Raw genomic sequence first — 72,089 nt, forward strand, 5'->3', positions numbered from 1 at the left:
GAGACTAACGTCTTCTATGCCTTAAAATGCCCTCTTGGGGACTGTAAGCTCCTAAAAAAACAGTATATAGGCAAGACAACAACATCTCTTTCTAGGCGTTTAACGGTGCATAAGCAACAGGGCTCCATTAAGGAACATATAATCTCTTCCCACAACCAAACCATAGCCAGAGAAATCCTAGTAAACAACACAGAAATCATCGATAAATACAGCGATAGCAAGCGGCTTGACGTTTGCGAGGCACTACACATCAAGAAGTCAACACCAGCAATCAACAGCCAATTAATGCACAACTATATTCTACCCACCTCAAGACTCCGCTCCAATATAGAAGCATCAAGAAATATGGACCAATAGGCTTTCTACAAACACTTCTATTCAATACCCATTGTTTCGTGTTCTGTCTTGTGTTGATGAAATTAATACCCTATTAATGCCACCTCTTGTTCTGTCTTGTGTTGATGAAATTAATACCCTATTAATGCGACCTCACCCCATCCACCTCACTAAAATGTAGATATAAAATCGGAGATGCGTAAGTTCTATTCAGTTGTGTATTTGTAAACTAAAGTCTTTGAAAATGTAATAAGTTTTACGAAACGCGCTCGTGTCGCGTCAGACTAGAAATAAAAATGAATTTTGGAGAATTGATTTTTGATTTACCTCCAACAGTGAAAAGAAATGTACGAAAGATTGAGAAAATTCGTGTTAGAATTATTAATCTTACTTTTTCGGTCATATATATATATATATATATATATATATATATATATATATATATATATATATATATATATATACATATATATATATATATATATATATATATATATATATATATATATATATATATGTCGTACCCAGTAGCCAGAACGCACTTCTCAGCCTACTATGCAAGGCCCGATTTGCCTAATAAGCCAAGTTTTCATGAAATATTTGTTTTTCGGCAACCTAACCTACCTAACCTAACCTAACCTAACTTTTTAGGCTACCTAACCTAACCTAACCATTAAAGATAGGTTAGGTTAGGTTAGGTAGGGTTGGTTAGGTTCGGTCATATATCTACGTTAATTTTAACTCCAATAAAAAAATTTTTACCTCATACATAATGAAATGGGTAGCTTTATCATTTCAAAAGGGGGTAGAAATAGCCTAAGCTACTCTATCCCTTTGAGATGTATTTATTGCTTATCTCAATAAACATACTTGAGCAGGCAAGGAACATTATATTACCAGGAACACAACAGGCAAGGGACATAATATTACCAGGAACACAGCAGGCAAGTGACATAATATTACCAGGAACACAACAGGCAAGGGACATAATATTACCAGGAACACAGCAGGCAAGTGACATAATATTACCAGGAACACAGCAGGCAAGGGACATAATATTACCAGGAACACAGCAGGCAAGGGACATAATATTACCAGGAACACAGCAGGCAAGGGACATAATATTACCAGGAACACAGCAGGCAAGGGACATAATATTACCAGGAACACAGCAGGCAAGGGACATAATATTACCAGGAACACAACAGGCAAGGGACATAATATTACCAGGAACACAGCAGGCAAGGGACATAATATTACTAAGAACTCAGTAGGCAGGGAAAGTAATATTTCTTCAAACACCGTTTTCTTTCAATCTTTAAGTTGTGTATGCAACACAGTAACTCAAACCCATTTTCAGTATTCAATAAGAGTAAGATCTGAAGTGACTTAACCTAGCCAGAAGCACTCGTAGCCGACATCCCAGCTGAGCTGTTAAAACCTATGTCCATTAGCTGTAGGTAGCGTCAACAATGGGGTTCTTTAAAGGTCATTAGAACACTGTGATTTTAACGTTGTGATAGATAGTATCTAAATTATAATGCTTAAAGTGTGTGTACAGCAAAATGCCTAGTTGTCTGAGGGCCAGAAGATCGGCCGTTTATTATACTCGTCAAATATACTGATGCACGTTGCCAATGCATATCTTTGCTTTAATCTTTGCCTTAATTAATGCTTTACTGCTTGTAATACTTAGGTATTACGAAGAATCATGGCAAACCCACTAATTTATACTACTTATGATAGTAAGATATTAGTTGAAGAACGGAAACTCTAGAGGGACCTGATGCATACATACGAAATACTTACAGATGTTGACGTAACCGACGTCACATAGGCAAAAAAAATGAACTAAGTATTTTATATGTCTGCATCATGACGCCTCTGAGCCTCGGTTCTTCAAAAGATTATATTTCGAACTCCCTTATGTAATACTTGCTACACCAACTGAACGAGCGAACACAGAAAATAATCACTCAGATGAACTTTAGACGTCAGAAAGTTCTGATGTAGAGTACCAAGGCTGGAATGAATCAAGAGAGGCAAACAATATTTGGGGGGTTGCATCAATCTACAATTTATAAAAGCAAATATAATACGGAAATAATGAGTATGGTTCTTGTATTAAATGGGAAATACTTGAAAAGCCGGAGTCCAGAATCTGAATCTGAATCTGATTTTTTCAATCTTCCTCATGGTTATAGATCTTTGCAATCTTCTTTGTGTTTTATTAGCATAATGTTTTTGTAAGAGAAATTTGAATTCACTGAATTTGTTACTGGATGAGAATAATTGAAGCCAAGACAGCGTTAAAAAAAAGTCCTTAAAATTCAGCTAGTAAAAATATGTCTTAATTGCTACACAGTACCTTGAGCTGCCTGAATACTACTGATGCATTATTATATTTTAGTGAAAAAATATTATCTTATATACAGCGTGGAGGGTATATATATATATATATATATATATATATATATATATATATATATATATATATATATATATATATATATATATATATATATATATATATATATATATATATATATATATATATATATTTTCTGAAGATGTATTAATATACGAAAGTACTTAAGGAAATTCCTGTTTCAATTTTCCTCCGTGGTCTGACACTGTCACATTTTTAATCACGTGTTTATTTTCGTGATTTACACACACACACACACACACACACACACACACACACACACACACACACACACACACACACACACACACACACACACACACACACACACACACACACACACACACACGTATATATATATATATATATATATATATATATATATATATATATATATATATATATATATATATATATATATATATATATATATATATAATATAATATAATATAATATTTCTTCAAACACAGATGGTAGGAAATATAATATTACGTCAAACATGGCATTTAAGGAACATAATATTACTTCAGACACAGAAGGCAGGGGGTATATTATAATGTTTCATCAAACACAGCAGTTGGGGGAATATAATATTTCCTCAGAACCAGATGTCATGGAAAATAGTATTACCTAAAACACTGCGGTCAGAGAACATAATATTACCTCTACCACCGCTTATTGAGAATACAATACTTCCTCTAAAACAACTGGCAGGGAAAATACTTCTCATCGTGTAAATATATCTTAATGTAAACTCTTCACAGGAGCGTCATTTTTAACCAAGGAGCTGGTTTCTTAATATAGTCAAGATGAAGGAGTTACTTGCGATGAATGTCTTGAGTAGAAGAATTATCATCGTTCCAGTGATTCCTATTCGCCAGCTCACAAGACAGAACGTCTCAGAGAATTAACTTTGTATTATATAATAGTGTATATGGCATAAAAAAATCCTTTAATTTTTCTCCCCCCTCCCTAAAAAAAAACAGTTTTTATTTTTATAGTTACTTCCCATGGAGAGTTACTTTCCCCAGACAGTGACGTCCAAATGACAATCATCTGGACGTCCTGGTTGCTGCGAAGTTAGGCAGGCTGCAAATTAAACTATCCTATAGGAAAAAACCTAGTTTAACTATACCTCATTGAAGGTTCGCTTCGTCAATTTCCTTCAGCGACGACTTGGGTTGAATTTCCTCAACTGGTTGACTGTGATTAGACTCACCGAACGGCCTAATAGGTCAAGCTTGGTAGCACTTAGCTTGACAAAGAACATTACAATTTACGATACTATTATTTTGAGTGTGTGTGTGGGGTGGGAAAGGGTTATTAATTGTTTATTAGTAATAGTATTGTTTAAAGAAGTAAGAGAATTATTGTTAGAAGTATTGGTAGTAGTTGTTAATAACAAGAGTTGTATATACTTTTTTTTAATTGTTGTTGTGATTAGATTCTATCAACCTCGATAGAAATAATGTCACCACAATAGCTCAGTGACTAGATAATAAGTATACTTTACACTTCTCCAGTAATAAGGTTAACTTTCTGTATGTACACTGATCTGTATGTATCTTTTTGTATCTTTTATGTATCACTTTCTGTATATACACTGGACTACACTTCGGGGTGTATATATTTTTTTGTATATTATAGTAGTATTGTTTTTAACATTGTTAATAATCAAGTAACTATTAAATAAACTATTAGTATAATTTGCCTCAGTTTTGCAAATGCGTCAGATTTGTAGAGTTACTTGTAACAGTTCTGGGTCATGACTCCTCAAGCACTTGCTTACATTTACGAAACCTGTACATCTTTCATCAATCATAGCAGCTGTGTTTACAGTTATTCAACAGTTGATGAGCAGAGAATCATCACGGAGGTTATCAATAATAACAATAACCTTGGATTGTGAGTTTTGGATGCTCATAAACTGTTTTATAAATGTAAACACATTGCCAAAAGTTGTTGAAAGATGTATAGGTTTCGTAAGTGTATGCTTAATTAATCCCAGCCTGTAAGTGATTGAAATTTATTGAATATAATTTTGAGTTATTTGCCGTCCAATTACAAAATGTTTGCATTATTGCAGTGATAGTTTTGCTGACAAATTTGTTTTGTCAAAAATGGTCACCATAATTGTGTGCATCCTGGGTGGAACGAGCGTCCAGACTGCTCTATTTGTGCAAAGGAAACACCTCACTGGATATAACCTTTCCCGTGTTTGTTCTTCTTTGGTTGCTCTTCCTTCCTTTCTCTGGTGGCTGTGTTCTTCACTCTTGGCCTCTGTTCTCCACCGGTGATTGTCTCTTGGCCTCTGTTCTCCACCGGTGATTGTCTCCTTCACCGGAGGCTCTCTCCTCTACCGGTGACACACTCCTCCAATAGGCTCACTCTCCTCTCATGGTAGCACTTCCCCTCGCCTTCACACACACAGTGTAACGCCACTTGTGAACCACCTTCAGTTTCCCCACCTGCGACTCTCCAAGTTTCAATGACCGCTGCTTTTTCCAAAAGACATTTTTTTTCTATCGAAGTTTTTTGTTTTGTTTTATTTTCTCGTTCGCCTTGGTTCCCCTCTAAGCACGCACGCTTCCAGTGTTCATGCTTGCACCGGCCATTTCACCGGCATTTTTGACAGAAATTTTCAACACTTGGTCGGAAACGTCCGTAAGAGAGCCTCTATGAGGACCAATCTCTTCTAAAAAAGGGCGACATAGAAATGGGTGGCCTCTATTCAGTCATCGATGATGCGTGGCTTCTAGAGTTTACAAGTATAGGGAGGTTCCTAGAGTGATCAGGAAGGGGGCGCTCCTAGCGTGAACAACGAGTGTTAGGTGCCAAGAGTGAACAATGAAGGGGGCGCTCCCAGAGTGAACAAGCAAAGTGGCATTGATCAAGTAAAAGGGAACTTAAAGAGTGAAGGAGATTGAAGGGGCTTCAATAGTAAACAACGAAGGCTTCCAGAGTAAACAGTGAAGACTACCATTTGGAACGATGAAGGCTCCCAGGGTAAACCATGCAGGCTCCTAAGGCAACAGTGAAACCTACCAGAATAAACAATGAAAACTCCCAGAGTAAACAGTGAAGGCTCTCAGGGTAAGCAGTGAAGGCTCCCATGGTAAACAATGAAGGCTCCAATGGTAAACAGTGAAGGCTCCCAGGCTAAGCAATGAAGGCCCCCCGGATTAAAGAGTGAAAGCTAGAATAATAAACAATGAAAGTTCGCATAGTAAACAATGGGTAAACAATGAGGGCTCACAGAGTAAACATTGAACGCTCCCAGAGTAAACAAAGAATTGGATAACTATTTGAATTGTATTGGAAAAGGATTTTGAACAATTATAATGAAAGTAGTCATGATACTACAATGATAAATGTATTTTTGTTTAACTATTGGCTTTGTTAATGTTAATTACAAATGTTTTAAACGGCAACATTTATTTCAAAGTTTATGGCAGGAATTTTGTTTGCCTCTAAGCCCATATAAAGTGATATATGGAGACCGTTCAAGTTTCGAAGATATGAATAATTGTACGATTCTATTTTTTTAAAACATATTTCGTCAAAGATTGAGCATCTTTTCTAGTAACAAGATGTTTATTCACTTTATTCATTTATTCCAACATTATAGTAAGAAAATTTCATACTGATTTGTTATTTTCATAATATGGAATATGAGTAGTTTTGAGTGTTAAAATATATTTTGGATCATATTTTGTTATAAATTATAATATTGCTAAATTAAATCATAATTATTCAAGTCTTGCAATCATTAACAATATTATAGTAGGTATATATGTCATATTTCTTTATATTGACGAATTTTAAGAAGTTTTGAGTACTTTTATGTGTGAATTTTTGGTAACTTTTCGTTATGAGGGATATTATTATTGGTTTTCCTTATTTCAAACATGAGACGAAGGAGTCTGCCCACAGCCCCGCTCCTGTGCCAGGTTAGTTCACTACGGGCTCACCATAGCCCGTGCTACTTGGAACTTTTGTTCTGAGTAGCTGAATCTAAACCAACAACAAGGAGGCTGCCTATTGGTGGTCTTCCTCATGTCATGAATGAGTAAAATACACGACACGATACAAAAACAATAGTTAATATTTATCAATAATGCCACAATAAAATATGATGAAATAAAACTATAACCTTTTAAAGATGTCTTGATTTCAAAATATAAAAAAATAACAGCAAAAGGAACTAAACGTAAAACATATAATTATATTAACCAGAGGAGTAATTCTACTTCCTGCTAAATAGCGCCAGTTATATCTTCGACTTTTCCCCTTACGATCTGTTGCTGGTGATTCGATTCATCCTTGAGATCATAGCAATGGCTGGAGGGCGTCTCTGGGCCCCTGAAGACCTGCCACAACCACTTGTGCAGTCGCCCACAGGTAGGGTTCACTACCCCTTCGGCCAGACTGCTGGGGCTGAGCGGACCTGAGAACACGTGAGTGCAATGTTTACTTTTCCCTTACACATACTATATGGCAGCGTCCATTCATCCTTTCCTTGTTGTAAATAAACAATTTTCTCATTCATATAAAAAAGCCGAATCGGTGAAAAAAATAGAGGGGGGGGGGCTCCGAGGGGATTATTATAATGAATATTAATTTTATTTAAATATCTGCTTATCTCTCACAAACACACACACACACACACACACACACACACACACACACACACACACACACACACACACACAAACTTGTGTAAGGAAACCTGTGTAAGGAATCTTTCAGAACCTTCCATACCACATATGAAAGACCAATCCTGGAGTATGCAGCCCCAGCATGGAGCCCGTACCTAGTCAAGCACAAGATGAAGCTGCAAAATGTTCAGAGGTTTGCCACTAGGCTAGTCCCTGAACTAAGAGGCATGAGTTATGAGGACAGATTACGTGAACTGCACCTCACGTCGCTGGTAGGCAGAAAAGCAAAGGGAGACATGATCACCACATACAAAATTCTCAGGGGAATTGACAGGGTAGACAAGGATGGAATATTTAACATGGATGGTACACGCAAAAGGGGACACAGGTGGAAGTTGAGTACCCAAATGAGCCACAGAGACATTCGAAAGAACGTTTTCAGTGTCAGAGTAGTTAGTAAATGGAATGCACTAGGAAGTGATGTGGTGGAGGCTGACTCCATACACAGTTTCAAATGTAGATATGACAGAGCCCAGTAGGCTCAGGAATCTGTACATCAGTTGATTGACGGTTGAAAGGCGGGATCAAAGAGCCAAAGCTCAACCCCCGCAAGAACAACTAGGTGAGTACAACTAGGTGAGTACACACACGACGCTATTTGGTGGCTGAGTAGACAGCGCTCTAGACTCGTGTACCTCGGGACCGGGGTTCTATCCCTGCAGCCGGCGGAAAAACAAATGGGCAGAGTTTCCTTCACCGTGATGCTCCCTGTTACCTAGCGGTAAATAGGTACCTGGGAGTTAGACAGCTGCTATGGGCTGCTTCCTGGGTGTGTGTGCGTGGGGAAAAAAATAGTAGTAAAGGTTGATTGACAGTTAAGAGGTAGGCCGAAAGAGCAGAGCTCAACCTCCGCAAGCCTAACTAGGTGAATACACACACACACACACACATACACACACACACACACACACACACACACACACACACACACACACACACACACACACACACACACACACAGACACACACACACACACACACACACACACACACACACACACACTCACACACACACACACGCACACACACACGCACACACACACGCACACACACACACACACACACACACACACACACACACACACACACACACACACACACACACACACACACACACACACACACACACACACACACACACACACACACACACACACACACACACACACACACCCACACACACACACACACACACACACACACACACACACACACACACACACACACACACACACACTCACACACACACACACACACACACACACACACACACACACACACACACACACACACACACACACACACACACACACACACACACACACACACACACACACACACACCCACTCACACCCACACACACACACACACACACACACACACACACACACACACACACACACACACACACACACACACACACACACACACACACACTCACACAGGTGTACATCTTCCTTACCTGTACAGAGAGAGAAGAAGCTACTGAGGATAAACGTCATAAGAACCCCAATAACTCCAGTGTAGCAATACGAGATGTCGTAGATGGTCTTCACTGAAGATCTTAAAGAGAGAGCAAAACACAGCTGTCACTCCTGCAACTGTGGAAGCTTACCTTCTTCTGTCGCATATAAAAAACTGTAAATGAGTAGCCTTATATCTATAGTAAATATCCTTCGGGACAAGTTTATTTTTTAACCACAAATATTACTGCGAGGGCCCCTAGCCTCTGTTGGCCCGCTGGGTGTTACTCATTTCTGCTTGATTTTGGCGGTGGATGAATTTTTATGACTCATATGTTGGATTCAGTAAGATTATGTCCAATGTGTTTTAACAATTTCTGTGGTTTAATCTCCATTTAAATCTTATTGGGTTTGTAACTTTGCATTGTGTTAGATAATGTTCCAGTGGTCTGTCGGGTATTTCTTCATAATACTAACATTTCATCTTCTTTTTTGGAACCTGTAAGCCTTTTCCCCATGCGTGTGGGGATTAAGCCTGATGCAGTGTAAGTGCACTTATGTTTTTCAGTTGAACTCTTTCATCAAATATGTGGTTCATATTTGGTTGAATTCTTGTACCAACCTGCAGGATTCTGTTATTTGCAGCTGCTGCATAATAATGACTACATCTGCATTGATTTATAACTAATTATTGTCTTAAGCTGTGTTAGACTGCGGCATGTAAATGTCTACTTTTCCTCTCTGTGTCTTAAAAGTTTTCCATCTTCTTCTACAATGTCATTCCCTGGTATTCCTACATGACTTGACTCCCATTTGATAAGTGATTGCCTGCCTTGGCGTGTAAATGTCTGCATTTATGCTATAATATTTGTGGTCAGATGGATGTTGTCACACAAGTGTTCTAATTGCAAGGCTTAATGCTGTTCTGAAATTTATATGTATGAACAAGTGTTGTCGGTGTTGAACAAGAGTATGTACCAAAGCCTCTTGAACGGCTTGCATCTCTGTTGGTAAAGTTGAGCACCCGTTTGAGTCTCCAACTACCAATAGAATTTCTTGCGTTAACTCCAGCTCCAGATTCTTGTCTAAGCTATAAGTAGCTATGTTGTCTTAAGTTTTTGTCTTAAAAAGCTTATAAGCTGTAAGTAATGTAACCTAGAGGATTCAACTGAATCCTATAGGGGTCCCAAGGCATAGAACTGATACCATATCAAGGCGTCACACACAACCCTCGTTCACTTTGGGGTAGTATTGCAGTCCACGCCCCAACTCACAATTCAGATGAACTAAAAGAATCACATTAACGTGATTTATCAATGAGAAAATCAATTGATCAATGACCCTAAGAAGATGTACTGGAATCCCAGGTTACATCACTTATAGCGTATCGTGGTCCAGTGGTTTAAGACGAGTGCTTCGGAGTATCCAAGGAGGAGATTCGAACCCTCCTCATGGATCTAACTGATATCCTCATAATAATAATAATAATTAGTAAAAATAAAAATATCATGTTTAATCTAACAACATAATTGTCATAATAATAATAATGAGAGTATTAACAATACAATTAATTACACACGTTATGTTTATTATTATTATTATTATTATTAGTAGTAGTAGTAGTATTAATAGTTTCAGGTAGTACGATTTCATTTCATTAAAATAAAGAATATCAAGGAAAGATGTATTTTACTACGGGTAAATGACAGTGTCATTGTCAGCTTGGCACAATCAAGTGTAACCTAATGTGAGATACATCCAGACTCTCCATCACGGGAGGGTCCCAGACCAGTCTTAGTGTATGATGCATCGTTCACAAAAATGCTACATAAGGTTATATTATCAGTCACTGAGGCTCCTTTCCTCCGAGGGACAGTCTCGTGTGATACCTCTTGTTTCCTGGTATATTCTCGAGGGAGTCTTAGAGAAGCTAAAGTGTGTGGAATTTTCGTTTTGTGAACTTTATATATTACACAGAAGTTAGCAACACGTCGCTCCTGTGTTTGAGAGTCTACATATTTTTAACACTTTTTTTGTTTTTTAGTCCATACATTTTGGGAACTCGTATCACGTAGCTAGTTTTTTGACACGCTGTACTCCCCTTCATATAGCCTAGGGCAGCTGCACAAATGCAAATGTACCTATATGTGTTAATAACAAAAATCGTAATTGAAACAGCCTGGCGACCAACACATAGTCATTTAGTAAGTAAAATATTATGTAAATTAATGGTTAACAATGCCAAATATGTTTAATAATATTTTAGTACTATAGTTTCAAGCGAAGAAAAGACTCACTTCTGCTGCAGATAATTATCCAGTAAATTTAATTTTTATCTTGTAATAATCGTATATACCGAATTTAGTTGCTGCATAATAACTGATTTTTTTTATAAATGTAAAGATACTAATTTCTTTCTAACAAATCGTTCATAGAAGTTTCACACAGATATCGTTTTCTACCAACGAGGTTAGGTTTAGTTAAGGTTAGTCGGTGTAGGTTAGGTTAGGTTAACTTGGATAAAGTTGGGTTAAGTTCGATTTCTTTAGGTTGGGTGAGGTTAGGTTTGGGTACATGAGGCTAGGTGTGTGGCACTAACCCGTCATCCGGAGTGGACGTGTACATTGTGTCAGCAAACAAAGAAGTGCTGTTGAAGGTGATGAATGTGTTGTTGACAAAGGACCACCCATTCTCTTGACAACCTTGTGTGGACAGTGGCAATGAAACCTTCGGGGATCCGCCGTATATGAAGCTCCCTACCACACTCCAGGTGCAGAACATGATTGACGCAATACATCCCATTGCAGCTCCCTGCAGTATTCATATGAAAATTAAGTACATTCATTAAAAAATAGCACATTAGTGGCAGCATTACATAAAAACATTAGTCTACATTTTACTTAAGAAGAATATTTTATTATTTAAGGTACTCTACTTTTCAATACACTTTGCTTTTTTAAGGAACTCTACACTACACTTTACTTTTTTAAGGTACTCTACAATGCACTTTGCTTTTTTAAGGTACTTTGCATTTACCTTGGTGTGAAAATCATACTTTACCTTAGCGTTTACCCAAGGTGTACAGATTCCTGCAAGGAAAACTCCAGCCAGCGGCCCGTAGAGAGCTCCAGTGATGGTATTGATAAGTTGGAATAAGCTGCCAAGCTGCCCAGCCAGAAGTCCCGCGCCGATACCCAATACTCCGGCAACTAAAGCTGATGCAAAATTGTTATAATTCAAACTTAAATAGTAATAATTTACAACATTACTGATAGATATAACTAGACACAAATATTATCCAAATAATACTTCTCAGGGTTTGCTTCAAAACATATTGAACCATTGACAAAATATCTTTTAGCGAAATCTCTTGAAAGGTTACAAATTGTGAGCGAACAGGCTTAGTGGTGATCAGGTCAGTATCGAAACATTGACCAAGTGCTCGACAATCAAGTCGGCAACCCTCCTGTTTATGAATGAAACCGCCCATTCTCAGGCATTGCTTGCCCAAGTACAGTTAGGCCTAATAGAGGAATTATTTAAGAGTTGTAGTACGTTGGTGAAGCATTTGGAGAGGAGCAATTTGAACACAGCAAGTGAACGAGGTTTAAGAGAAAGTTTAGATTCAATCATTTGTGACTACTCCCGTGATTCATATATATATATATATATATATATATATATATATATATATATATATATATATATATATATATATATATATGCAAACAAGCCTGAATGGTCCCCAGGACTATATGCGACTGAAAACTCACACCCCAGAAGTGACTCGAACCCATACTGCCAGGAGCAACGCAACTGGTATGTACAGGGACGCCTTAATCCGCTTGACCATCACTATGAGAAACATTCCAGAAAATACTGCCTGCTTAATCTGAACATGATGATTAGGGTAAAAATGAACATACGAGCGCACATTGGTAGGTTTCCGATACACATTGAATTTGAAACTCCTACCGATTCTATGAATCATGATGTCTAAAAGAGGCAGAACACCATTCTCTTCGTTTTCAATTATGACTTTAATTGACGGAACCAGCGAGTTAAGCTGATTGAGAAAATCGGTTTGGTCATGGTTAACCGGCCAAAGGCACAAAATATCGTCAACATACCTAAACATTGCCAAATGTTTGTTTAGAAAATGAATCATTGAAACTGAAATATTTATCTTTAATACTCAATTTTATGAGTCAAACAATGGTGTTAGTAGGTAAAGTTAAATTATATTTAAGGAGTTGGTTTCGTAACAACTCCCTCAGGTCATCAACAAGAACTCTAGTAAACAGAGCCGTCACATCAAAACTCACAGGCTTAAAATCAAAATTTAATTTCAAACCAGACAACTTGTTAACCAAGTCCAAGTTGTTGGTTATGTGTGAGTCGGAAATGGAACCTACTACTCGGGACAAGACTTGGACAAACCATTTGGAAAGTCTATCTGCCACAGATCCAACAGAACTAATAATAGGTCTTGCAGGATTATTGGGTTTGTGTGTTTTAATTAGACCATATAGATATGGTAGGAAAGGGGAACGACCTAAAAATATATGAATCAAGTCCTTATCGTTCTTGAGCAATGTTTTTAGAGTTTTGTTAAAATGTGCAATAACTTTTTCAATAGGGTTACTCTTAACAGGTAAGTAAGTGCCTGTCATCCAATAACAGATTAATTTTTTGGACGTAGTCATCATTATTCATGATGACAACAGCATTAGACTCATCAGCCTTTGTGATGTGTAGGGAGTTATCTTTTGTTTTTAAATATAGTGAGATTTCAGACGATGACATTAATATTTGCAAAGGTATGGTGTACGGGTCTTTACTTAGGGGTACAGTTCCTAATTGTCCAGATAGGTTTATTCAAGCGCTCAAAACCATCACAAAAGATAACTCCCTACACATCATAAACGCTGATAAGTCCAATGCTGTTGTTATCATGAATAAGGATGACTACGTTCAGAAAATGAACCTGTTATTGGACGTACATACATACTGTACTACATACATAGTACGTACAGAGAAGTTTCATTACGTTGGTGGACGTTTTCTCACTCTTACTCTTGAAACAACTTAAGTCCTTCAAAAAGTCCTCCCAGACCATACAAGCCATTGAGTTGCCGTAACTTGAGAAGGAACTGTTTGGAAAATAATATATTTAAACAAAAATTACATGATTTTATGTACTTGTTGAAAGTATTGACCATAATAGACATTCACTACCACATCCACCTGATCCTTGCCATACTTATATGTATGTAGACACATGAATATATACGTTTACGCTTGCATTCACCCTTCAGTCCCGTTGAAGCGAACGACGAAGACTGACCTGAGGACGGCCCCGTAGACAGCCGCCACGAAGATCCCGGGGACTCCTGGAAGATAACTCAACTTGTCCATCACGAGGAAGGGCAAGATCTGGTCTTGTTTGCTGATTCTTCCTGAGGTGAACGGGTCGCAGTCCTTGTAAATGGCGTAGGCCACCAGACCACAGAAGAAGAACAGCAACCACAGCAGGTAAAGCCCCCCAACGAAGACGACACACAGTCTAGGGAGACAATGGGAGCATTAACCTTACAGGAGTTACATATTCCTCGTTGCTGTCGGTGTTGAGCTCAAATGAGAAAGAATCAGATCTTTTACATTACTTTTTCAGGGTTATTTTGAAATAAACCATTATAGCAAGTTGACCAGACCACACACTAGAAGGTGAAGGGACGACGACGTTTCGGTCCATCCTGGACCATTCTCAAGTCAGTTGTCTTGAGAATCATTCAGAATCGACTTGAGAATGGTCCAGGACGGACCGAAACGTCGTCGTCCCTTCACCTTCTAGTGTGTGGTCTGGTAAACATTCTTCAACCACGTTATTGTGACTCATCGCCTGCATTACAGCAATATTAATTATTTTACATAATATTTCAGTTACTTAAAAACAATGCTTTAGACCCTTGCGCTTGTTAACCCGTATATAACGGTAGTGTGTTTTTACAAGTGAAATGCTTAGAGTACAGAAATACTTGTGATATTTTGATTTTTAAATCAACTTTACCAGATACTGCCACAGTTACAGGAGACTTACGTCTTTGCTGTCCGGAGTGTGTTTACGCAAGCGAACCTCTGGTACGATGTTTGCTGGAAGCCGGTGAAGAAAATCATGATGAAACAGCCTAGAGACATCGTCGACCACACCGTGTGTCTGACGAAGGGGCTCGTGTCGAAGCTGTCGAGTACAGGAGAGTCGTGTATGTCTCCTTATGCTATGTACACTGCAGATGTGTATCGTATGCTATGTACAGTGGAGATATGTATCATACTCTACATTGTGAGTAATGTAACATAGTTTGAGTACTGAATAACATTACAAAGTTTAAGAAATGAGTAATGTAACAAGTTTGTGTAATGAGTAAAGTAATAAAGTTTGAGTGTTAAGTACTATAGAAAAGGTTGAATAATGAGTAATGGAACAAAATTTGAATAATAAAGTCTGAGTAATGAATGTAAAAAAGTTTGAGTAATGAGTAATGTAGCAAAGTTTGAGTAATGAATAATGAACAAAGTATGAACAATGTGTAAATCAAAATAATTTGAGTAATGAGTAAAGAAACAAAATTTGAATATTAAACAATTAAACAAATTTGCTGAAATTGGTAACGTAACGAAATTTCTGTGAATTTTAACGCAATTTGAGAGACTTAACATTTATGATAAAATATACATGACCTCCTTCAAGACCTACTTGGTCTTGAAGGAGGCCGACCTCGGGTGAAAGAAGGCTGTGACGAGCCTTGTCTGGAACCCGTAGGTGCGGGACCGGGACGTCCACCTCCCGAGGGTCGTGCGGCCCCCAGGCTCTGCTTCAGGTGGCAGGGGTCGTTCATACCCTTGATGGGGTGGTTCTTCTCCGGCCCCGACCACTGCGGTCTCCGGGGTTGGAGGTCCCTGTTCCCTTCTTCACCACCTTCGAGGTCAACCCCCGAACTCACAGTTCCTGCGACGGCGCTGGAACCAATCGTATTGGCGTATGCCTTTCCATTGGAGACTTTCAGCGGCGTGGAGAGGGGGGGGACCTGCTGCCTGGGTAACAGCTTCTTCCCCGAATCAACCTACCCTGGCTTTGCGCCCTGGTGAGGCCACTCCAGACCGACAACCAGAGCGCAACTCCAGTCTCCTGAGACTGATGGATGCCTACTACGATACATGGACATTCCAGGCGCCTGACAGCTGAGTGAACAGCGCTTCGGATTCGTAGCCCTGAGGTTCCGGGTTCGATCCCCGGTGTAGGCGGAAACAAATGGGCCAAATGTTTCTTTCACCCTGATGCCCCTGTTACCTAGCAGTAAATAGGTACCTGGGTGTTAGCTGCTACGGGCTGCTTCCTGGGGGTGTGTAACAAAAAGGAGGCCTAGTCGAGGACCGGGCCGCTAACGCCCCGAAATCATCTCAAGATAACCATTAATCCAGAAGATTAATAGAGACGCATTAACCTTTTTGCCACAAAATGCAGCGTCATTGCATTGCCTAAGGAAAGGTGAAGGCAGAGGGTAGGTTAGATTTAGTCATACTAAATACGATTAGATAGGGTAAGGAATACTGTATTTGGTTAAGTAATGTTGGGAGTTCTCTATTTGGTTAAGCAAGGTTACCTACCTACCTACCTTGAGGTGCTTCCGGGGCTTAGTGTCCCCGCGGCCCGGTCGTCGACCAGGCCTCCTGGTTGCTGGACTGATCAACCAGGCTGTTAGACGCGGCTGCTCGCAGCCTGACGTATGAGTCACAGCCTGGTTGATCAGGTATCCTTTGGAGGTGCTTATCCAGTTCTCTCTTGAACACTGTGAGGGGTTTGCCAGTTATGCCCCTTATGTGTAGTGGAAGCGTGTTGAACAGTCTCGGGCCTCTGATGTTGATAGAGTTCTCTCTCAGAGTACCTGTTGCACCTCTGCTTTTCAACGGGGGTATTCTGCACATCCTGCCATGTCTTCTGGTCTCATGTGGTGTTATTTCTGTGTGCAGGTTTGGGACCAGCCCCTCAATTATTTTCCACGTGTAAATTATTATGTATCTCTCCCGCCTGCGCTCAAGGGAGTACAGATTTAGGCTCTTTAGTCGGTCCCAGTAATTTAGATGTTTTACTGAGTGGATTCTAGCAGTAAAGGATCTCTGCACGCTCTCTAGGTCAATTTCTCCAGCTTTGAAAGGGGCTGTCATTGTGCAGCAGTACTCCACTCTAGAGAGCACAAGCGTTTTGAAAAGTATCATCATCGGTATAGCATCTCTAGTGTGAAAAGTTCTTGTTATCCAACCTGTCATTTTTCTTGCAGTTGTGACGGCTACTTTATTGTGTTCTTTAAAGGTAAGGTCTTCCGACATGAGTACACCCAGATCCTTTACATTGCCTTTTCGTTCTATGTTATGATTTGCCTGAGTTTTGTACGTGGTTTCTGTTTTTATATTTTCAATTTTTCCGTAGCGCATGAGCTGGAACTTATCCTCGTTAAACACCATATTATTTTCTGTAGCCCATAGAAAGACCTGATCTACATCTGATTGGAGGTTTGCCGTGTCCTCTATGTTGCCAACTCTCATGAAAATCCTAGTGTCATCTGCAAAGGATGATACAGTGCTATAGGTTGTGTTCTGGTCTATGTCCGATATGAGGATGAGAAAAAGTACTGGAGCAAGCACAGTACCCTGGGGGACTGAGCTCTTCACGGTTGATGGGCTGGATTTTATTTTGTTGACTATTACACATTGGGTTCTGTTAGTCAGGAAATTGTAGATCCATCTGCCTATTTTCCCGGTAATTCCTTTTGAACGCATTTTATGTGCAATAACACCATGGTCACATTTATCAAAAGCTTTTGCGAAATCTGTGTAAATTACATCAGCGTTTTGTTTGTCTTCCATAGCATCTAATGCCATATCATAGTGGTCCAGCAACTGTGACAGGCAAGAGCGCCCTGTTCTGAAACCATGTTGTCCGGGGTTATGGAGATGCTGTGATTCCATGTATTTTGTGATCTTACTTCTTAGCACTCTCTCAAAATTTTTTATGATGTGCGATGTTAGTGCTATCGGTCTGTAATTTTTTGCCTCTGCCTTATTTCCTCCTTTATGGAGTGGTGCTATCTCTGCTGTTTTTAGTATGTCAGGGATAACGCCAGTATCTAGGCTTTGTCTCCACAGAATGTGAAGGGCCTGCGATAGTGGTTTTAGTGTAAGGTTGATAGTGGTTTAGTGTAAGGTTGATAATGGTTTAGTGTAAGGTTGGGTTATACTTTAATTTGTTAAGTAGGGATTGGTTATGCGATACTTGTTTAGGTTACGATAGTTTTGATTAGGTTAGGTTAGGTTAGGTTAGGCACTAAACCGAGAACATTCTTGGGATGTTATCTCGACTGGCTATAATTAGGATAATTTACAGTGTTTTCTCCGAAATTATCAGTGTTTAATGCCTGTAACATTTTCCATCGTGATATATGTTAATTAAAGATAGCTTCATGTTTTAAATGGGTTTTACGTTATTATTATTTTTTTATGCTGTTAAATTTGTCTTTTTAAATCGTGATACGCAATTTCCTCTTCAAGTGTGTTCAGTCATGATCTATGTATGAATAACTTGGAGCTCAGGCCTAATACACACACACACACACACACACACACACACACACACACACACACACACACACACACACACACACACACACAAACACACACACACACACACACACACACACACACACACACACACACACACACACACACACACACACACACACACACACACACACACACACACACACACACACACACACACACACACACACACACACACACACACACACACACACACACACACACACACACACACACACACACACACACACACACACACACACACACACACACACACACACACACACACACACACACACACACTCACACACACACACACACACACACACACACACACACACACACACACACACACTCACACACACACACACACACACACACACACACACACACACACACACACACACACACACACACACACACACACACACACACACACACACACACACACACACACACACAAACACACACACACACACACACACAGGTGGAAGCTGAGTACCCAAATGAGCCACAGAGACGTTAGAAAGAACTTTTTCAGTGTCAGAGTAGTTAGCAAATGGAATGCATTAGGAAGTGATGTGGTGGAGGCTGACTCCATTCACAGTTTCAAATGTAGATATGATAGAGCCCAATAGGCTCAGGAATCTGTACACCAGTTGATTGACGGTTGAGAGGCGGGACCAAAGAGCCAGAGCTCAACCCCCGCAAGCACAATTAGGTGAGTACACACACACACACACACACACACACACACACACACACACACACACACACACACACACACACACACACACACACACACACACACACACACACACACACACACACACACCATGGTTTAATAGACAGTGTCAGGAAGCAAAAATGGCCAGCAGGCGGGAGTGGAGGAAGTACAGAAGACAAAGAACAGAGGACAACAGGATCAGATACAACAGAGCTAGGAACGATTACATTAACATAAGACGAACATCGGAAAGGGACTATGAGAACGATATTGCAATCAAAGTGAAAAAACAACCTAAGTTACTACACAGTCATATAAGAAGAAAAATGTCGGTGAACGACCAAGTGACAAGACTAAGGAAGACAGAGGGGGCATATACTGAAAGTGACAAGGAAATCTGCGAGGCACTGAATGCCAGTTTCCATAGAGTGTTCACTACCGAGCCTGAGCAGCTCCCATTGTTGGAAGGGGTTACCCTAGATGAAAGACTATCAGATATAGAGGTGACAGCAGAGGAGGTAATGAAACAGTTGACAACTCTAGATGCAACTAAAGCAGTTGGACCAGACAAAGTATCACCGTGTATACTAAAAGAAGCAGCACAGGCCCTCAGCGTGCCTCTGGCAATGATCTTTAATGAGTCACTTATGTCAGGAGAATTGCCCAGTTGCTGGAAGATGGCAAATGTCGTGCCGATCTTCAAGAAAGGTGATAGGGAGGAGGCACTTAACTATAGACCTGTATCACTGACAAGCATCCCCTGTAAAATACTGGAAAGAATAATTAGGCTACGACTGGTTGCACACCTGGAGAACATTAGGTTTGTGAACAAACATCAACATGGGTTCTGGACAGGGAAATCGTGCCTAACAAACCTTCTGGAATTCTATGATAAAATAACGAGGATAAGACAGGACAGAGATGGTTGGGCAGACTGCATACTTCTGGACTGCCAAAAAGCCTTTGATACAGTACCGCACATGAGACTGCTGTTCAAGCTCGAGAGGCAGGCGGGGGTGGGGGGAAAGGTCCTAGCATGGATAAGGAACTACCTAACAGGAAGGAGCCAAAGAGTTACGGTAAGGGGCGAGAAGTCGGACTGGCGAACAGTAACAAGTGGAGTACCACAAGGATCGGTGCTGGGACCAATTCTATTTCTTGTATATGTTAACGACATGTTTACAGGCGTAGAGTCCTACATGTCGATGTTTGCGGATGACGCAAAGTTGATGAGAAGAGTTGTGACAGATGAGGATTGCAGGATCCTCCAAGAGGACCTGAACAGGTTGCAGAGATGGTCAGAGAAATGGCTACTGGAATTCAACACGAGCAAATGTAAAGTTATGGAAATGGGACTAGGAGATAGGAGACCTAAGGGACAGTACACAATGAAAGGGAACAGCCTACCTGTAACAACGCGTGAAAGAGACCTGGGGGTGGACGTAACACCTAATCTATCTCCTGGGGCACATATAAATAGGATAACGACAGCAGCGTACTCTACACTGGCAAAAGTTAGAACATCATTCAGAAACCTAAGTAAGGAGGCATTTAGGGCGCTTTACACTGCCTACGTAAGGCCAGTCTTAGAGTATGCCGCCTCATCATGGAGTCCCCATCTGAAGAAGCATATAATGAAACTGGAAAAGGTTCAGAGGTTTGCAACGAGAGTCGTCCCAGAGCTACGAGGGATGGGGTATGAGGAGCGCCTGAGGGAACTGTGCCTTACGACACTAGAAAGAAGAAGGGAGAGGGGGGACATGATAGGAACGTATAAGATACTCAGAGGGATTGACAGAGTGGACATAGACGAAATGTTCACACGGAATAGTAACAGAACAAGGGGACATGGATGGAAGCTTGAAACTCAGATGAGTCACAGAGATGTTAGGAAGTTTTCTTTTAGCGTGAGAGTAGTGGGAAAATGGAATGCACTTCAGGAACAGGTTGTGGAAGCAAATACTATTCATAATTTTAAAACCAGGTATGATAGGGAAATGGGTCAGGAGTCATTGCTGTAAACAACCGATGCTCGAAAGGCGGGATCCAAGAGTCAATGCTCGGTCCTGCAGACACAACTAGGTGAGTACAACTAGGTGAGTACACACACACACACAGGGGAATTGACAGAGTGGACATAGACGAAATGTTCACACGGAATAGTAACAGAACGAGGGGACATGGGTGGAAGCTGGAAACTCAGATGAGTCACAGTGATGTTAGGAAGTTTTCTTTTAGCGTGAGAGTAGTGGGAAAATGTAATGCACTTAAGGAGCAGGTTGAGAAAGCAAATACTATTCATAATTTTAAAACTAGGTATGGTAGGGAAATAGGACCATAGTCATTGCTGTAAACAACCGATGCTCGAAAGGTGGGATCCAAGAGTCAATGCTCAATCCTGCAGACACAATTAGATGAGTATACACACACACACACATAAGTGAGCCGGCGGGTGAGCGGACAGCACGCTGGACACGTGATCCTGTGGTCCCTGGTTCGATTCCGGGCGCCGGCGAGAAACGATAGGCAGAGTTTCTTTCACCCTGATGCCCCATGTTACCTAGCAGTAAATAGGTACATGAGAGTTGGTCACCTGTCACGGGCTGCTTCCTGGGGTGTGTGTGTGGTGTGGAAAAAAATAGTAGTAGTAGTAAAAACAGTTGATTGACAGTTGAGATGCGGGCCGAGAGACCAGAGCTCAACCCCCGGAAGCATAACTGAGTACACACACACACACACACACACACACTTTGGTGACCAAAGAGCCAGAGCTCAACCCCCGCAAGCACAATTAGGTGAGTACACACACACACACACACACACACACACACACACACACACACACACACACACACACAAAGGGGCCTCGTAGTCTGGTGGATAGCGCGCAGGACTCGTAATTCTGTGGCGCGGGTTCGATTCCCGCACGAGGCAGAAACAAATGGGCAAAGTTTCTTTCACCCTGAATTCCCCTGTTACCTAGCAGTAAATAGGTACCTGGGAGTTAGTCAGCTGTCACGGGCTGATTCCTGGGGTGTGTGTGGTGTGGGGAAAAAAAAAAAAAAAAAAAAAAGTAGTTAGTAAACAGTTGATTGACAGTTGAGAGGCGGGCCGAAAGAGCAAAGCTCAACCCCCGCAAAAACACAACTAGTTAACACACACATACACACACACACACACACACACACACACACACACACACACACACACACACACACACACACTCTGAACGACTCCGACATAAGAGAAATCGGTTTTGAGGACCCAGTAGGAATGAGCGACCACAGTGTACTGGTGTTTGAGTACTTGATTGAAGAAGGGTTATTGAACTCGAGGAGGGATACCGAAACCAAAAGGTTAGCATACCGAAAGGGAAACTATGAGGGGATAAGAAAATTCCTAACAGATATAGCATGGGAAACAGAGCTCAGGGGAAAGACGGCCCAAGATATGATGGATTACATCACGCAGAAGTGCAAGGACGCAGCAAACAAGTTTGTCCCAGTCCAAAAGGAAAACAGAGAAATGAAGATGAGAAACCCATGGTTTAATCAGAGATGTAGGCTTGCTAAGCAGCAAAGTAAAAGGGCATGGAGAAACTATAGGAATAACAGGACACTGGAGAGCAGAGAAAGATACCAGAATGCCAGGAATGAATATGTCAGGATGAGAAGAGAGGCAGAAAGACAATACGAAAATGACATCGCAAGCAAGGCAAAGACTCACCCTAAATTGTTGCATAGCCACATTAGGAGAAAGACAACAGTAAAGGAACAGGTTATGAGATTAAGGATAGGGGCGGAAGGATTCACTACAAATGACAAGGAAGTGTGTGAGGAATTGAATAAGAAATTCCAGGAGGTCTTCACCTTAGAGCATGGAGAAATTCCAGAGGTAAGTGAGGGAATAGCTAACCAGGAACCACTGGAAGAGTTTGAGATTACCAGTGGGGAAGTAAGGAAGTGTTTACTAGAGTTGGACGTGACGAAGGCTATAGGCCCAGATGGACTCTCCCCTTGGGTTCTAAAGGAAGGAGCAAGAGAACTGAGCCTACCACTCTCCATAGTGTATAACAAATCACTGACAACAGGGGAACTGCCAGATATTTGGAAAGCAGCTAACGTAGTCCCGATATACAAGAAAGGGGATAGACAGGAGGCAGAACTACAGGCCAGTGTCCCTAACCTGCATACCATGCAAGCTGATGGAGAAGATTGTGCGAAAAAAACTAGTGGAGCATCTGGAGCGAAGGAACTTTGTAACACAGCACCAACATGGGTTCATGGATGGCAGGTCCTGCCTCACAGGGTTACTTGAATTCTACGACCAGGCAACAAAAATATGGCAAGAAAGAGAAGGGTGGGCAGACTGCATATTTTTGGATTGTCAGAAAGCCTTTGATACAGTGCCACACAAGAGGCTAGTGCGAAAGTTGGAGATGCAGGCTGGAGTGAGAGGGAAGGTACTCCGGTGGATAGAGGAGTACCTAAGCAACAGGAGACAACGAGTCAGTGTGAGGAGTGAGGTCTCAGATTGGCGAGACGTCACAAGTGGAGTCCCGCAGGGGTCAGTCCTTGGACCTATACTGTTTCTGGTATATGTAAATGATCTCCCAGAGGGTATAGATTCGTTCCTCTCAATGTTTGCCGACGATGCAAAAATTATGAGGAGGATTGAAACAGAGGATGATAGTAGGAGGCTACAAGATGACCTGGATAGACTGAGTGAATGGTCCAACAAATGGCTGTTGAAGTTCAACCCGAGTAAATGCAAAGTAATGAAACTAGGCAGTGGAAACAGGAGGCCAGGCACAGGATACAGAATAGGAGATGAAGTACTTAATGAAACAGACAGAGAGAAAGATCTAGGAGTTGATATCACACCAAACCTGTCTCCTGAAGCCCACATAAAGAGAATAACGTCTGCGGCATATGCGAGGCTGGCTAACATCAGAACGGCGTTCAGGAACCTGTGTAAGGAATCATTCAGAATCTTGTACACCACATATGTAAGACCAATCCTGGAGTATGCGGCCCCAGCATGGAGCCCGTACCTTGTCAAGCACAAGACGAAGCTGGAAAAAGTCCAAAGGTATGCTACTAGACTAGTCCCAGAACTAAGAGGCATGAGTTGTGAGGAAAGGCTGCGGGAAATGCACCTTACGACACTGGAAGACAGAAGAGTAAGGGGGGACATGATCACAACCTACAAAATCCTCAGGGGAATCGACCGGGTAAACAAGGATGAACTATTCAACACTGGTGGGACGCGAACAAGGGGACACAGGTGGAAGCTGAGTACCCAAATGAGCCACAGAGACGTTAGAAGAAACTTTTTCAGTGTCAGAGTAGTTAACGGATGGAATGCATTAGGCAGTGATGTGGTGGAGGCTGACTCCATACACAGTTTTAAATGTAGATATGATAGAGCCCAGTAGGCTCAGGAATCTGTACACCAGTTGATTGACGGTTGAGAGGCGGGACCAAAGAGCCAGAGCTCAACCCCCGCAAGCACAATTAGATGAGTACAATTAGGTGAGTACACACACACACACACACACACACACACACACACACACACACACACACACACACACACTACTATTACACGCAAAAATGTGTTCTTATGCGCCCGGAATAAACGTGCTGATTTGTCCTGTAAGAAGATGAGTCTAATTTACCCTCTCGTCACGGAGAGAAACAATGAAGGTGTTACTAAGGCGACAGTCGTAAGACCTCACTGACGCAGACCTGTACCTCCTGGCGCCTCCTGATGGATGTCTCCTCCTCCGCCAGCAGCAGCAAGAAGGTAATAACAGAATGATGAGATTGCAGAGGGCCTTCTCACCCATGCAAGGTAGTTAATGCTGCTCCCCTGACACAAGTGACATGACACGAGGTGTTACAAGTGACATGACACGATGTGTTACAAGCTACCTGACATGATGTGTTACAAGCGACCTGACACGATGTGTTACAAGCTACCTGACACGATGTGTTACAAGCAACCTGACACGATGTGTTACAAGCGACCTGACACGATGTGTTACAAGCGACCTGACACGATGTGTTATAAGGGACATGACACGTGGTGTTGCAAGCGACATGACACGAGGTGTTACAAGCGACATGAAACTAGGTGTTACCCTACTAGCAGGGGGCAATCACAGAATCTAGAGAGACAGTAAAGGGCAACAAATACTTTAGTAAAGTAAACCCGATTAACTGCAAAATTATTCTTGCATGATGCTAAATTTACTCATCTCAATAATTCACATAAGAACAGCTCCCGTGGTGTTGAGAGTTAATGTTCCGCTACACCCGGCCCACAGTTCCCAGACACTCGGGACAACTGAAGGACAATTGACCAGTTCAAGTACGATTAGTGAGACAATAAAATACATCTCAAAGGGATAGAGTAGCTTAGGCTATTTCCACCCTCCAACAACAACAACTGACCAGGATATCAGAAGTTTCGGCAACCCCTGGGGGATATCCGTGGAGGATATCCCCAAGGGGAGCATTATCACAACATTGTCTAGTGATTGACGCCACGTGAGGCGGTCTGCCAGACACATAAACACAAGCACTTAGAATCCTTGTTAATAATAATGTTTGCATCGCCTTGATAAAGGTTGTAGGTTTTATCCCGAAATTCGGTTTTATAAGACACTTACACATGTACTGTCGTAAGTTTCTCAATAATTATAACTATATTAACAAAATAACAATAGATTGATATTGTTTATGAAGTAAAATATATTCTTGTGTTACATTGCTTACCAGAGGCATAATTAGTTTCTCGGTGTACATAGACTGATCCGAGTTTACTGTTCAGAACTAAAATATACTTGGTGGTTGGTGTACAAGCTACCTGTATTGACTTGGTAACGTCCTGTAGTGGACTGATCAAAAGCACTTTTTGGTCAGGTGATCAAAACTGATCACCTCCTTCCCCTGTTTAATTTTGGCAATTGTTTGGTCACACGTACAATAGAGGAACAGAATAAAAATAATGAAAAATCAATTTAACCTAACTAATCTAGGTTCAACCCACTGTATCATTGTGTTTAAATAGACTGAATTAGGCATGGGATATTTTCGTTTTAGATTTGGGTTATCAAAGGCATCCATTACTAGTGGAAACCATTATTTTTTACAATCTTATGCATCAAAACATTTTTATCTTAAGGCAGCAGGTAATCACTTAATCCGTAGTCCTTACACTGGGGGGGAGTGTTGACTGAAACCCGTCAGTGTAGTGCAAGTCCTCTTCGTTTGTAGGGTAAAAACCAATGTGTTGTGTGTATGATACATGTTAGAGACCCGTCTCTACGATACTTGCGACTCAAAAGCGACATGACACATTTCAGTGATTTGATGCATTTTGGGATTGCATTTTCCCTTTCACTTAAATTAAAAAAAAATACGAAAGCTATTTTGAATTCCATTCGGTAATTAGATATGTTGACACAGTTTTCAATTTCCATTCATACCAATAAAGGTTATATATATATTTTTATTAAGACAGTTCATTAACATAAATGCTACTGTCGTACATATAAAAATTGCCTCTGATTTTTGTTTAGGTAAAAACAACAACATTTAAACGTAGAACAATGTTTACTCTCTATCATAATATTATTTTCTTGAGACCCATTTGACTTTTTCACTAGTGTCTCTCTGTCTCACCCCAATGGGCACAAGATCCAAAAGTAACGTTAATTCAGCATTGATTCAACGTTGAATTCTTGGATACTTGAGCCAACTGGGACTTGGCGACGGTGCTAACTTAAGACGTTTTGAAAATTAAATGGTCCGAGTTGCAGTCGATTTCGCACCAAAATAGACTATTTTATTTACAGAATTTTAGGAATTATTATAAGGCCTCTATTTCAGTCTCCCTATTTGTCACATTTGCACAGAATTTCTTAATGAATACTTAAATATCATCATAAGAAATTTCCCAACGCATTTGTATAGTGTTTCCAAATATTGTATCAATAACGCAACTCACGTGGATGAAATGACAGAGACGACCTTTATTTCAATCACGTTATTGTGACTATTTAAATAATGAACATATTCAAAACTAGATGTAATATTTTATTATTAATTATACTCAAACTTACTATAAATAAAAAAATCGATTTTATTTATATATATAATATTTCTATAATTCCTCGAATGTTATATGCAAATATTAGTTATATGCAGGAGATCGAGGATAATTATAAATTAGATTTTAATACTCACTTGAGGAACTCGACCCGAGAGCCTTGAAGCGCTGAGTCCCAGACGACGCCGACCCCACCAAGGTCAAGAGTACAGATGACCACCACCACCAACACTCCCAGGAACATGAGGGAGGTCTGCAACACGTCCGTGTACACCACAGCCTTCACTCCTCCCTGGTGAATAATGAGGCATTATGAGTCTTGTGTCACTCACTCCCAGGAAGATGAGGAAAGTTTGTACCGCAGCCTCCACTCCTCCCTGGTGAATAATGAGGCATTATGAGTCTTGTGTGACTCACTCCCATGATCATGAGGAAATTTTGTACCACAGCCTCCACTCCTTCATGGGGAATAATGAGGCCCCATGAGTCCTACATGACTCTCAGGAACATAGCACGTTGTAGTGTATAGTAGTATATAAGTGTATACTTATCTGTATACACTACAGCATTTACTCCACCCTGGAAAAACACGAGGTACAAATTTAGAACTAAACACTCTATCGACGTCAGTTGTTATCCAAAGGTGTGGTAGGTCAATAACCAATATGTTTCCATAAACACTACTTGATGACACATAATACTGAAACTCTTAAGTCCAGATCAAAGTGACGGTATTCCTTGCAGATGACCATTCCTCTTGCGTCATTTAACTTGGCTCATTCCACTGTAGGCATGCATTCAGACTGTTAGGATATCTGTGAGTGTGTGTATGAGGCAATATCTGTGAGAGTCTGTCATCTCCATGCCAGATCATGCCTTTAGGTCGGGTTTGTTTTTGCCACGTGCAATCTCCACACAAAATACTTCCTATACTGAACGTCAGGTTGCGTACGCTTGCATTCCTTGAGTACAAATGGAGATATTTCTAGGATAAAGATAAATATCCTTGTCTCTTTCCATACACAATTCCTCGCTACTTCCCAAGTCTTATAATTCTTTAACAAAATGGTTAATAGCTTCTGAAAAAAACTTTTATTAACGTATTTTACTACGCCATGGTTAGCTTCATTTAGGTCACGCTCGTTAGTTAAAATTTAACAGCGCCTCGTTAAAATGTCATTAACATTTTTAGTATGGTAGTATTCTTTCTTTTATTTTAGCCTCAAGTGGACAGAGAGACTTTCTCAAAGACCTGCGTTACTTGCAATATTCTTTCTACGAACTGCAATCTCTAACCGAAGGCGTTAGTTAAATAAATTTATATACACAATGAGAAAATTATTTTGAGGCAAAGGATAACTTGAACCAGCGTTCTGGTGATTCCCAGACACCTGCCTTAACCCACTCGACCACCATAGGACAAAAGGTGACCAACCCGGCACTCTACTGAATTTCCTGAGAGGTTCTGGAGTCCCTGAACTAGAGCCCACCCTAGATTTTACAGCCAACCTACCCACACTCGGGCCTGCAGGTAATGAGTGTTCTCCCTCCTGTGCTTCACTATTAGATCCACATAGAAATTTCAATGGCGTGACATATCATTGAGGAAAACATTTTGAGGCACTGGAGGGACTTGACCCGTAGTTCTGGTGATTCATAGACCCACTCCGCCATGATTGGCCAAAAGTTGACCAGCCTGGAACCTTAGTGAACCAAGAAGTTCCCTCTAGAACCCCCCAGTAAATTCTGGTTGGGCACCAGTTTGGGGCCTCTTGAACCTCCAAATGGTTACCAGATTTAATGAGTGATTATGTTACAAGGAGGTTATTACCTAATGCTTACACCTCTTCCCAGGACACATGACTTGACACTATAATAGTTACAGCCGGCATTCTCGCTCACTTCTGAAGAGGGTCCCGGTTTAGGACCGAAATATTCAGTTGACCTTTCCTTGTGTTTTCAAAATAGTGGATTATTATTTTAATTTTGAGTGAACTATTGCATTTCATTCTTACACACTCACACACACACAAACACACACACCCACACACACACACACACACACACACACACACACACACACACACACACACACACACACACACACACACACACACACACACACACACACACACACACACACACACACACACACACACACACACACACACACACACACACACACACACACACACACACACACACACACACGCACACGCACGCACAGGAGGACTCGTAATTTTGTGGCGTGGGTTCGATTCCTGCACCAAGGCAGAAACAAATGGACAAAGTTTCTTTCATCCTAAATGCCTCTGTTACCTAGCAGTAAATAGGTACCTTGGAGTTAGGCAGCTGTCACGGGCTGCTTCCTGGGGTGTGGTGTGTGTGTGGTGTGGAGAAAAAAAAAGTAGTAAACAGTTGATTGACAGTTGAGAGGCGAGCCGAAAGAGCAAAGCTCAACCCCTGCAAGCACAACTAGGTGAATACACACACACACACACACACACACACACACACACACACACACACACACACACACACACACACACACACACACACACACGGGTCTGGTAGCTGAGTGGACAGCGTGCAGGACTCGTAATTCTGTGGTCCGGGTTCGATTCCCGGACCAGGCAGAAACGAATAGGCAAAGTTTCTTTCACCCTGAATGCCTCTGTTACCTGGCAGTAAATAGTTACCTAGGAGTTAGGCAGCTGTTACGGAGCTGCTTCTTGTGTGTGGGGGGGAGGGGGGAATTAGTTAGTAGTTAGTAACAGTTGATTGACAGTTGAGAGGTGGGCCGAAAGAGCAAAGCTCAACCCCCGCAAGCACAACTAGGTGAATATACACGCACACACACACACACACACACACACACACACACACACACACACACACACACACACACACACACACACACACACACACACACACACACACACACACACACACACACAGGTGCCTCGTAGCCTGGTGGATAGCGCGCAGGACTCGTAATTCTGTGGCGCGGGTTCGATTCCCGCACCAGGCAGAAACAAATGGGCAAAGTTTCTTTCACCCTAAGTGCCCCTGTTACCTAGCAGTAAATAGGTACCTGGGAGTTAGTCAGCTGTCACGGGCTGCTTCCTGGGGTGTGTGTGTATGTGTGGTGTGGGAAAAAAAAAAAGTAGTTAGTAAACAGTTGATTGACAGTTGAGAGGCGGGCCGAAAGAGCAAAGCTCAACCCCCGCAAAAACACAACTAGTAAACACACACACACACACACACACACAAGGAAGTGACTTCTTCTCAGGAAGTAGCTAGATGCACTAGCCAGCTGATAGAGCAACAAATCACAGTAGTAATAGTAGTCATTAAGGAGCAAACAGGGACCAGTCCAGCAGAGAGGAGAGACAAGGACAAAAATGAAGTTAATGGGGTAAATATGGAGAGGGCTGACTAGAATATTGAAAAGAGTTTCAGGCTCGGACAGTACGACAAGGACAGAGACTGATTGATAAAGGTGGTATTCACGAGCGAGAAAACAAAAGAGGAATTGTTAGCAAGGAAGAGTAGAGTGGGGAGTGGGGAACCCTCCGCATGCAGTTCAACAGAAACATTGAGAGAAGCACCACCCCCATCCTCCACCCAATAGATGTTCTACCTGTCACAGCCCGTAGTGCCCAAGGTGTCACCTTGGGCACCCTTCCCCCCCCCTCCCTCCCTCTCCAGGATCTCTCTTCTCCCCCACCCCCCAAGTCCTCCTTAATCCCCCATGCCCTCCCTTCTCCCCCATCCCCAAGCCCTCCATTCTCTTCCACCCTCTCTAAACCCTCCAGTATCCCCCCACCCCCTTGAGCTCTTCCTTCTCCCCCACTCCCTTAAGCCCCCCCCCCCCCTTCTTCCTCATCCCCCTCAGCCCTCGCTCTCCCCAACCTCCCCTCAAAGCCATCCTTCCTCTTCTGCGCCCTTAAGCCCACACATTCCCCCAATCCCCCCAAGCCCTCCCTCCTCCCATACCCCCCCCCCCCCCAGCCTCCCCCTCTCCCCTCCCCAAGCCTCCCACACGTCCTCACTCCCCCAAGCCCTCTTTTCTCCTCTACCCCCACACACACCCCAGATCCTCCCAGACCCCAGCACGCCCCAGATCTCCCAGGTCCCCCTTCATAGGGCCTCCCATCCCGGTCCCTCCCTGTTTCCTTACTTCAGGGGAAGCAATAGAAACTGAGAAAGGACAGAAGACAGTTTCACGGTGATGTACTCGAACATGGATGAGATTACAAACGGGGCAAGTGAACTAAGGGAAAGAGCACAAGAAGTGAACCAAGATGTAATCGGACTCTCAGGAATCATAACGAATGTGGTGTTTCCCCAGGACTGCACTGTAATAAGGAAATAGAGGGAAGGAAGGGGAGGAGGTGGAGTGGTCCTACTAATGAGAAAGGAATGGAGTTTCAAGGGAGATAGCTCTCCCGGGCTGCGAGGGATTCAGAGACTACATAACAGGCACCATGACAATGGGAGGACCAAGAATAGTAGTAGCAGTGATATACAACCCTCCACCAAATGACAGAAGACCCAGGCAAGAATATGACAACAACAACAACATGGTAGTTAACACTATAACTGAGAGGACAGCCTCTGCTGCCTGTAGAAGTAGATCCCATCTGCTCATCATGGGAGACTTCAATCACAGAAAGATAGACTGGGATAGAACAAGGAACCGCATGGAGGTGAGGATACATGGAGAGAAAAACTATTGGAGGTTGCGACAAAAAATTTTTTAAGCCAGCATGTCAGCGAACCCACAAGGATGAGAGGAAACGATGAACCAACTTTGGTTCGGTTTTGGCTTTATCCCTATATAATTTTCATACATTTTCTCAGCTTCTCTTCTCACACTAACATACTCGTCCCTGGTTCTCCGGTATCTCTTTCTGCTTTCTGGTGTTCTGTTATTGCAGAAGTTCCTCCATGCCCTGTTGTTCAGATTCTTTGATTTCATACATGCCCTATTAAACCACAGATTTTTCTTTTGCTTCTCGGTTTTTTTTCCCTTTGGGCCGGGATAAACCTGTTTACTGCCTCCTGACACTTTTGGGTGACATAGTCCATCATGTCTTGTACTGACCTAGTTGTGAGTTTTGTGTCCCATGGTATAACCCTTAGGAATTTTTTCATCTCATAATTTCCCTTTTGGTATGCCAGCCCTTTGATTCCCATTTCTTTTTGGGGGGAGATAATTCCTAGCTCAAGCAGGTACTCAAAGGTCAATACACTGTGATCATTCACTCCTATGGGGGCTTCCTACTTAACTTCCATTATATCCGACTCATTTAGGGTAAATATCAGATCAAGCATAGCTGGTTCATCCTCTCCTCTCATTCTTGTCGGTCCCTTGACGTGTTGACTTACAAAAGTTTCTTGTTGGTACGACCAGCAGTTAGCTCTCCATGTGTCTGGTCCTCCATGTGGGTCTCTGTTCTCCCAATCTATCTTCCTGTGGTTGAAGTCTACCATGATTAGTAGTCTGGATCCGTTCCTGCTAGCCACAGAAGCTGCTCTCTCTATTATATTGATTGTGGCCATGTTATTTCTATCATATTCCTGTTTGGGTCTTCTGTTGTTTGGTCGGGGGTTATATATGACTACTACTATAATTTTTTGTCTTCCAATTGCTATGGTACCTGTTATGTAGTCACTGAAATCTTCACAGCCCTGAATAGCCATCTTTTCAAAACTCCAGCCTTTCCTTATCAGCAGAGGTACACCACCTCCTAGTCTCCTTTCTCTCTCTTTCCTCACTACATTGTAGTCCTGTGGAAACATTGCATTTGTTATGGTTTTCGTTAGCTTTGTTTGTGTGAGTGCTATTATGTCTGGGTTTTCTTCTAGTGCCCATTCTCCAAGTTCACTTGTTTTATTTGTAATCCCATCTATGTTAGTGTTCATTGCCTTGAAGCTCACTTTCTTTTGTTCATTCTCTTGTCCCCTTCTTGGTAAGCGTTATGCTGATGAAGGAAGCTGTTCAGTAGGTGTGAAAATCTGTGAGGTAGTTAACAGCGTCACTGTGGGTTCTGGTGTGGGGGGGGGGGGTCAAGGGAAAGGGGGACAGGTAGGATATGGGGTAAGGAGGGAGGAGGGATAGGGAGGGAATGAGATGAAGGGGGAGGGGGGACCAGGGGAGGAAGCGGGGGAGAAGAGACCTGAGAATGGGAATGGGGTGGGGGAGGGGAGGGAGGGTTGAGTGAGCATTTGAGTGGGGGCAGGTAGGTGGGTGAGGGGTTACCTGATACCTGGTTGATACCTGGTTGATGGGGTTCTGGGAGTTCTTCTACTCCCCAAGCCCGGCCCGAGGCCAGATTTGACTTGTATGAGTTTGGTCCACCAGGCTGTTGCTTGGAGCGGTCTGCAGGCCCACATACCCACCACATCCCGGTTGATCTGGCACTGCTTGAAGGAAACAATCTAATTTCCTCTTGAAGATGTCCACGGTTGTTCCTGTAATATTTCTGATGCTCGCTGGTAGGACATTGAACAACCGGGACCTCTGATGTTCATACAGTGTTCTCTGATTGTGCCCATGGCACCTCTGCTCTTCACTGGTTCTGTTCTGCATTTTCTTCCATGTCGTTCACTCCAGTACATTGTTATTTTACTGTGCAGATTTTGGACCTGTCCCTCCAGTTTGTGTGTGTGTGTGTGTGTGTCTGTGTGTGTGTGTGTGTATATTCACCTAGTTGTGTTTGCGGGGGTTGAGCTTTTTTTGCTCTTTCGGCCCGCCTCTCAACTGTCAATCAACTGTTTACTAACTACTTTTTTTTTCACACCACACACACACCCCAGGAAGCAGCCCGTGACAGCTAACTAACTCCTAGTTACCTATTTACTGCTAGGTAACAGGGGCATTCAGGGTGAAAGAAACTTTGCCCATTTGTTTCTGCCTCGAGCGGGAATCGAACCCGCGCCACAGAATTCCGAGTCCTGCGCGCTATCCACCAGGCTACGAGGCTCCTGACGTGTGTGTGTGTGTGTGTGTGTGTGTGTGTGTGTGTGTGTGTGTGTGTGTGTGGGGCCAGCAACGTTGGTAGGAAGGGTTTCTATGCAGAGGGGGTGGTGGTGTTGCCCTGCTCTCTGGTGTTGCTGGGATGCTGGGATGCTGGTTGTGGATTCCCCACTTGTTTCTGGGAGTGTTGTGCTGGGGCTATGATTTCTTGGTTTACTCCTTTCTTCCTTGCTTCTGTCGCCCTGGCTCTCTCCTCTCCTCACACTGTGTGTGTATTCACCTAGTTGTGCTTGCAGGGGTTGAGCTCTGCTCTTTCGGCCTGCCTCTCAACTGTCAATCAACTGTCTCTAACTACTACTACTATTTGTTTTTCACATCACACACACCCCGGGAAGCAGCCCGTAACAGCTGACTAACTCCCAGGTACCTATTTACTGCTTGGTAACAGGTGCATAGGGTGAAAGAAACTCTGCCCAATGTTTCTCTCCGGCGCCCGAGATCGAACCCGGGACCACAGGATAACAAGTCCAGCGTGCTGTCCGCTCGGCCCCCACCGTGTGTGTGTGTGTGTGTGTGTGTGTGTGTGTGTGTGTGTGTGTGTGTGTGTGTTTGTGTGTGTGTGTGTGTGTGTGTGTGTGTGTGTGTGTGTGTGTGTGTGTGTGTGTGTGTGTGTGTGTGTGTGTGTGTGTGTGTGTGTGTGCGCGCGCGCACGCGTGTGTGTGTGTGCGCGTGTGTTGGAAAATATAGTAGTTAGTAACAGTTGATTGATTGACAGTTGAGAGGCGGGCCGAAAGAGCAAAACTCAACCCCCTAAGCACAACTAGAGGAATACACAATTATATATATATATATATATATATATATATATATATATATATATATATATATATATATATATATATATATATATATATATATATGTCGTACCTAGTAGCCAGAATGCACTTCTCAACCTACAATTCAGGGCCCGATTTGCCTAATAAGCCAAGTTTTCCTGAATTAATATATTTTCTCAATTTTTTTTCTTATGAAATGATAAAGCTACCCATTTCATTATGTATGAGGTCAATTTTTTTTTATTGGAGTTAAAATTAACGTAGATATATGACCGAACCTAACCAACCCTACCTAACCTAACCTAACCTATCTTTATGGGTTAGGTTAGGTTAGGTAGCCGAAAAAGCTAGGTTAGGTTAGGTTAGGTAGGTTAGGTAGTCGAAAAACAATTAATTTATGAAAACTTGGCTTATTAGGCAAATCGGGCCTTGCATAGTAGGCCAAAAAGTGCGTTCTGGCTACTAGGTACGACATATATATATATATATATATATAGACATATGTCGTACCTAGTAGCCAGAACGTACTTCTCGGCCTATTATGCAAGGCGCGATTTGCCTAATAAGCCAAGTTTTCCTAAATTTACATATTTTTTCAGATTTTTTTCTTATGACATGATAAAGCTACCCATTTCATTATGTATGAGGTCAATTTTTTTTTATTGGAGTTAAAATTAACGTAGATATATGACCGAACCTAACCAACCCTACCTAACCTAACCTAACCTATCTTTGTAGGTTAGGTTAGGTTAGGTAGCCGAAAAAGTTAAGTTAGGTTAGGTTAGGTAGGTTAGGTAGTCGAAAAACAATTAATTCATGAAAACTTGGCTTATTAGGCAAATCGGGCCTTGCATAGTAGGCTGAGAAGTGCGTTCTGGCTACTAGGTACGACATATATATATATATATATATATATATATATATATATATATATATATATATATATATATATATATATATATATATATATATATATATATATATATGAGAGAGAGATACAAGCTTGATCCCAAAAGCCTGGTCCCAAAGCCAACATGCATCAGAAAACCCTTCAGAAAGACTTTACTGTAAGTCTTAAAACCCCCTCACAAAAACCCTTCCTTCTCAAATACTTTATATAAATCCATCAAGTTTACCAAAGGTTGTATTCCTTACGTATTAATAAACTTGCATTCAGTGCCATAACGAATACAAATAAAAAACATAAAATATAATTAGATAATGATTTTATAAATATTTTTAACCATTCATTAAAACTTTCTCAAGTATTAGAGACCACGTCAACAACACGAGGGCAGTTGAATTATTATGGAATAGACGAGGTCAAACACCTGCTTAACTCAGAGGTCAATGTCACATAGGGACGGCCTTAGGATCAAAGCCGAACAGGTAATAAGTTGCCATGAGTTGTCGAACAGCTTCGTCATCTTAGAAGTCTCATTCCTCCTCCTTCATCTTCCCTATTCTCAGCGCCCTCCTCTCCTTGACCTTCTCCAGCACCCCCCCCCCCTCCTCCTCCCTCCCCCCCCCCAAGTTACAAACCGGTTCCGTAAGATGCTGCGGCCAGATTTCATCTCCCGAGAGAAGCCCGATATGCCGTGACCTCTGACCTCAGTTGGCCTACCACAACACAAGCGCAGAGCCTTGTTACCCCCGCCCCCCCCCCCCCCTCCTCACCAGACAGCAAGTAGACACAACATTCAATATGACTGACTATGGAGATGTAGAGGGTGCAGAGGGCGCCCATGATGACCACAGAGGCGGAGGTCGGGAGGCTGGTGACGGCGGAGAGGGCGAGTGACGGAGCGTACAGGAAGATGCCCATGGCCAGGGTAGTGGTGAGCAGCTGCAAGAACGTCACCAGCTTCCTCAAGGCCCGAGACCTGTAGCGCAGCTCTATGTACTGTGGCACAAAGAGAAACCAATTGTTAATTCTAGTGAGTGACCAATGTTAGTAGCCCTATAACATCTATATACTGGTAAAATATTAGCAATGTATATATATAGGTGGTACCCTTTTGTCTAACACAGGGGAACACCTCAGTGTTCGTAGAGTTCCTTAGCCTCGAAATGAGGAGATGCAGCACCCGGGGGAGCCTAAAGTGACTCCAACGAGCATACTTGCATATATATAGTCTTCTGAGACCACATAAATACTTTACATCACTTACGACCACACTAACCCAACGTGTTTGTGTCAGAGAAGGAAGAGGTCACTCACGTCGTTGACGGAGACGAGCTTCAGGTTGTAGAGGACCGGGAGAGTGACCTGGCTTACGAGGACACAGCCGGGGAGGAACCCCAGCAAGGACACCACCAGCTGCGTCCCGTAGAAGTACATCTCTGTGGCGTTACCTGCGGAGGCCGACGGTGGAACTGATGAGAGGGTGGTGTGAGGTGTGAGGGTGGTGTGAGGTGTGAGGGCAGTATGAGGTGTGAGGGCGGCGTGAGGGGAGAGGGTGGTGTGAGGTGTGAGGGCAGTGTGAGGTGTGAGGGCGGCGTGAGGGGAGAGGGTGGTGTGAGGTGTGAGCACTAGGAGATAGGAGAGGGAGACAGCAGTTGGAGATGAGAGGCGCAAGAAATTTTAAAAATTAAGCCTATCACTTTCTCTTTTCAAAGTTATGCAAAATAGGATAACTTCGACGATTGCATCATATTTTTTCATAATTACATATGGCAATTGCATCACAATTGCATCTAGCAATTATTTCCCCCAAAAATAAATATACTTTTTCTCTACTGGTAACCAGTTAGGACACTAATTCATCATTGTAGGACGTTACCCAACTGCTTGGATAGGTTGGTACAGTGACGGCCTCGCGTCTATGAGGGTCGGCGTTCGATGCTTGATGTAGCAAATGATTGGGCACCGTTTCTGCATTCCATCTTCCAACCCCAGCTCCTGGTCCCCCAACCTAACCTTCCAAGTTGTCGGAAAACCCGACACCATTTACTAATATTCAATACAATAGGCAGATAATATTGCTGCTGTGTTTAGTAAATAAATTCACTCATAGAAGACAATAGTGGAATTCTCCAGCAATAGAAAACGGGATATTATTGCCAAATAGGTCATTCCTTGTGAATTCACCAAATGCCTCCCACTCGACCCTTTCTAAATCTAATGAAATTTTGTAATAAAGTAGCCCTGTACCCCAAATTGTGCAAAAATATTAGATCTCAATCTGCTTTGGTTCTTAAATAATAGGGCCATGTTCAATGGGCTCTCATCCCGTTAATGCGTACATATCGTAAATGGGCCAACTTTGACCCTTTATCAAATCACGTCTAGTGCCCAGAGAGGTGTGAAATTTGGCATACCAGGACAACTTTTGGTGCGGAATACAGCAGTGTAATAAAGCAAGTAGTTTGGGTAGCCATTCAGATACTAAAACCATGCTAAAATCACTGCCAAATTTTGTCGTGAGAAATTTGGACCCCAATTTGGAGACCACTTACTGATCACCGAAAGGTCTAAACGCCATGATCTTTTACAACGATATATAACAAGCACAATATTATGCAGTGATGCAATAGCATCTCTGTTGTATCCATATGTCCAGAGGTGGCCCACTTAAAAGTTGGCCAGAAAAAATTTTGTGCAAAACTAGCCAACTTTCAAGGCAAAATATGAAGAATTTAGTCGAATGTGTCCCGGAAAGAATGGAAAGAAAAAATGCCATGATCAGTGCACAAAGAAGATGGAGAATCTTAATTTATTTTTTTCGATATCTCACCAAGGTATGTCATTTTCAGAGTCCTCTGGCTGAACTAAAAATTCAGATCCCAACCTAAATAAAAGTTACTTTTGTACAGAAAATCCGCTCTATCCAATGGTGTCATTCAAAACCAAATTGGGAATGACGCATATTGAGATATTTTGCCTTGAATGTTGGCTAGTTTTGCACAAAAATTTTTTTTGACCAACTTTCAAGTGGGCCACCTCTGGACATATGGATACAACAGAATTGCTATTGCATCACTGCATAATATTGTGCTTGTTATATATCGTTGTAAAAGATCATGGCGTTTAGACCTTTTGCTGATAAGTAAGTGGTCTCCAAATTGGGGTCCAAATTTCTCGTGACAAAATTTGGCAGTGATTTTAGCATGGGTGGATAGCTGAATGGCCACCTATACTGCTTTTCGATTAAACTACGTTATTCTACACCAAAAGTTGTCCTGGTATGTCAAATTTCACACTCCTACAGGCAATAGAAGTGATTTAACAAAGGGTAAAAGTTGGTCATTTTTGTGGTATTTACGCATTAACGGGACGAGAGCCCATTGAATATGGACCTGTTATTTAAGAACCAAAGCAGATTGAGCTCTAATATTTTGCAAAGTGTCATTGGGGGTCTAGGGCTATCTTACTACAAAATTTCATGGCAATTGGAGAGGGTCGAATGGGAGCCATAGGTGACTTTTTGGTGATTTGAGATGGAATGACCCGAATGTTGCTATTAATTTCACCAGCTAATTCTGTTGGGAACATTCTTAATACAACAGTCTTTGGACATTAAACATCATTAAAACATTTCACTTGAATCAACTTAATTATTAGCACCAAAATAGAGTAAATGTGACCATTCTACCACTTGTTGACATCTGGACAAGAGCCAGGGCGTCAGTGAAGGCCAGGAGGCAGCCATTTTAACAACAAGTCCCAGGAGCAAATTTAGCTCCAGTAAAACTCTCTTGGACGAAGGGAGTTATTGAGAGTAAATTAGTGCTTCCATCATCAACACGCAGTCATCATCTAAACAAGAGAAGTGTCCAATTCCGAAATCTTATCTAGTCATTCCTGGCCAGTAATGTTAGGTATATAAGATAATTTCGGTTAGGACATGAGACCAACCCATGGTGAGCAATATTCTCATCCTTTTATTCAATATACCAATATACCAATATTTCATCTGGTATAACTATCATATATATAGGATTCCTGTAATTATTTTTGAGCATTCTTTAACAGATGGAATTGAAGAAGAAGAAGAATTAACACTAGTAATCTAGTACTCCAGCACATTAGTTGGAGGCCAGCCACACCCCACAAAGTGGATCGACTGGTTTATTCATTCGTGTTCATACTGGTTGTCTAGGATATAACAACAAAAAGATAAGCTGCAGTTAATTAGTTACATGTGTGGTTTAATACCGTAGTGAATGTCTATTAACTAATAATTTATATGGTTGATTGCATATTAACAATACCCTCCCCCCCCCGCCAGAATGTGTAAGGAAAGTGATTTGTGAGACATTTTTTGAAATACAGTCCACTTTATCATACAATTTGTTATCGAAAAATATAAATTAACGAGAAATATATATTCTATATAAATAAATATAAATCTTGTAGGTCAATTCCCCACACAAGTGTAGTGAGTCATACTAGCTAAGCACTTTCGCCTGTTAATTGGTACGTAATAGGATTTTTGTACTAAGTTATTCATACTAGAATATTTCTTGAGTAAGTTATTCATACTAGGATACATTTTTTTTGTAAGTTATTACAAATAAAATGTACCATGATTAGCTGTACTACAGCTGGCTGACGAGAGACCTTCATCAATTTGCAACACGCAACAGTTGCCTAACTCCTGGGTATCTGTTTACTTATATATGAACACGAGGTTTAAAGGAAAACCTCCTAAAACCTCTCTATCCTGCCGCAGGAATCAAACCCGGGGTCATTCGGTGGTGAAACCACTGCTCTGACCACTGCGCAGCAGGAACACTAATGGTCCTTAACTCCTCAGCAAGATTGTTGTATATTGTTAGAGAGAGAGAAAGAGAGTGAGGAGGAGAGTGCGGAGTGAGAGTGAGAGAGAGTGAGTGAGAGAGACTGTGGTAGACAGATTCTTGCTAATTAAAACATGCCTCTTAGTTACTACCAGTTGGAGCAGCTTGGAATCACTCAAAACATAATTAAATGTTCTGATTGCTTACGTGAGCACCATACTGAAAGGATAATGGGTTTTGAAATAGGTTTTAAAACTTTTTTAAAGATGCAAATACAGCTATTTCTGAGGAGAAGGAAGCTGGTAATTGAGGAGAGGACGTCTGGGATGAATTTGTTTGACCTCGTAGTGGGTTATCTTTTTAATGTGACACGCGATTTTAGAAAGATCAAATTGTTTATAGCTGTTGGTTGCCGTGGATAGCTCAAAAGATGGAGAAACGACGACCGACGACATTTAGATCCGTCCTTACCTAGAGGTTACCTTGAGGTGCTTCCGGGGCTTAGCGTCCCCGCGGCCTGGTCGTCGACCAGGCCTGAATTAGTGGTCCTGGTCCACTAATTCAGTCGACTTAGTCACACGACTCGATAATGGTCCAGGACGAACCGAAACCTTGTCACTTCCTCCATCTTCTGCGTTGTGGTTCGGTCATCATTTCTTCAGCCTCGTTATTGTGACTCGTCGTCTACTTGTAAACAATACTCAGAGAACATTTGTGAAAATTGACAATCATCAACAGTCAATAAAACTGAACATATACTTGTCTTATTCTTAAAATAAATTGAAGAAACAAAAATTTATTGAATCAACGACGCAAAAACGTTTTAGTACAAGAATTTAATAAGAAACATTGAGTTCTGTGTCATTTCACCTTCAGGAACAAAGCCCCGTAGAGGGACAGGAACGATTTCTGTCGTAAAGAACCTACGGAACACATAAAATGTAGTAGGCCTATTAACACATTAGAACAGATGATTGCAGGAAACAGCAGAAGAGGCCTATATAAACCAGTATGAGGCGACTTCTATTTATATCTACTCAAATTCATATACTGTATATATATATATATATATATATATATATATATATATATATATATATATATATATATATATATATATATATATATATATATATATATGTCTAACGTATGAATGAGCTTGAATGAATAAAATTAGGAACTTCCTATTTACACTCAACTAAACTCTTATTACAGACTGTTTTCATTATTTGACAAGCGTCAGATATGACTTCAGACTCAAGGAAAATATATGTGAGGACAAATGTGAGAAAATAAATGTGAGTAAGAGGGTTCAAAGTTAGTCCCTGTTGCCACGTGACGACTTTCTTGGCAACATTGCCAGGAACCGTCGTGGACAGAGACTTTTTACAAATACTTGGCACTGTTGCCGTCATGGAGGAGCGAGACTTGTTACAAACGTTGTCATTAGATCAGCCCGTCCTCCAAAAATAGGGAGGTAAATGGAACAGCCCCATAAGTGCAGTTATGTACTATGTATGACAGTCAGGCATTGTACTTATATACACTTAGTATTAAATCGTACTGTCAAATATATTGTGAATATTTGAGTTTACCTACAGCGGATTGTGTGATTGTATCAGTATTTAGAGTGACGACGGTAACTATACAGTCAGAAAACGACAGCTGTGACTGATATGTCTGGCTGTCACTAGTGTCCTTCAGTCAGACTGTTGCATATTCCTGTCCTACTACAAAGAACGTCGCTTTTTCCTCGTATGCGTTACCTAAGGCCAACAATTGTCGTACTAAAAAATGAAAACAGCTGGCGAAAGTAACGTATAGTCCCGTTTTCTGTTTCGGGTCCTCTGGAAGGTTAGGAGAGGACACTTTAAATTGACCGTTTTCTTGACGTTGGGGAAACCTTAGGAGGACGGGCTGGGTCCTTCAGATCTTGTGAGGAAATTTTAATAATTTAAAAAAGCTTGAAAAAGACAAATCATTTACTTGGTTCATTCATGAGGTCATAAAGTGAGTCGTGCATTGTTATTTATTGAGGCATAATCTGAGTTATACACAAAGTTATACACTGTCATATACTAATTTGTACACTGTCATACATTAGGTTATATACTAACTCACAGGCTAGGTCACACACCGTCATACTTTGCTATGAACAAAGTAAGTTATAAACCATTATACACTAAGTCATACTCCATACAGTAAGTCTTACTCCATCATACACTAAATCATACACCATCATATATTCAAGTCATACACTATTATACACTGTCACACTCAATCATATTCCATTATACACTAATTCACACTGTCATACACCCTCATATACTACGTCATACGCTGTCATACAGGATCATATCAGCCAAGTAATACACTATCATACACAAAATAATACACCATTTATATTGAGTCACACACGATCACACACTAAGTTATACAATAAATTATACATCATCCAGTAAATCGTAAAGAATGTCATACATTTAGTCATATGTGCGTTAAGTAATACTCCAAGTCATTCATTAAGTCATACACCGTCATACCACAAGGTATACACCCCATCTACACTGTCACACACGATCTGAATGCAAAATATATCTGTTTATATCCTAAGTCAGTCTACACCCAAGCCAGGTCAGTTCACACCCAAACCACCACCTGGCCCAGCATGGATAGAAGAACACCGACCAGCTATACAAGCCGTCGCTGAACCGAAACAGTCGAAGTACAGAAGTTGGATATCAGAAATCCCCGTTGAAATCTCCCGTTGACCACTAACCCAGTATGGATATAGCGGAGATGACGCCGCCGAGGAGAGAGAAGGCTACTGGGACTGGAGACATGGTCCTGCCGCCCAGCAGGTAGTCCTCCGAGGAGGTGTTGCCCCGACCCTTGAGGGCGCTGTACACACCGATGCCGACGGACGCCGCCAGCATGAGGCTGAAGACCGCGTAGTCCACCGTCGTGAACGTCGGGCCAGACAGACCAACATCTACATCATTTAAGCCCGACATCTGTAAACCAAGAGGTACATTTCTCTGCACCAGAATATTTAAGCATATATTTAAGGCTAATTTAACTTCGAACCGAAGATTTCTTTTCCGTTTATAATTGTTGTAATTACTGTGGAAAAAATATTTCAAACTGAAAGGGATTCAATTTTATGATTCTCGACATCACTCTTTATAGACACTGAAACTTTATTACACAAACACGATCGTTTAGCTTTATTGGAATAGGTTTGTAGAAACGAGGGGCCAGGATGTATAACGAAACCTGTACATCCTTTCTTGCTAATAGCTACTTAGTTTGCATTTATTAAAGACTTTACGAGCTCGGTGGCGCTACGACAGGGTCCAAATCAGAAATCGCTTTGGCCTTAGAAGTTTCGCAACACACAAAGTGTTTAATTAAAACAAACTAATCCGCCATGACCGAGGAAAGATGCACATGTTTCGTAAGTGGTTATTAAGTGTTAAATGGTAAATGCTAAATGTAAAATGTTAAAGTATTACATGCTTAGTGACACTAACATTTTACACATTCCTTACACAGGTTCCTGAAGGCTGTTAGCCAGCCTCGCGTATGCTGCAGATGTAATTCTTTTTATGGTGGGCTTCAGGAGACAGGTTTGGTGTGATATCAACTTCTAGATCTTTCTCTCTGTTTCATGAAGTACTTCATCTCCTGTTCTGTATCCTGTGTCTGGCCTCCTGTTTCCACCGCCTAGTTTCATTACTTTGCATTTACTCGGGTTGAACTTTAGCAGCCATTTGTTGGACCATTCATTCAGTTTGCCTAGGTCATCTTGTAGCCTCCTACTATCATCATCTGTTTTAATTTTAATCATCCTCATAATTTTTGCATCATCAGCAAACAGTGAGAGAAACGATTCAATACCCTCTGGGAGATCGTTTACAAATATCAGAAACAGTACGGGTCCAAGGACTGAACCCTGCGGAACTCCACTGGTGACCTCCCGCCAGTCTGAGACCTCGCCTATCACTGTGACTCGCTGTCTTCTGTTGCTTAGGTACTCCCTTAGCCAATGGAGTACCTTCCCTTTCACTCTAGCCTGCATCTCCAGCTTTTTCATTAGCCTTTTGTGTGGTACTGTGTCAAAGGCTTTTTGGCAATCCAAAAATATGCAGTCTGCCCACCCCTCTCTTGCCTGATTTTTGTTGCCTGGTCGTAGAATTCAATTAATCCTGAGAGGCAGGACTTGCCATCCCTGAACCCATGCTGATGCTGTGTTACAAAGTTCTTTCGCTCCAGATGTTCCACTAGCTTTTTTCGCACAATCTTCTCCATCAGCATGAATGCTATGCAAGTTAGGGACACTGGCCTGTAGTTCAGTGCCTCCTGTCTATCCCCTTTCTTGTATATCGGAACTACATTAGCTGCTTTCCAAATTCTTGACAGTTTCTCTGTTGCCTGTGATTTGTTATTCACTATGGAGAGTGGCAGGCACAGTGCTTCTGCTCTTTCCTTAAGTATCCAAGGGGAGATTCCATCTAGGCCTACAGGCTTTCTCACATCCAACTCCAGTAAAAGCTTCCTTACTTCCCCACTGGTAATCTCAAACTCTTCTAGTGGTTCCTGGTTAACTATTCCCTCTCTTATCTCTGGGATTTCTCCTTGCTGTAAATTGAAGACCTCCTGGAATTTCTTATTCAGTTCCTCGCACACTTCCTTCTCGTTTGTAGTAAATCCGTTTGTCCCTATACTTAATTTCATTACTTGCTCCTTTACTGTTGTTTTTCTCCTGATGTGGCTGTGCAGCAATTTAGGTTAAGAAATTGTCTTGCTTGCGATGTCATTTTCGTATTGTCCTTCTGCCTCTCTTCTCAACCTGACATATTCATTCCTGGCACTCTGGTATCAAGTGTCCTGTGATTTCTATAGTTTCTCCACGCCCTTTTACTTTGCTGCTTAGCTAGCCTACATCTCTGATTAAACCATGGGTTTATCATCTTAATTTCATTATTTTCCTATTGGACCGGGACAAACTTGTTTGCAGCCTCTTTACACTTCTGCGTGATGTAGTCCATCATGTCTTGGGCCGTCTTATCCCTGAGCTCTGTTTCCCATGTTATATCTGTTAGGAATTTTCTTATCTCCTCATAGTTTCCCTTTCGGAATGCCAGCCTTTTGTTTTCAGTACCCCTCCTCGAGTTCAATAACCCTTCTTCAACCAGGTACTCAAACGCCAGAACACTGTGGTCGCTCATTCCTACCGGGGCCTCAAACCCGATTTCTCTTATGTCGGAGTCGTTCAGAGTGAAGACTAGGTCGAGTCTCGCTGGTACATCGTTTCCTCTCATCCTTGTGGGTTCTCTTACATGCTGACTTAAAAGGTTTCTTGTCACCACCTCCAATAGTTTGGCTCTCCACGTATCCTCACCACCATGCGGTTCCTTATTTTCCCAGTCTATCCTTCCGTGATTGAAGTTTCCCCATGGTGAGCAGATGGGATCTATTTCAACAGGCAGCAGAGGCTGGACTGGTGTTACTGTTAGTGTAGACTGGTGTTACTGTTAGTGTAGACTGGTGTTACTGTTAGTGTGGACTGTTGTTACTGATAGTGTGGACTGTTGTTACTGTTAGTGGAGACTGGTGTTACTGTTAGTGTGGACTGTTGCTACTGTTAGTGTAGACTGGTGTTACTGTTAGTGTGGACTGTTGTTACTGTTAGTGTAGACTGGTGTTATTGTTAGTGTGGACTGTTGTTACTGTTATTGTGGACTGGTGTTACTGTTAGTGTGGACTGTTGTTACTGTTAGTGTAGACTGGTGTTACTGTTAGTGTGGACTGGTGTTACTGTTAGTGTAGACTGTTGTTACTGTTAGTGTAGACTGGTGTTACTGTTAGTGTGGACTGGTGTTACTGTTAGTGTGGACTGTTGTTACTGTTAGTGTAGACTGGTGTTACTGTTAGTGTAGACTGGCGTTACTGTTAGTGTAGACTGGTGTTACTGATAATGAGGACTGGCGTTACTGTTAGTGTGGACTGGCGTTACTGTTAGTGTAGACTGGTGTTACTGTTAGTGTAGACTGGTGTTACTGTTAGTGTAGACTGTTGTTACTGTTAGTGTAGACTGGTGTTACTGTTAGTGTAGACTGGTGTTACTGTTAGTGTAGACTGGTGTTACTGTTAGTGTAGAATGGTGTTACTGTTAGTGTAGACTGGTGTTACTGTTAGTGTAGACTGGTGTTACTGTTAGTGTAGACTGGTGTTACTGTTAGTGTAGACTGGTGTTACTGTTAGTGTAGAATGGTGTTACTGTTAGTGTAGACTGGTGTTACTGTTAGTGTAGACTGGTGTTACTGATAATGAGGACTGGTGTTACTGATAATGAGGACTGGTGTTACTGTTAGTGAGGACTGGTGTTACTGATAATGAGGACTGGTGTTACTGATAATGAGGACTGGTGTTACTGTTAGTGAGGACTGGTGTTACTGATAATGAGGACTGGTGTTACTGTTAGTGAGGACTGGTGTTACTGATAATGAGGACTGGTGTTACTGATAATGAGGACTGGTGTTACTGGTAATGGGATGTTCCCGCCACAACTACGAACTCGTACCCACCTTAGTACACAGTGCTGCTGAAGAATGTCTCCGACGGGAAGCCAGCCGACGAAATGTGTTCCGTCCGTTCTTATTTATCCGAGATGACGATTATCCGAGAACGGGGAAGAGTTATTTTCACTGAGAGCTGTATCTCGGGGGGAGGGGGAAGAGTACGTCTCAAGGTACATATATATATATGTATATTCACCAAGTCCTGGACATGATATATCACGCTAGATATACTGAGGTGTGTAGTTCAGGACTCAAGTATACTTGCTGGTTGGTCATTAAGCTTTTGTGGACGTAATACAAAGTCGCCGAGCATGGGGGGAGAGAGCGTGTGAAGGGTGCAACTGCGTGTGGTGCCTGTAGGGCACTGGATGGTCTTGCCTTCACTCCCTCTTCTTGTAAACTGGTCGGCATATATGAAGGACCTCTTGCCTTTCTTTTTTAGCCCCATCACTGAATCACCGCTTGGTGAAGAGGAAGCATTGACGGCGTCTTTCCCAGCAGCAGCAGCAGCAGCAGCAGCCACAAGTACGCGGAAATAGTTGAAGATCATGTCGCAAGAACCGGTTTCTACACGCTGACGGGTTTACTTACTACAGACGAGTGGAGATGGTTTAGCGTGATACAACACTCATTCCCGCGCTCTTCTTACCCCCTTGCAATTTTAACGTTTCCGACCATAACGTTAAAATGACTGTGCCTTAGTGAAATTAACTGTTCCGAAATGTTATTGCTTCCTTGGACTAATGATTATCGGTCTCGATAAGTTAGGCGCGTGTCCTTGGTTCTCACAATTCTGGTTGGATAAAATCATTACCCATAAGCATATGAACCTTGACAAATCTACATCACCTATCATTATTCTGAGAATTTCATCAATACCGCTAAATCAATTCATTAAATGTCTCTGTACTCGTGGCTCTTGCTGTAGGAACATCGGAGAATATGCTACTAAACGGGTGTGCAGTGCAGTGGTTAAACTTGATCATTCGAGAATCGACTGTGTTTGGTACAGAAAGCAATAGGAAGTTACAGCCACCAATGGTTTGAGGGAGTCTGCTGTCAGCAGCGGTGTGGTAAGGAGCCAACTGGCACCAGTAGCATGGGAGGGTGCCTAGTGACCTTCATTTTCCGTGTCGAGAGATAAACATGTTCAGTTAACACACAAGAGCCTTGGGGTGTGTATGTGAGTGGATGTGCATCAACAGAATCCACACATGAGACCTCGATTCCAGTGTATATCCCCATGTATCTTTCTCAGGCCAAGTCATTTCAGACGGGTGTTTTTCTGTGTTGGGTTAAGTCCTCTTGCCCCACCTTTACCGCGTCATCATGTCCTGCCCTCTTAATAAACCGTTCTCTCACATCATGTTTAGTTCTTTGTAACACTGCTTTGCCACTTCTTGTTGCAGAACCGTGATAAACAACACACACACACACACACACACACACACACACACACACACACACACACACACACACACACACACACACACACACACACACACACACACACACACACACACACACACACACACACACACACACACACACACACAATATATATATATATATATATATATATATATATATATATATATATATAAATATATATATAAATATATAAATATATATATAAATATATAAATATATATATATATATATATATATATATATATATATTTATATATATATTTATATATTTATATTTATATATTTATATATATATATATATATATATATATATATATATATATATATATATATATATATATATATATATATATATATATATATATATATATATAAGCTATACCCGATCACGCGTTGCTGTGGCTCAGCAAAACATGTGTGTTGCTGAGCCACACCAACCTTCCCCTGTCTCCCAGTCCTCCCCACCATTTCCCCCTACCCCGTCCCCTCGTCCTCTTCACCATCTCCCACTCCCCTATCCCCTCGTCCTCCCTACCATTCCCCACTCCACCGTCCTCTCATCCTCTTCACCATCTCCCACTCCCCTATCCCCTCGTCCTCCCTACCATTCCCCCCTCCCACATATCCTTATCCTACCCATCCTCTCCCCACTCCCCGGTCCTCTTGTCCTTCCCACCATTCTCCATTCCCTTGTCCCCTCGTCCCTACCATCCCCAACTCCCTCGTTCCCTCGTCCTCCGCACCAATACCCCCTTTCCCTGTCCCCTCGTCCTCCCTTCCATTCCCCACTCCCGTCCCCTCGTCCTCCCTATCATTACACTCTTCCTCGTCCGATGCATTCCCAAATGATCTGATGTTCCCATCACTGATATAAAAGAAAAAAGTTTAAAAAACGAAATAAAATTAATGAAAAAATATAAAAATAATCTATACTCACGAAATGAACGGTATGGTAAACAACACAGCTCAATTCCAATGCAATGTCACACAAAATAATTAAATCTAAATGGAAAAATCCAAATCTAAGAAAATTTAATTTATCAATGAAATCGGAAACATTGAAATGGAATCGTAACATCTTGAGTATAGTGTGTATTGCTCTTACGTGCAACGGATGGTGCTGTTTCATAAAAAAAAAGAATGTTTTTACCTATCACAGGTGTGGCATCTATACTTATACTTATGAAATGAACGGTATGGTAAACAACACCGCTCAATTCCAACACAATGTCACTCAAAATAATTAAATCAAAATGAAAATAAATCGAAATCCATGAAAATTCATTTTTTCAATGCAATCGGAAAACTTGAAATTGAATTGTAAAACATTTAGCATAGCGTGTGCGGCTATTTCGTGCAACAGATAGCACTGTTTTTCCAAAAAAACATGGTTTTTCCCTGCCACAGGTGTGGCACCTATAAATTAGGTATATAAAAACACGCGTAAATTCGAATGGAACGTTGTGACAAAATTTCAAAGCAATCGATGAAGAACATTCAGAGATTACAGCGTGTGTTGCTCTTACGTCTAACAAATGGCTCTATTTTTCAAAAAATGCATGATTTTACCTGTCTCAGATGTGGCGTGGCATTTATATTAATACATACGATATGAACGGTATGGTAAACAACACAACTCAGTTCCTACACAGTGTCACACAAAATAATTAAATCAAAATTAAAATAAATCGAAATCTATGAAAATTCAATTTATCAATGCAGTCGGAAACATTTAAATGAATTTAAATTCATAACATATTTAGTGTATCGTGTGTGTTGCTATTACGTGCAACAGATGCGCTTTAAAAAAAATGTTTTTACCTGTCACAGGTGTGGCATCTATATAGTTGGTATATAAAAACACGCGCATATTCGAATGGAAGGTTGTGTCAGAATTTCAAAGCATTTGGTGAAGAATTTTGGGAAATTACAGCATGTATGTGTATCTCCTATGTCTATTATATGATGCTGTTTCTCAAAAAAGCATCTTTTTTCCTGTCACAGATGAAGCATGTATATAGTAGGCATATAAAAACAGGCGCCTATTCAAATGCAACACTGTGTCAAAATTTAAAAGCAATCTGTAAAGAGGTTTCGAAGATTTCTCTCACATGAAAAACACATTGTTACGGCCCTCTCGGGTCGCAACCGGGTTCTTTCTCAGATGTTGTTAGAGATAGGGTATCCGGCCCCAAGCTAGTAGTAGCTTTCAAGGGATGAGATCCGCAACGCAAGTAAATTAAAGGGGAAGGGAAATAAAGTCAAAAACTTAATAATATAATTACCGTCACCAATAAATATATATAAGAAGATTACACGGGGGGGGGGGGGTATAAACACTATTATATACACTGTTGTCTTCTTCTGAAGACTCTGGATCTTCACGGTGCTCACGATGCCAAGCTCTTGGTGCTCTTGTGGCCTCACGACGAATCCTTCGAGAATCTTGAGTCTACCCCGGCCACAGGCCAGCCAAAACACAGTTCCACTGGGGGCACCGTCGTGGAGGCCGTCAACCACAAGTCCAGCAGATAGCTGGCAGGTTCCAAATCAGCGACGCTGGTTAGGCCAGTCCACGATGGATACTAAGGTCGCGAACCCTAGTCAGGAGCCTCGTGTGATACTACAGATCACTCTCCTTGCCACAACTCCCCAGTGGTTAAGCGTTTCCTCCACTCAGTCCTGGATATGACAATCCCTCAACTGCCACTTCACAGGCAGGCCAACACCACAGTGTTCATCCGGGGGTGACTCACAGCTGCTGCAGCAAACACTTGGAGACGAGACGACTGCCTTGGGTAGACTGACTCAACTTCCATTACAGCAGTCCCAGGTCGACTCTGTAATCAGACACGTCATCAGTAACAGGGACACACTAAAGCACCTCACTTACAGGCTTAGACACAAACGCCCGATGTATCCATTCCATAGATGGCGTTGCTGTCTAAGCTCCACCTCACCAGAGGTCAGCAGCGGCTGTGTTATGAGCTAATCATGACTGGAAACTAGCCCTTGTGGCCAGTACACCTCGTCCTCACCAGGTGTCGTCGTCCATTTGGAGGGGGTTTCGGGAGCTGACCCACAGATAGCGTGGTCGTCACTGCTCCAGGCTCGGACGCTGGATTCGGGTCCGTAACACACATGAGGTACACAGTTTAAAAAAAACATGTTTTTTTTGTGTGAGAAGGCTGCATGAACGCGCATGTTGAACTCAGTGCGGCCCGTGCATGCGCCAGAATTTGATGAAAAAACTGTTCCCAAATGCATCCATGAGTGTCGTCGGGGGTTGATCAGTCAGGGAGCTTAGTTAATAAGCACCATGACTGACCAATCTTTATAGACGATCATTGGTGCGGTGGTCACGGTACTGCGTACGTTTAGGGGTGATCCTGGACGGCATGGGTTCGAATCCTGGCCAGGTCAAAGAGTTCTTAGTGATATATATATATATATATATATATATATATATATATATATATATATATATATATATATATATATATATATATATATATATATATATTATATATATTATATATATATATATATATATATATTATATATATATATTATATATATATATATTATATATATATATATATATATATATATATATATATATATATATATATATATATATATATATATATATATATATATATATATATATATATATATATAATGTACAACCGGGTGGCTTGCGTCCCGGTTGTACAACACTGAAGTCAATGTAAGTGTTAGCCATGGTTAATACACACGTGTAGTCCCATACCAACCGCTTGCCAATCTTCAAGGGGGTTCACTGCGATACCATCTGGGCGACCAATAAGAGCATCAGAGTTACGGGGCGTTAGGTAATGGGGCTCTCTTTTAGCAGGGCATTCAGCTGTGGTGAGGCTCCTATTGATGATGTTGTTAACTTCACTGTGCCTCGAGTGCCATCCCCCTGTGCTTTGGCAGAGTAGGCCATGGTGGCCGTACCTGTCGGCCACCACCTCGCCACAACAGATATACAGTTTTACCGAAGTCCAGCTGAAAAAACATCGTGAAGATCATGGCAGAGACCATTATCAATTGCCTACAGGTGACGCACAACGCCTCACAGCAACAGACTCAAAAAATTACTTGTGTGATAATGGACAAGATCGTGCAGCAGACCACAGTTACGCAAGAAATAGACAGTCTGAGACAAGACGGAGCACAAGAGGACAAACAGCGCAACATGGACATACAGACTACCAACAACAGTCGGGAAGTCTAGACACCAGACCATCAACATTCATAACAGCAACTGCAAGAAGCAGTGACCACCCAAGATCAACAGAATCTTACAACACAATAGACAGACAACAACAGCCACTGCAGTCTGATATGCAACAACACCAACAAAGATGTATTGAACAGCAGAGATGCACAGGTTCCGACAACACAAGAAACCGCCACAAGCAATCAATGCAGTCCGACATGCAGCAATACCAACAATAAAGTGATGGACCACAGTTATGCACAGATTCCAACAATGCCGGGGATGACCACGAGCAATCAATGCAGTCCGATTTGCAGCGACACGACATGCGAGGTGGAGAATATAGAGGTCGATTCCGAAGAGGAGTTCTACTAGAACAGACAACACCAACCGAAAGCGTAGTCTGGCCATTACGAATACTGCAGTGGAACATACAAGGTCTTGGAAATAAAAACCACACACTTCAGGAGGCTGCAATCAGTACGAAAGCAGATATAATCGTTTTGGAAGAAACACTTTTCCCAGCCACGAAATCCTTCAGATTAGCTGGATATCAGCACTATGTTATACCGTATGACCAGGGGAGACAAAGAGGGTTAATGACCCTAGTCAGGAACACCATACCCAGTAAGAAAATAGACCCAGTTTCATGTAGGGGATGGAGTAGAGGTATTAGCAGTAACAGTGAATATGGCTAATATTGAGCTCCTCATATACAACGTTTACAAGCCCCCTAGACGTAAACTAGAAGCAGAGGCAGTGCTTGCCTTGCAACCCGTTCTCGCACTTTCTTACAGTCAATATTGACTTATTAAATAAGTGCATATGTGACATACTAATTTATTGTGAATATTTTAGTTTACCTTGAAAAGCTTCATAGAAAACACCCACCTTACCTAACCTTCTTAGTATGTTAAGATAAGCATCTTATTGCTTCGTAATTACAATTATTACTTAACCTATTATAGGTATAGATTAAGTAATATAGGTATTACCTAACCTATTATAGGTATTATATTATAGGTATAGATTAAGTAATATAGGTATTACCTAACCTATTATAGGTATAGGTTAAGTAATAATTGTAATTACGAAGCAATAAGATGCTTATCTTAACATACTAAGAAGGTTAGGTATGGTCGGTGTTTTCTATGAAGCTTTTCAAGGTAAACTAAAATATTCACAATAAATTAGTATGTCACATATGCACGTATTAATAAGTCAATATTGACTATACGAAAGTGCGAGAACGGGTTGTGCCTTGGCCACACAGGAAAATGTAATTATTGCTGAGGATCTTAATGCTCATCATCAAAAGTTAGGGGCGACTGGGCCAGCCAATGCAGATGGGCGCCATTTAGCTGCAGCTCTGCGAGAAGTACCTGAAATTAAACTTCTCAACACTGGGAAACCCACTCACATTCTTGGAGGTTCCCTTGATCTTACACTAATCTCAACAGCACTCAAGCATCAGGCGAAGTGGGAACCAAGCATGAACCCGGTAATCACCAGTGACCACTATGCTACTGTCACAACACTAAACATAGAACGACCTCATACACCACCTGCACAACCTAGGTGGAATTTAAGAAAGGCCAATTGGAATTCATACCAAGAAAAACTTGAAAAATGGTATGCAACATACATGCCACCTGATGATTTGAACATACACGAGACCAATCTAAAGGAAGCCATTGCAGCTGCTGCAAACAAAGGTATTCCAATCATTATTCCAGGAAACACAAAACGAAAGAACTATTGGTTCTATAGTAATGAAGTTAAAGAACAGAACCACAGAGTCAACATCTTCAGAAAATATCTAAAGAGAAACCCCACACCAGAAGGAAGAACTCTGCTAAGAGCGGTCATATCTGAAGCGAGACGAGTTTCTCGAGAAGTAAAGGAGGCAAGATGGTTTGAGTGGTGTCAAATTCTAAATGAACATAGTAGTCTTGGCAAGATATGGGGTCAGATTAAAACTATATCAGGTCAACCAGCCCGACCACAAGCATGTATTCAACCATTGCAGGAGGCTGAGAGACTTGCTCTCCAATTTGCAGAAAGAACAGCTTCATATCAGCTTCCTGCAATGGTCCGAAGGCAGCAAGAACAATTAAAACAAGAGAGGTTGACAGTCATTCATGAGAGCATAGCTATAAATGACGAATGTGACTGTCCCTTCACCAAACAAGAACTAATCAGAGCCAAAAAAAGGTGGTAAGGACACTGCACCAGGTGCTGATAACATTACATACTCAATGATCGCACAAACAGGTCCTGCTGGAGAACAAGGAATATTGGACGTCATCAATGCATCTTGGCAGCAAGGCAAACTACCAACCTCTTGGAAGAAAGCAGACATCATACCAATTCCTAAGCCGAAAGAACCTGGCAATTACAGACCCATTTCATTAACATCATGCATTAGTAAAACTGCAGAACGGATGGTCTTAAATAGGCTACTGTGGAAGACTGGAGACCTTCATAAACACATATTTGGCTTCACTAGAGGAGTAGGTACTGCCAACTGCATAGCAACATTACTAGGAACAGTTAACTCAGGTCCGGCTATAGTGATCTTCCTTGATCTAGAAAAAGCATTCGAACTTGCAAGCCCGCAAGCAATTTTACACACCTTAGTTAAAAAAGGTGTAAAGGGAAATATGCTAGCATGGTTTCAAGATTACCTAAGTCACAGGTATGCCAGAGTAAAGTTGCAAGGACAAGTGTCGGACTACCACTTGCATGAGAATGGGACTCCACAAGGAGGAGTCCTCAGTCCTAGTCTTTTTAACATCCTTATGGAAAACCTTGTTACCATGACATTTACAGAAGGGGTTAAATTGCTAAGCTATGCTGATGACATAGCATTAGTCATTACAGGTCCTTCACTTCTAAATAAAACACAAGGTGCATTAGATAAAGTAACATGTGAATGCAGCGTTTTAGGGCTAAAAATATCTGCACAGAAGTCTAAGGCAATGAGACTAGGCGGCAACACTCCAGACTTGCACCTACGCATTCAAGACGAATGCGTAGGTGTAAGTAACATATACAAGTAACCTAGAGTGGGTTACACAATATCAATATCTCGGAGTGTGGATAGATTTTAAAAATGACATTCAACAAGCAAATTCAATATCTAAAGGAGAAAGCAAAATCACGACTAAATATAATGAGAGCTATCACAGGGCTCCGTCTAGGAGCGGGATACAAAGTGTTAAGAATGTTTTACATACATGCCGTTCGTTCCCTGGTTGATTATGCAGCGATTGCCTTACTCACTCTTTCTCCTGGTCAGTGGGCAAACGTTGAGGTTATTCAAAACGATGCATTGCGAATCATAACAGGAGCTCCCAGATGGACTAAAATACTGAACCTAAGACTAGAAACCAAGCTAACATCGATTGAAATAAGGATAAAAGGGAACTAATAACGGGAAATAATAAAAAAAGGGAACCAGCTGTGTACATGCTGACCAAGATATTGACTAGACCTAGAATCAGTTCACTTAAAGATATAATCACTGGAGCACTAACTCTGGACAGAAGAGAATCCAATAGCAACAGGTGGACTCATTGTGCGATAAACCCCATCAATACATTCGATATACCAAACACAGTCACTGAGAAGGTCGTCGACGAAATACATGCAGACTTTGTTATGCAAGCCCCTTGGGAATCCCTGCCAGCAGACTTTAAGATTATGGTTATTGAAGGAAAAAAGAACCAGACAAATCCTCATCTGCTACGTAACATTGCACAGATGCATATAGAAGCAAACATGGCATCCTACAGCTTCACTTACTTCACAGATGGATCAGTAGACCAGCAGGGACAAGAAACCCGAGCTGCAGTTAAAGCAGGAAACTCTGTAAATAGTTGGAGGCTCTCAAATGGGTGTTCGACTTTACAAATAGAGATGCTAGCCATTCAAAAGGCTTTGGAACATGCTCTTGCTGAACACCGACAACATGTTATCATACATACAGATTCGAGAACCGCCATTGAAACCTTGCAACAAGAACACATATGTGATAACATACATCTGATCACAAATGTTATATCATTAATGCAAACACTCAAACGACAAGACCGACGGGTACTTATCAACTGGGTACCAAGACATGTGGGAATAATAGGAAATGACATTGCAGACGAAGCTGCAAAACTTGTAACTAAGAGAAGAAATATAGACATTTACATACTACAGAGTCTATCACAGATTAAGAAAGTAATTAGAGACAGAGCAATGCAAAAGATGTACAGTGACCACAACACAGCAGTTGCAACATCAGGATCTGCGGGTTGGTACAAGAATACAACAAACTACGAACCACTTAGTTTGATGAAAGGGAGCAGTAAAACAACAGAAGTACACTTACATCGCATCAGGCTTGGATACCCATGTGCATGGGAAATAGGCTTACAGGTTCCGGAAGATGAGAGGAAATGTCAGCACTGTGGAGAAATGCTCGACAGACCACTGGAACATTATCTAACACAGTGCACAGTTACAAACCCATTAAGATTTCAACTTAGATTCAGCAGAGCAGAAGAAGTTGTTAAACACATATGGCAAAATCTTACTGAAGCGACCATACGAGTCATAAATACTCATACTCCGCCCAAGTAAAACAGAAACAAGCAACACTTAGTGGGCCAGGCAGAGGCTTAGGGCCAGCGCAGGAATATCCCTGCAAAAATAAAAATTAATAAATAACTCGCCGCAAATACACCTATATCTGGTGTGGATTGGGGCAGCAAGACGGAGGGCCACAGCAATTCGGAGGGCGCGTGGTGTGAGACGCGTGCCAGTTGCCGACATTATGGTTGATAACAGGAAATCCCCTGCATGTCGTGCTGCTACTGCTGTGAGGCGAGCAATGTCGTGTTGCGTTGTTGCAGCACCCCGGCACTCTGCACCAAAGTTGTCTACAATGAGGCCATCCCAGCTGGATTGCTTGTGGGCTGATGAGGGTGGAGGTTGAGGTGATGGGCCTGCACGAGTGACCCACTCGGTGGCACAGCATATATAATTGGGAGAGTGTATGCCTTCCAGCTGATATAAGTAGGCAGGTAGAATTTCATTCGCAAGGTCGTCGGATGCCGATGAGGAGGACAGGAAGGCTGGTATCGGTTTACCTTGTTGTTTGAACTCCGAGGCCCCCACAAGTCTTACGGGAAGAGAGGCTTGTTTCCACTGAAGGTTATCGAGAGAAAGGTTGAGGGCTTTTTCTAGCACTGATTTCAGTAACAGGTCAAACTCTTAATAGTTTTTGTCTACTGTAGGATGGTGAACACCTCAGAAAGAGGGATAAGAGCCTCGTTGGACGTAGAATCACTGTTTACAAACGTACCTGTGGATGAAACAATCGGGATGATAGCGGACAGAGTGTATCGTAATCCGGCCTGTACTCCTCTTGACATACCAGAAAACATTCTAAGGAAACTACTCCAAGCTTGAACTAAAGAGGCACCCTTCTTGAGCCCGGATGGGCACATGTATAATCAAGTAGATGGGGTCGCCATGGCTTCTTCCCTAGGTATCCTGTTTGCGAACTTCTACATGGGTACCATCGAACAGAAGGTCTTAGTCGACATGAACTTGAAACCGGCCATATACTGCAGGTATGTTGACGACATTTTTACACAGGTACCTGATGTCAGACATCTGCAAGAGCTGAAAGAGGCATTTGAGCGGAATTCTGTGTTGTGTTTCACTTACGAGATGGAGAAGGATGGAATGCTGCCCTTTCTAGATGTAACAGTCATGGAAAGGAGCGGAGGTTTCCACACTGCAGTCTACACTAAGGAAACAAACATATGAATGTGCCTCAATGCCAACAGTGACTGCCCAGACAGGTACAAGAGGAGTGTTGTTAACGCTTATGTCGACCGTGCTCTCAGCCACAGCTCAGGATGGAAGCAAGTCGATGAAGAACTCTGTAGGGTAAGGCAGGTCCTAGTCAACAACGGCTTCTCCAATGGTTTCGTTGAAGACATCATAAGAAAGAAGGTAAAACGCCATGCAACCTTTGAAGACACTACTAACACAACACCTTTACCCCCCTATTAGATTATTTTACAGGAACTTCTTTTCCACAGCTCATAAAACGGAGGAAAGGGTCCTGAAAGATATTGTTGATAGGAACGTTATCCCTACAGACAAAAATCAGAAGATACAATTGACGATTTACTATAAAACCAAAAAAACGGCCAACCTACTCATGAGAAACTCTCCAGACACAAAGCAGAACGCTTTAAAAGAGACCAACGTCGTCTATGCCTTCAAATGCCCACTTGGGGACTGTAAGCCTCAAAGAACTCAGTATATAGGCAAGACAACAACATCTCTTTCCAGGCGATTAACGATGCATAAGCAACAGGGCTCCATTAAGGAACATATAATCTTTTCCCACAACCAGACCATCACCAGAGAAATCTTAACAAACAACACAGAAATCATCGATAGATACAGCGATAGCAGGCGGCTTGACATCTGTGAGGCACTACAAATCAAGAAGTCAACACCAGCAATCAACAGCCAATTAATGCACAACAATATTCTACCCACTTCAAGACTCCGCACCAATATAGAAGCATCAAGAAATATGGGCCAATAGGCCCTTTGCAGTTGCTTCCATTCTTCCCTTTAATTTACCCAATTTTTACCCATTGTTTCGTGTTCTGTCTTGTGTTGAAAGTTTTGTTCACCTCATCCAAAACTGTTGTAACATATCACCTCACCCAAATGCAGGTATATAAGATGAATGCTGTTTAAATTATAGCATAGTAGAACTCTGTTTAATGTTTGCAGGTTATAGTTGTGTGTGTGTAAATTAAAGTCTTTGAAAATGTAATAAGTTATTACGAAACGCGTTCAAGTGTCGCGTCAGACTAGAAATAAAAATGAATTTTGGAGAATTGATTTTTCAATTACCATCGACAGTGAAAAGAAACAAAAGAAATATTGAGAAAATTCGTGTTAGAATTATTAATCTTACTTTTTCGGTCATATTTAATAATATATATATATATATATATATATATATATATATATATATATATATATATATATATATATATATATATATATATATATATATGTCGTACCTAATAGCCAGAACTCACTTCTCAGCCTATTATGCAAGGCCCGATTTGCCTAATAAGCCAAGTTTTACTGAATTAATATATTTTCTCTAATTTTTTTCTTATGAAATGATAAAGCTACCCATTTCATTATGTATGAGGTCAATTTTTTTTTATTGGAGTTAAAGTTAACGTAGATATATGACCGAACCTAACCAACCCTACCTAACCTAACCTAACCTATCTTTATAGGTTAGGTTAGGTTAGGTAGCCGAAAACGTTAGGTTAGGTTAGGTTAGGTAGGTTAGGTAGTCGAAAAAACATTAATTCATGAAAACTAGGCTTATTAGGCAAATCAGGCCTTGCATAGTAGGCTGAGAAGTGAGTTCTGGCTACTAGGTACGACATATATATATATATATATATATATATATATATATATATATATATATATATATATATATATATATATATATATATATATATATATGTCGTACCTAGTAGCCAGAACTCACTTTTTGGCCTACTATTCAAGGCCTGATTTGCCTAATAAGCCAAGTTTTCCTGAATTAATATATTTTTTCCAATTTTTTTCTTATGAAATGATAAAGCTACCCATTTCATTATGTATGAGGTCAATTTTTTTTTATTGGAGTTAAAATTAACGTAGATATATGACCGAACCTAACCAACCCTACCTAACCTAACCTAACCTATCTTTATAGGTTAGGTTTGGTTAGGTAGCCGAAAAAGTTAGGTTAGGTTAGGTTAGGTAGGTTAGGTAGTCGAAAAACAATTAATTCATGAAAACTTGGCTTATTAGGCAAATCGGGCCTTGCATAGTAGGCTGAGAAGTGCGTTCTGGCTACTAGGTACGACATGTATATATATATCTATATATAATGTAGTACCTAGTAGCCAGAATGCACTTCTCTGCCTACTATGCAAGGCTCGATTTACCTAATAGGCCGAGTGATTTCTTTATTTTCAAAAAAATCCAATGGGTTTATTAGAATTATTTTTTGTTATATTATATTAAGAACATAAATTATTGACTTAGTTATGTTAGTTTAGGTTAGGTTAAGATAGGTTAGATTAGGTAGGGTAGGTTAAGTTCGGTCATATATCTACTTTAGTGTTAACTCAAATTACAAACAATTAACTCATACACAATGAAATAAATAGCTCTATTATTTCATAAGAAAAATATAAAAATATATAAATTAATGAAAACTTGGCTTATTAGGCAAATCGGCCCTTGCTGTTGCAAGGTTGCACTAACACAGCTATACTGAGTTTACAAGATATTCAAACATTTATAAGTGTACATCTCTCTCAATAAAAATGGAAGGATTTAGTGATCTACTTTTTCTTCGCCCTCCAGATGGTAGAAGATATTTGCGTAGAATGGAAAATGTCCCAAAGAAAATTCATAATTTTCACAATGCTGTTGTTTTTAATTAATGACTATATATATATATATATATATATATATATATATATATATATATATATATATATATATATATATATATATATATATATATATATATATATATGTCGTACCTAGTAGCCAGAACTCACTTCTCAGCCTACTATGCGAGGCCCGATTTGCCTAATAAGCCAAGTTTTACTGAATTAATATATTTTCTCTAATTTTTTTCTTATGAAATGATAAAGCTACCCATTTCATTATGTATGAGGTCAGTTTTTTTTTATTGGAGTTAAAATTAACGTAGATATATGACCGAACCTAACCAACCCTACCTAACCTAACCTAACCTATCTTTATAGGTTAGGTTAGGTTAGGTTAGGTAGCCGAAAACGCTAGGTTAGGTTAGGTTTGGTAGGTTAGGTTAGGTTTGGTAGGTTAGGTTGTCTAAAAAACATTAATTCATGAAAACTAGGCTTATTAGGCAAATCGGGCCATGCATAGTAGGCTGAGAAGTGAGTTCTGGCTACTAGGTACGACATATATATATATATATATATGTGAGAAAGCTGCATGAACGCGCAAGCCATATATCACTAAGAACTCTTTGACCCGGCCAGGATTCGAACCTATGCCGTCCAAGATCACCCCTTAACGTACACAGACGATCATTGGTGCGGTGGTCACGGTACTGTGTACGTTTAGGGGTGATCCTGGACGGCATAGGTTCGAATCCTGGCCGGGTCAAAGAGTTCTTAGTGATATATATATATATATATATATATATATATATATATATATATATATATATATATATATATATATATTTATATATATATATATATATATATATATATATATATATATATATATATATATATATATATATATATATATATACAAACTGCCATAAAGTTTGAACAAAATAACACACATAATATTACAAATATACGATATACATATATTATTATAATATTAAACATATAAATATATATACATATATATTGTTACAAATATACAATATACATATAATATTATAAATATATAGATATATACAACAAAATAAGGCAATATGGGAGTAAATAAACAAATTTGTGGCCACTGTAACAACTTCTTAAAGACGAAGGTAACGGGAATTGAATGTTATATCTGTAAGACTAGATTCCATTCAGCTTGTACAGGAGTGAGTAACACTACGGCACTGAGAGATGGCCACTTGCTCTGGGTGTGTAAAAATGACCTGCCAGCATGGAATATCCTAAAAAACCTTCTAGATAACATGACGCATGAACGGAAAACATCATTCATTGGAAGCCTACCAGCCATCCAGAAGGAGTGGGAAAGGAACAACAATTCTAATATACCAGGGGCGGAGGCTATAGTCAGGGATGAAACTGAGGCTGAAACTCAGGAAGTTGCAAACTCTGACTCAGTAGGCCAGGATGTAGATGACAGTAAACTAGAAAGTGTACCTGACAGCTCGATAGGTACAGACACCACGACGGTTCTCGATAGAGCAATTCAGAACAGAAGGACAGACTTATGCAAATTTTATGCAAAGGGCATATGCAGACATAGATATGCTGGTAATAAGAAGGGATTAGAATGCAGTTACCAACATCCCAAAAAATGTTTAAATATGCTTAGGAAAGGTGAGTGTCGATTTGGATCAATATGTAGGTTTTTCCATCCTGACATGTGCCAAACCTCACTGGAGGACAGAAAATGCTATGACCTTAGCTGCCCACACTTTCACGTGAAAGGCACGGAACGCTACATAAAGAGTGGCAAGCAGGATAATGAATTTGGAGGAAACTCTATAAATTTTTTATACCAGACCGGCAGAGAATTCAAAAGGAGCAGCATGGAGAGTGTATGGAACTGGATGCCAGATCCACTGGCATTCCAGAATTACAGATACAATTACCCACCGAAAGGGAACTACAACTACGACAGAAAACTGCCCTACAACAATCAGTACTGGTCAGAACAAACTCATTATGTCCACGATTAATGGACGTGCCGAAAAAGTCTCCCATTCAAACTATCACTAATAGAGTAACCTCATTCATCTTTGCCAACATATAAGGACTGAAAACAAGAACAAACAACAAAGTACAGTTCATAAATGGCCTCCTCACGGAGTCAAATGCAGTATTTGGAGCTATCACAGAAACCCATGCAGGGGAATTGTTGGACAGTGAGATCTGGATTCCAGGATATAACCTATACAGGTGTGATAGGAAAATTAGGTCACATGGAGGAGTGGGTCTGTATATTAGGGAAGACCTTGTATGCTCGGAGCTCCTAAACGTTACAAATGAGGTGGTAGAGGTACTGGGATTAAAAATAGAGAAAATAAATTTAGTGATTATACTAATATACAAACCGCCAGATGCAACGGCTGAGGAATTCACAGAACAGATAAGCAAAATAGAGAATAGCCTTGATAATTTGGAGAACCCGATACCTGATATTATTTTCCTAGGTGACTTCAACTTGCCTAGTCTCAGGTGGAAAATAGCAAACAATAATATTATACCAGGAAATCTATCAGGACCTAACCAACCACAGATTAGAGAACTACTTAGATTCTGTGACAAATTTTCACTCAATCAGCAGATATCGGAGCCAACGAGAAATGAAAATATTCTAGATCTGGTCTTTACGAACAATGAAGACATTATCAGAGACATTACGATATCAGATACCACATACTCAGATCACAAACTCATTGAAGTGCAAACGACCATCAATACTCAGAATAGACCTAAAACGTTGATAAAGCGAGAGGGGCTATTCAGTAAATTCAATTTTAATAATAAAAGGATAGACTGGGAGATAATAAACAGGGAACTTACAAACATTCCATGGGGAACTGTTCTAAATAATACAAGTCCTACAGAAGGAATAGAAAAACTTACTTCAGAAGCGTATCAAGTCTGTCTGAAACATGTTCCTTTGAGGAAAGCCAGAAAGAGATCTAACGTAGAAAGAGAACGCAGACGACACTATAAACGCAGGAAAAAAATAACGGAACTGCTTATGCAGACACGAATTTCCCGTCAAAGAAGGAATAATTTAAATAGGGAGATTGAAGAAATCGAGCGGAAATTGAAACACTCATATGAAACTGAAGAAAGGCAGTTAGAACAGAAAGCAATTCAGGAAATAAAGAAAAATCCAAAATATTTCTTCTCATATGCGAAATCAAAAGCAAAAACCACTGCCAGTATTGGACCTATTCGTACAAGTGAAGGTTCATACACGGAGGATGACAAAGAAATTAGTGAAATCCTAAAAAAGCAGTATGAGGACATGTTTAGCACTCCAATAAACAACATGAAGGTGGAAGATCCAGACAATTTCTTTATGCGGGATATTCAAACCCGGGTAAATATAACTGATATAAACACGAGCGCACTAAATTTTGAAAAAGAAATTGAAAACATGCCCATGCACTCGGCCCCAGGTCCAGACTCATGGAATTCAATATTTATAAAGAAATGCAAAGTGCCGGTAGCACAGGCACTCAGTATAGTGTGGAGGAAGAGCTTGGACACGGGGGAGATACCAGATGCACTTAAAGTAGCAGACATAGCCCCTCTACACAAGGCAGGGAGCAAAGCATTGGCAAAAAATTATAGACCAGTTGCACTAACATCGCACATCATAAAAGTATTTGAGAGAGTGATTAGGAGTCAGGTCACCAATTTCATGGAGACCAATGACCTTCATAACCCAGGCCAACATGGATTTCGAGCGGGAAGATCGTGCCTCTCACAGCTACTTGAGCACTACGACAAAGTCACTGAGGCATTAGAAGAGAAACAGAATGCTGATGTGATATACACGGACTTCGCAAAGGCCTTCGATAAATGTGACCATGGCGTGATAGCACACAAAATGAAGTCAATGGGAATAACCGGTAAAGTAGGACGCTGGATACTCAGTTTTCTGTCAAACAGGACTCAGCGAGTAACTGTCAACCATATAAAATCTAGTCCAAGTGCAGTGAAAAGCTCTGTACCTCAGGGTACAGTCCTTGCACCACTGCTTTTCCTTATTCTCATATCAGATATAGACAAAAATACAAGTCACAGATTCGTATCATCCTTTGCAGATGACACAAAAATCAGTATGAAAATTACCTCGGCTGAGGACATTGAAAAACTTCAAGCTGATATTAATAAAGTTTTCGACTGGGCATCAGAAAATAACATGATGTTTAACAGTGATAAATTCCAGGTACTCAGGTACGGTAAAAATGAGGACCTTAAACATAATACAGAGTACAAAACACAATCAAATGTACCCATAGTAGGAAAACAGCATGTAAAGGATTTGGGAATAATAATGTCTGACGACCTAACGTTTAAGGAGCATAACCAAGCAAATATTGCGACAGCCAGAAAAATGATAGGATGGATTACGAGAACTTTCAAATCCAGGGATCCCATCACAATGGTTGTACTCTTCAAGGCACTTGTGTTGTCCCGTCTTGAGTACTGCTCAGTACTCACTTCCCCCTTCAAAGCAGGAGAGATTGCTGAAATAGAGGGAATACAGAGAACATATACGGCACGCATAGACGCAATAAAGCACCTAAATTATTGGGATCGTCTCAAAGCCCTCCAAATGTACTCGCTAGAAAGAAGACGAGAGAGATATCAAATAATATACACCTGGAAGATACTGGAGGGCCAAGTACCAAATCTACGCAGTAAAATAACAACGTACTGGAGTGAACGACATGGAAGAAAATGTAGAATAGAACCAATGAAGAGCAGAGGTGCCATAGGCACAATCAGAGAACACTGTATAAACATCAGAGGTCCGCGGTTGTTCAACGTCCTCCCAGCAAGCATAAGAAATATTGCCGGAACAACCGTGGACATTTTCAAGAGGAAACTAGATTTATTCCTCCAAGGAGTGCCGGACCAACCGGGCTGTGGTGGGTATGTGGGCCTGCGGGCCGCTCCAAGCAACAGCCTGGTGGACCAAACTCTCACAAGTCGAGCCTGGCCTCGGGCCGGGCTCGACTTGTGAGAGCCCGGCCCTCACAAGTCGGGCAAGTAGGATACAACTGGGAGTGTATATATATATATATATATATATATATATATATATATATATATATATATATATATATATATATATATATATATATATATATATATATATATATATATATATATATATATATGCTAAAAAAACCACAAAGAAATGTGAAAGAGAGATGAACGTTTTGGCCTGTTTAAGCCGTTCTCAACATCAGACTGACTAGAGGAAGAGAGAGTGGATGCAGGCCAGCACCAAGGAACCTGACCAACCCATCTCTAGGGAAAGGATTACCAGAAACAGGAGAGGTCAAAGAGGATTAAGCGGTCAGAGAATAAGGAATAAGATTAAAGAGAAGCCTCATGAACACACAATAAATGAATATAAAATTGTAATGAGACATTGTAAGCCTCCCTTTCAGAGTTTTTTCTTAAACTGTTGTGCAATATTGTAACTTAAAACAGGGTCAGGTTTGTACATACCAGTACTAACATTGAGAAGATTTGGACATTGACTAATTAGCGCAGACTCAATTAAATTCGGTTCCACAAAGCCATTGCAATTGGCAATGCTTTTCGCCCCATCCCAATCAATAGTGTGATCACACAAACTTGTATGTAGATACAAAGCATTAAACGTTTGGGCAGTTCTTATACTATAAGCATGTTGGGACATACGTAATTGTAAGGATTTTCCTGTTCAAATGATCAATGATCATTTGATCAATGATCATTTGATCAATGATCAAAACACTGATCAAATGAGCAGTGTTTAGTGATCGTCAATTGCATATATATATATATATATATATATATATATATATATATATATATATATATATATATATATATATATATATATATATATATATATATGCGGAAAATCCACAGAGAAATATGAAATGAGGTGAACGTTTCGGCTTTGTTAAAGCCTTTGTCAACACCAGACTGACTCAGACTGATTCAGTCAGTCTGGTGTTGACAAAGGCTTTAACAAAGCCGAAACGTTCACCTCATTTCATATTTCTCTGTGGATTTTCCGCATAAAATGATCAGTGTTTTGTGATCGTCAATTGCATATATATATATATATATATATATATATATATATATATATATATATATATATATATATATATATATATATATATATATATATATATATATGTCGTACCTAGTAGCCAGAACGTACTTCTTAGCCTACTATGCAAGGCCCGATTTGCCTAATAAGCCAAGTTTTCCTGAATTATTATATTTTCTCAAATTTTTTTCTTATGAAATGATAAAGCTACCCATTTCATTATGTATGAGGTAAATTTTTTGTTATTGGAGTTAAAATTAACGTAGATATATGACCAAACCTACCTAACCTAACCTAACCTATCTTTTTAGGTTAGGTTAGGTTAGGTAGGCGAAAAAGTTAGGTTAGGTTAGGTTAGGTAGGTTAGGTAGTCGAAAAATAATTAATTGATGAAAACTTGGCTTATTAGGCAAATCGGGCCTTGCATAGTAGGCTGAGAATTGCGTTCTGGCTACTAGGTACGACATATATATATATATATATATATATATATATATATATATATATATATATATATATATATATATATATATCGATATCACCTCTATTTCGATTGTAAGCACCAAATAGCCTCGGAGAAGAAAATAAAGAGTATTCTGTGAAGGCCTATTTTCTTCTAGTACCACCTACTTTTTTTTTGTTTATTAATTTGATTTAAATTTATTACATTGTGTTACGGTAATCTCCTGCTTAGCAGTAGATCCAGCCTGTTCCTTTACCGCCTACTTATCAGCATGCTACTACATAAACATTCCACATCAACAACAAAACGTGCCCAAAACGTATTGCCTAGAAACATCACCTCCCACCTCCACCCTACAGTACCCGAGACATCTGCACCTTCTGTCTCGCCGATTGACCAGACGCCACCAGCTGACTACCGCTCTGCTCATTATATCTCACCGACTTCTAGTCTCCAACTCCAGTTTCGCACCAAATATGATGTCACGCCCCGTATATAAGGGTTCGCCAGCGCCCAGAGCGTCAGATGCTTCGAGTGCTCATAACTGAAACATCTACTCTCACCTTTGGGTGAGGTAGACATGCAAAGCTATTTTGTATAAAGAATTCCCTTCTCCTTTGTTATTTAACATAAATTTCACATGTATATATTTATCTTTTTATTGTGTGTAAGCCAAATGGATAAGGGGTTTTGTTTTCATTAATTGTTAATTGTCATTTTTGTGTAACATTAGTCATTTTTAATTATATTGAATGTTTGAAGTTTTTATTATCTTTGTTTTTTACCCGCAGTTCTCACACCGTAGAGGTAACAAGCAGTTTTTGTTTACCTTGTTTTCTATTTTATATTAATATGCGATTGGCCTAAGACCTGCCAGAATAGTTAGTGCTCTTCCAGATTCTCGTCTCAATTGTGTTACAGTTTACAGAAAACACGCACACATATAACAATCATTGTTCGAAATACCCATCCAGCTCTTCTGAAGCAGGGTGCGTGCCCAAGATACAGCAACCATTTCCTCTCTGGATTGTGACACTGAGGCGCTGGAGCAGGAAACTGGCTGCTCTTGAGTCACTAGTTTGCCTAATGAATTCCTCACCCAAAATCTTTAGAAACACATGTGCACATTTGCTCCAGGCGCCCATATGTTAGTTGAAATCTTATTAGGTTTGCCACTGTGTCACTGTGTTAGATAACGTTTCAGTGGTCTGTCAGGCCTTTGTCCACAGTTCTGACATTTCATCTCGTCTTCTCTAACCTGTAAGTCAAAATTGGTTGCGAAGCCAAAAATTGGAACCTGAACACAAATTGGTTGTGTTCTTTACGTCATCGTAACTAACCTATTAGGAGAACCAAAGCCTCAAAAATATTCCGGTTTTCTATGAATCAGACTCGATAGGTTTGCCTGGTTGCTTAGGTTGGTCCGTGAAGTCATACTGACTTAACATCAGACCAGAACTGTCGTGTCACTGTCGTTATGTCAATACTGCTGCGTCACAGTACTTACGTCACTACTGCTACGTCACTGTGACCCTTGGCACATGTTCTCTCTATTAACAAGAGAAGTGAATTAGAATGTTCATATTTTTAACTGCTATAATGAGACGACAAATATAGCCATGTGTGCCCCTGTTGGTTGGGGTATAGTGCCCCTGGTGGTGGGGTATAGTGTCCCTGGTGGTGGGGTATAGTGTCCCTGGTGGTGGGGTATAGTGTCCCTGGTGGTGGGGTATAGTGTCCCTGGTGGTGGGGTATAGTGTCCCTGGTGGTGGGGTATAGTGTCCCTGGTGGTGGGGTATAGTGTCCCTGGTGGTGGGGTATAGTGTCCCTGGTGGTGGGGTATAGTGTCCCTGGTGGTGGGGGTATAGTGTCCCTGGTGGTGGGGTATAGTGTCCCTGGTGGTGGGGTATAGTGCCCCTGGTGTTGGAGTATAGTGTCCCTGGTGGTGGGGTATAGTGTCCCTGGTGGTGGGGTATAGTGTCCCTGGTGGTGGGGTATAGTGCCCCTGGTGGTGGGGTATAGTGCCCCTGGTGTTGGGGTATAGTGTCCCTGGTGGTGGGGTATAGTGTCCCTGGTGGTGGGGTATAGTGTCCCTGGTGGTGGAGTATAGTGTCCCTGTTGGTGGAGTATAGTGCCCCTGGTGTTGGAGTATAGTGCCCCTGGTGGTGGAGTATAGTGCCCATGGTGGTGGGGTATAGTGTCCCTGGTGGTGGGGTATAGTGTCCCTGGTGGTGGAGTATACTGCCCCTGGTGGTGGGGTATAGTGCCCATGGTGGTGGGGTATAGTGTCCCTGGTGGTGGAGTATAGTGTCCCTGGTGGTGGAGTATAGTGCCCCTGGTGTTGGAGTATAGTGTCCCTGGTGGTGGAGTATAGTGCCCCTGGTGGTGGAGTATAGTGCCCCTGGTGCTGGGGTATAGTGTCCTTGGTGGTGGGGTATAGTGCCCCTGTTGGTTGGGGTATAGTGCCCCTGGTGGTGGGGTATAGTGCCCCTGGTGGTGGGGTATAGTGCCCCTGGTGCTGGGGTGTAGTGCCCCTGGTGGTGGGGTATAGTGCCCCTGGTGGTGGAGTATAGTGCCCCTGGTGGTGGGGTATAGTGTCCATGGTGGTGGGGTATAGTGTCCCTGGTGGTGGGGTATAGTGTCCCTGGTGGTGGAGTATAGTGCCCCTGGTGGTGGGGTATAGTGCCCATGGTGGTGGGGTATAGTGTCCCTGGTGGTGGGGTATAGTGTCCCTGGTGGTGGAGTATAGTGCCCCCCTTGTGGTGGGGTTTAGTGCTCCTGGTGGTGGGGTATAGTGCCCATGGTGGTGGGGTATAGTGTCCCTGGTGGTGGGGTATAGTGTCCCTGGTGGTGGAGTATACTGCCCCTGGTGGTGGGGTATAGTGCCCATGGTGGTGGGGTATAGTGTCCCTGGTGGTGGGGTATAGTGTCCCTGGTGGTGGAGTATAGTGCCCCCCTTGTGGTGGGGTTTAGTGCTCCTGGTGGTGGGGTATAGTGCCCATGGTGGTGGGGTGTAGTGCCCATGGTGGTGGGGTATAGTGCCCATGGTGCTGGGGTATAGTGCCCATGGTGCTGGGGTGTAGTGCCCATGGTGGTGGGGTATAGTGCCCATGGTGGTGGGGTATAGTGCCCATGGTGCTGGGGTATAGTGTCCCTGGTGGTGGGGTATAGTGTCCCTGGTGGTGGGGTATAGTGTCCCTGGTGGTGGGGTATAGTGCCCCTGGTGCTAGGGTGTAGTGCCCATGGTGGTGGGGTATAGTGTCCCTGGTGGTGGGGTATAGTGCCCCTGGTGGTGGGGTATAGTGCCCCTGGTGGTGGGGTATAGTGTCCCTGGTGGTGGGGTATAGTGCCCCTGGTGGTGGGGTATAGTGCCCCTGGTGCTGGGGTATAGTGCATATGGTGGTGGGGTATAGTGCCCCTGGTGGTGGGGTATAGTGTCCCTGGTGGTGGGGTATAGTGTCCCTGGTGGTGGGGTATAGTGCCCCTGGTGGTGGGGTATAGTGTCCCTGGTGGTGGGGTATAGTGCCCCTGGTGGTGGGGTATAGTGCCCCTGGTGGTGGGGTATAGTGTCCCAGGTGGTGGAGTATAGTGTCCCTGGTGGTGGGGTATAGTGCCCATGGTGCTGGGGTATAGAGCCCCTGGTGGTGGGGTATAGTGCCCCTGGTGGTGGAGTATAGTGCCCCTGGTGGTGGG

General features: G+C 41.4%; 1 protein-coding gene across 1 annotated transcript; it reads right to left on the bottom strand.

Moving 5' to 3' along the window:
* Positions 1 to 6,919: 6,919 nt before the first annotated feature.
* On the bottom strand, positions 6,920 to 48,909 carry LOC123748142 (sodium-coupled monocarboxylate transporter 1). The gene is made up of 12 exons (XM_045730370.2): positions 47,599 to 48,909; positions 43,788 to 44,022; positions 37,488 to 37,621; positions 36,981 to 37,169; positions 27,583 to 27,737; positions 15,047 to 15,187; positions 14,294 to 14,512; positions 13,981 to 14,099; positions 12,007 to 12,161; positions 11,546 to 11,757; positions 8,946 to 9,046; positions 6,920 to 7,212 (listed from the first exon to the last, which is right to left on the bottom strand). The coding sequence occupies exons 2-12, from the start codon at positions 44,020 to 44,022 to the stop codon at positions 7,022 to 7,024; spliced, it is 1,851 nt and encodes a 616-aa protein (XP_045586326.2). The 5' UTR covers positions 47,599 to 48,909; the 3' UTR covers positions 6,920 to 7,021.
* Between the last annotated feature and the right edge of the window lie 23,180 nt (positions 48,910 to 72,089).

Source organism: Procambarus clarkii, chromosome 1 (assembly GCF_040958095.1).
Source record: "Procambarus clarkii isolate CNS0578487 chromosome 1, FALCON_Pclarkii_2.0, whole genome shotgun sequence".
Taxonomy (NCBI): Eukaryota; Metazoa; Arthropoda; class Malacostraca; order Decapoda; family Cambaridae; genus Procambarus; species Procambarus clarkii.

Bases quoted from the DNA above. Each gene is read 5' to 3' on its own strand.
- LOC123748142 (XM_045730370.2), bottom strand. From the start codon at position 44,022: ATGTCGGGCTTAAATGATGTAGATGTTGGTCTGTCTGGCCCGACGTTC. The intron at 15,188-27,582 runs GTGAGTATTAAA...TGTACTCGACAG, and splicing joins TCTCGGGTCGAGTTCCTCAA to CTTCGACACGAGCCCCTTCG. The intron at 11,758-12,006 runs GTAAAGTATGAT...TGAATACTGCAG, and splicing joins CACCTTGGGTAAACGCTAAG to GGAGCTGCAATGGGATGTAT.